Below are 64704 nucleotides of genomic sequence, written 5' to 3'. Positions count from 1 at the left end.
ACCTTAGGTTTTTTTTTTTTTTTTTTGAAAAAAACCCTATGGTTTTATTTTCCCTTAAGGTCATTCACTGCTTTAGGATCTGATGAAACGTGTAAGAATGCTTTTTGGTAAGGGCAGGATGTTCTTTTACTTTCTGAATACACTTCCATCCTGCTCCTACTTTATGTTTTACTCATATAACTAAATTATGTGCTCCAGAATAAGATGTCCTCTAACCTGATTGCTTTGTCTTTTGTAGTCCTGGATTTTATTTCCCTGATTCTAAACGTATGACTGAGGCAGAAGAAGCACTGCTAGGAGGACTTGGCTCTTGTAGGTTCAGCTCTGGTTCTCTAAGTCAAGAAGCAGGTTGCAGGAGTTACATAGCAGAGCTTACACATTTTCAGAAGCAGATGCAGTTTAATTAACAAGAGTTGGTTGTTTATATACTGAAATCAATATATTTTTGGTATGTTTTCTATATTATTTACTTACTGACAATCATTTTCAAATTCTTTTTAAGATGCATGTTGTCTTAACTTTTGAGACTGCAGAGTTTTCTGAATATCTTCATAAATATTTAATGAGCTTTTAGCAAATGTCCCATTAAAACTGTGTGGTAAGTAAACATGAATTTGAATTGTAAATTAATAATTGTTATTGACAGACTAAAGAGATGGATATGAAATGTCAAAAAGAAGACTTTTTAAAAAAGTACTGTGATTAAATTTCAAGCAACACTGAATAGTTTTGAGTTATTTTGTTTTCTCCTCTCTTTTTTTTAAAGGAAGTATAAAAAAATTACTCCTTTCTGAATTGAAAACAGTTATGATTGATTCCAACTACTACATGAAGATAATAGGTCATGCCAAAGATTATTCTGTGAATATTAAGAAAAGAAGGAAAAATGAAGGAGAATCTGTAAGATAAATGGGGCTTAAAACTTATGAAATTATTTCAGCAGTTGATAGAGAGTTATAGCAATAATTCCTTTAAAATGTATTGTTTAGAGATTCTTTATCTCATTTCTGGATGCCTAATACTGGAATTTGTCTCCCCTCCCCTTTACTAAAGATTTTTCTTCAAAAAACAATAATTAAGCATAAAAGCATTCATGTCTCTCTTTCTCTCTTTTTAAGGAATCACCCTCATTGGAAGCTGAACATCTCAAGGGCTATCATTCAGAGTCACCTAGAATAAAGTGGCTGTGATCCCAAGGTAATTTTCAGGTATGAGTTTCTAACAGTAAGAATAGCCACTGTAATGCTTCTATTCAGCTTTTATTTTCCAATGAATAAAAAGTTTAATAAATCTTACCAGATAGTTGAAAGTGAGTTACTGATTACAGATGGTTTATTTGGTTAATTTTCTGATTAATAACACTTATTTTTCCTCTATGAATATATATATATATATATATATATATATATATTAAAAATATATATTTTTTAGATTTTTTTAGCTTTTTTTGGTCAGCTTTAGTGAAAGCTTTAGTGTTTCAAGTGCAGGGATTTTTGTGTGAGCATGTGTGTGTGTGTGTGTGTGTGTGTGTGTACAGTTTTTGGACTGTACAGCTTTGTTGGGGAATACATCACATACCATGCAATTCACCCACTTGAAGTGCACAATTCATCAATTAACTGTTGTTGTTGTGGTAAAATCCACATAACATAAAAGCAATCATTTGCTCATTTTAAGTGTGCAGTTTAAGTGGCATTGATTATACTTACACTATTGTGCATCTGTCACCAATATCCATCTCCAGGATGCTTTCATCTTAAGAAACTGAAGCTCCACACCCACTAGCACTCTCTCCCATTCTTCCTTCCTCCATGCTCCCAGCAACCAACCATCCTACTTGGGCTTCATGAACTTCACTACTCAAGGTGCCTGGTATAATTGCCTGAATGCAGCCTTTGGCCTTTTGCAATTGTCTTATGTTACTTAACTCAGTGACTTCAATATTCATCCATTTTAGTCTGTGGCCAGCACAGACGGTATGAAAGGTTTAGTCATGCAGCAAAATCCTCAGGGAGTTTAAATTAAAGACACAGACACCATTTTACTTTTTAAACCAGCTTCTGGATGGCTCCTCAAACCCTCAGCCTCAAGCTCCCCAAGGGGGGCAGCCAGGTTTTACTGAAGATGCAAGAGAGAGAGAGAGAGAGAGAGAGAGAGAGAGAGAGAGAGAGAACCTGCTAGGGAGAGGGCTTTTATTGGAGAACAAAGGATTTCGGGGGAAATCCCATCCAATGAAGGTCAAGGGGGGCAGTGTGGCAAGGTCAGGTGCGATGATTGAATCTTTGGGACAGTGGTGAGACACACCTCCACATGGACAAGCTTTCAAACCCAAGAAGGGTGGGGAAGGCTCTGCCACATTAAAAGTGACTGAGCAAGTCACACCCAGCTGGGGAGGAATCTCAGTCATGTGCAAGGATGGTCTCCCATAGTCGATGTTGTAGAGTGGGACTTGGTTTTTTGTAAGGCCAAGTAGTATTTCAATGTATGTGTCCACAGATCATGTGGTGCATGTGCAGATCAGTTTATTGATCCATCCATCCATCTATCCATCCAAGGGCTTGGGTTGCTTTCATCTTTGGGCTATTGTGAACATACTGGGGCCATGAACCTATGCATCTCTTTCAATTCATTTTTTGAAGGCTTTCAGCTATACACCCAGAAGTAGAATTGCTAGTAGTTAAAGTTGTAAAGAATTGCTGTACTATTTTCTAAAGTGGCTGTACCAATTAACAGTACCCTTAATAGGTCTATAATTTTAAACACACAGAATCCTAAGGACCTTAGCCAATATTAAAGTTCCAGTGACTTCTAAATGAAATGTCTTCTGAAAGCATCATATTCCAAGTCCAAGTAGCCCCTGGTCTACCAACTCTGTGACAGTGGGAATTTTACCCCAGCATGTACTTCACACCATACCCCAGTGAAGCTTTGCATGTGGAAGAGGTCAAGGTGTATCTGTTGGATAATTGTTTCTATGGGCAATGAGCTTAGAGCTTAATCATGTAGCATTTGTCAGAATAGCTGGCGACCAGTACCTGAGGTAGCATTGTGGAAACCGGGGTATCATGGGACCCTGTTGTCTGTCTTTATAGCCTGTGTTTGAGGCAAATGACAGCTCTCCTTGTTGGTTTGCATCGGTTCACTTTAGCCCTCAATGAATAGTAAAGTATTGACATCCCCTGTGCTTCTAGAATGCAGAGTGGTTTTTAATTTAGAGAGCCTAATAATGTTGATCTTACCCTTCATTCCTAAACCCAGCCCTTTTCCTGCCCTGCATCCTGTGCAGTCTGGCTTCTCTTAACCTGCACAAGGAGCGGTGAAGCCTGGGAACCACAGAGATCAAAGTTCAGCCGCTTAAAGAAGGGAGCATCATTCTTCCAACCTGAAAAACAGTCCTACAATTTAAAAACAGAATTCCATTTTCCCCAAGGACACTTCCAGTAAACCAATCCCCCCTCAAAAATAAATAAATAATATATATATATATATATATATATATATATATATATATATATAACAGTTTATTGATATATCTATCTATATCCCTCTATATATTTATATACTTATATATTGCAAATTAAATGCCCCAATGAGCTTGAGCTTTAAAAGACTTCAAAGGAATTCAAACATCTTCTCCCATCCAGGAATTTCAAATTCCAATCTTCATACTGGGAAGTTGGGCTCAAGTAGGTTTAAAAAAAAGAGGGGAAAAAATAGGAGCATTTTATTCTCCCCAAGAAAAATAAAAATTGTTCACTTCTGTTCATGCATCACAAATAAAACACAGAACTGCAATATGCATGAACTACCTAGATTTGTAGGGACTTTAAAAGTGGATTTTTTTTTTGCTAGGGAATGTTTCTAATGACAGCAGCTTGAGAGGCTGAGGCAAGAGGTTCAGGAGTTCAAAGCCAGCCTCAGCAACAGCAAGGCATGAAGCAACTCAGGGAGACCCTGTCTCTAACTAAAATGCAATATAGGGCTGGGGATGGGGCTCAGTGCACAAACCCCTCTAGGTTCAATCTGTGGTTCAAAAAAAGGACTTTGTTGTATTATATGCATGTGTCAGGATAGCCTCAGGAATTTCGTGTACCAACAAGAAAAGAGAAAGCAAAGATAAATTTGGCAGAATTGTAGGAGACACATTGCAATGTGATAGGTGCAACCTGAAAGCCAGAGAGCAACACCTCCCCCCTTTTTTCAATCTTTTCCATTTACTTTTCCAAGTGTCTGGAACTGAAACTCATTTTCCCATACTTTCCACCCCCCTCTCCGAGATAAAACCCATCCCTTTTCAGGCAGAGTATGGTGGCTAAATATTTTTACCAGGGTACCCAAGGGGAGACCTTTGCTTCACCTGAAATAGGAAAAAAAACCCAGGGATTTGATGGACAGGTGATGTGCTGCTTGGCAGGAATCTGTCTTCCACTCAGACCTGATTGGAATTTTCCAGATTGTTTCAGAACCCTCTCTGGAGACACCTATAGTCAGTCCTTGGAAAGGAAGAGGGGGAAAGAAAGGGGAAGGAGTTTCATCTGAAAGCCTGTGTCCCCCAGCCTCTCCCCATGCCACCTTGGTTTTTATTTTTATTTATTTATTTTTGGTACTGGGGATTGAACCCAGGGATATTTAACCACTGAATCATATCCCCAGCCATTTTTATATTTCAGTTTTAGAAATAGGTTTTATTAAGTTTCCTAGGGCCTCGCTAGTTGCAGAGGCTGGCCTCCAACTTGTGATCCTCCTGCCTTAGCCTCCCAAACTGCTGGAATTGTAGGCATGGACCACCATGTCCAGTTCTTGGGGAAAATTAAGTATCAGTCATTGATAGTCTTTTAAGGAAGCTATGGCCTTTGGTTTGTGGAAGATAGCAGAGGACAGGGCAGGCCCAAGACTCTGCACCCCTGGGAACCCCCAGCCTTCTATCCTTCCTTTTCAGCTTTAACTGGTCTTTGGGGTTCCAGACAAAACCCACTATTTACAGCAAAGCATCAGCAAACACGTCTCTATACGAAGCCCCAGTCCCTGAGCCCAAAGAAGCCGCCGCTGAGTGCATACCCGAGAGGAAAAATGTGCTCCTGATTGAGCACTGGCCCTACTCTTCTTCTTTGGGCTCTGGGGCTCTGTCTCGGCGGTGATCCTGGAGTTCTTGTACAGAAAGACCTGCTGGTCCACATGCACTGAGGCTTGCCCGTTCCTCTTGGTACTGACCATGCAGGCTGAGGAGCCGAAGAGGCGCTCAGGGAAGATGCAGGTGGCAGCCACGCACCAGTACTTTGGAGCACCTTGGGTAGCACTGGGAAGAGCACCTGGGTGTCGGACCACCACTTGAGTGGGTTCCCTTGGAGGCTGAGGATCTTCTGCGACTTGAAGTTGCTCAGCTCCTCCAGCAGCTGCTAGTGCAACTCCTCCTGTTCTTCGGCGCCGCCTATCTGGCAGAAGGTCTTGGCCAGCATGCTATTGATGACACTTCTGGGATTCTTGGCCACAGGCCCCTTGGACACTGAGTAGAGCTTGTCCTCTGCTGGTGGCAGCAGTGGGAAGCTGCTGTCCTTGACCTCCAGGAGGCCTTGGGCTTCCTCCACCACTCGGTTTTTCCAATGCTGCCTTTCAAAGGCGGACAGGAGGGGGAATCTCTTGTAGTACGGGTCCAGGAAGGTGGCCACCTTGAGGAACAAACATGTCTATCTCAGTCGTCTCCTGGGAGGTCTTGGAGAGCTCTTTGGCAATTATCTCCTTGGCCATGCTCATCTCCTTGCATTTGATCTCTTTGATGTTGAGCTTCATGTTCAGAAGCAGCGGCTTCACCATGCTGATGGTTGGGTGCTTGGATGCTGAGAGCATCTTGGCCACCTGCTTGAAAGTCTGCAGCAGGTCCACCACACTGCCAATGGTGGCTCACTTGGTGGCCTCCAGCATGAGATGGTGGTTGTTGCTGTCCTCCACCAGGATTCCTGCCATGGCTAACTGCTGCTCCTTGAGCAGCTGCAGATGGCCAGGGTGCTGCCCCACCAGGCCACCTGGTTGCTGACCAGCATGCTGTGCTCTGAACCATGCTGCTTCTTGTGGAGCATGTACATGGCCACCAAGGACTGCTGGAAGTTCGCCACCAGCCTGAGACAGCACGCCAGCAGGAAGCCCAGCTTGGGCAGCTGGAAGGCCTACTGGATGCCCACTTTGAATATCCGCCACCCAGACACTGCATCTGCACGGGGATATCCAGCAATGAGCAAGCCTTGGCAATGTCCTTCCCGCAGTCCTTGGTGGTCCTGAAGACCTTGGTGCTGTTGCCCCACTCAATGAACATCTCCTAGAGCACGTGTGTGATGGTCTCTGCCGCATTCTCCTTGACACCTGGAAGGTCTTTAGGCACCTGGAGGCCACTGACAGGCAGTTAGAGAATGCAAGACCCAGGATGTGCATGGCCAGCATCATATAGGCGTGTTTCTGGTTGTTGCTGCGCCATAGATCGGTGGAGATGCCACACCATGTGGTGTCCATCAGCTCCTGAGCACAGCCTCCCGCATGGCACTGTAGCGCTCTGGCAGAGCCTTGCTGCAGAAGAACTTCCTACTGGGCAGCTCGTAACTGGGCTCTGTGGTCCTGAGCAGCATGCAGAATATGGGCTCGTCCACAACGGAAACGATGCACAGCCTCTCACAGATGAGCGACAGAACTGTGCCCATCAGCTCCTGCTGCCTTGTGCCCTAGAAGCCATGGCCAGGTTTCAGGCCAGTGCTTTCTGTGCAGGTGACAGCAGCTGCTGCTGCTGTGACGATGAGGATGACTCAGGATTGAGTTTGGACAAGGCTGTGACAAAAGCCTCCAGCATCTGCTCCGTGTAGCTCTTGATGAACTCACAGAACTCCTCGGGGTGATTCTTCTCCAGGTGGTAAGACAGGTTGGATGTGTTCTCAGAATAGGCGATCTGGGACAAGCAAATGTGACAGTAGATCTTCTTCCACTACAAGATGCATCCTTTGACATTGGTGTTGAAGCTGAAATACTTTCACATCTTGCTCTTCGCACAAGGGTGCGCTACCAGCTTCATATCCGCCTGCGAGCTGTCCACCACCTTTTCTCCATGGCTTCAGTGGCTGGGCCTGCTCATTCTCCGGGATTTGTTGGCTCTGTGAAGACCCTGGGCAGTGGTGCAGCAGCTTTGCCACCAGCACCACCCGCTCTGTACCAAGAGACTAGTTATTAAAAGGCAGTTGGTGCTTGATTCCTGTCAGTATGAATGCCCTGATTGCACTGATGGAATTTACATATGCCTCCCTCAGTTTTAACAAACACATTTACATCAGCTAGCAAACACATCAGCAGGCATGTCTTTAAAAGTCCTACAAAAATGAAGGAATAAAATTTCCCCAAATTCAAAGAGATTTTGCTCCCTCTGTATTTCAGAGAATATTTTATCCTCAAGGTCCAAAACCTGAACCTCCTTTTTCATGGTTCACCTTTGCTTCCAGATTAATCACAGTTGAGATATGCCTCACTGAAAAGTAGAACAATTTACGAAAGGCAATTATCACTTTTACTTTTTAATCCAGAACAGCTCCATCCAGAAGAGATTTTTTGCATTGGCAGGAATATTCTATAATTCATTGCTATCATCACTGAACAGACACACTCAGTGTGTATACTGAGCACTTGAAATATTTATAGTGCAACAACAACTAAAATTTTAATTTTTAATCTATTTGAATTTTTATAATTTAAGTTAATTAGCCACATGTAGCTAGGGACTACTAATAGCTCCACTTGGCTACACAAACCTAGCGTGTCATTAGGACTATGAGAGTTGGTATAGAGTCCTATGCAATATATTAGCAAATGACCTGAACTGGAAGAGATTACCCAGAGCCCCTCATTCTGCTTGTTTGTTTGTTTGCTTCAGTTTTTTTACACAAATAAAAAATGTTATTATAAATCAGAACGATCATTATTATTGCTATTATAGATAGTTATGAGGAACAATGATTCACTTCTGAGGAAAAACATTTTTCTCTGAGTCTTGCGTATTGTTGAGATGGAAAAGTGTGTGATAGAAAGACAAGAGTAGAATTTCAGAGCCTCTGTCAGTTCCTTTATATTGCTGATGGGTAATATCTAGATTAGAAATCCCTTCCATTATGTAGAATTATTAATACTGTGTGGATATACAAAAGCAGATCCAGAGTTTAGAAGTGGGTGAAGAATCTTTTGTGTTTGAATTTCTGGGTAATAAAAAATAGTCCAAAAATTTATGAAACAAAAATGGGGCGGGGAAAAGAGCAATGTGAAGCGTGGATTGAAAGGGGTGGGAAAAAAGGAGGAAGCTGGGAAAGTCAAGGCCACTTCCCAACAGAAGTGTTTGATTTCCAGTTTGAGTTGATTGCATTTCTGCAAGATAAAACCATCTTTCCTTGTTGTTATTGTTGTTGTTGTTGTCGTTGCCCTTTAATCTTTAGCAGCCTCTACTGCTCAATGCAGAGGGCTTTGTGTGGATTCTGTGTTAGGCACATTAGAGTAAATGGGCTTTTTTTGATAATTTGCTAAGGGCTAAGAGAATAAAGCCTGGATGGAGGGAGGTGGAGCAACAGTGAAAACAGTCAAAATGATTATGAGAACACAACCTCCAGATAAATCCTGAGTGGGGAAATGCTCAACATCTGGAAGAGCCAAGTAGTCCTCTGACATCTAAATTGCAAGAGGACATATAAAATGCTGAACATTCTGCATTAGCTTGATAGAATTCTGAGCACTGAGGTCTGCAATGAGTGCCTGGTTAAGAGGTTCATGTCAAGCAACACATGAATCATTTCAACTAGGATTTTTAAAGCTTTCAGTTATTGTTTTCGTCATTAGCAATTCAGATCACATTTATACTGGTCTCCCAAGGGCCTTTCAGTAGCCTATCTTATACTTTGGGCAGAAAGAAAAATAACTCTTACTGCAGCAATATAGTGCAACTTGATAGAACTAGATACACAAACGAGGATAAAAGCTCAGAGCCTGAGGTATCTAGTGGGGGTTGAGAGGAAATGTCACACACTCATGCACACACACGCAGAGAATTGTTGAAAATTTCCAAGAGTAAATTTTGCAAGACCAATGCTCTAATTCTTGAGCTATGGAGCCAACTCCAATAGTAAATTTTCATAGTAGTCTTTCCTGGGAAAGAGAGAACACAATTTTAGTCTTCAGGGTTCTTAGGTCCTGAAATACTCTCATTCCCACACCTTAAGTACCTCCTGTATTTTAATCTAAATATATGAGTACCTCTCTGCTGTCCTGCACTTTCCACCCTGATCCTCTCTGGGAGATTCAGTTTTCAATACTTTATTTATTTATTTATTTATTTATTTATTTATTTTTAAGCAAGTGAATTTCAACATACAGGTTTCAACATATAAAGTCATCAGTGCCCAGAAAATGTGGTATTTTCCAGCACTCCTCACAGCATGTACTTCAAACATGTCTTTCAGGGCTTTTGGCTGAGGCCATGTGTTAGTTTTGAAGACCGAATTTCAATATGTTGGTGACTGTATTCATGCACATCACTCCTGCCTTTTCACAGCTCCTTTTACAGCAAAGAATATTCATCTTGGAATTTAGAAAGAAGCAAAAGTCTTTTGTTTTATTTTTACACCAGTTCTGCTTAGGCTGGGCTCCTTTTTTTTCTGTCATCTGCCATCTCCTGGGCTGAGTTGGGCAGGCAAGTGGACTAAGCTGCTCACTGGTCTTGTTGACAAATACAGAAGTATCTGTGAATCCATTCCAAGGGGCTTATTAGATTTTCTGATGGAGAAGCAGATAAACCAACAAAATTATATATTATCATGTACACAATGAACTCAAACTTCTAAGAATATGTAGTTTAAAATATAATTTTGTTTTCCAGCAATTTCATGAAAAAACATGCTTTCCTAGAACTTTTTTTGGGGGGGTGGAAATGTTCACTGGGGATTGAACTCAGATGCACTCCACCACTGAGCCACATCCCCAGCCCTGTTTTATTTAGAGACAGGGTCTTACTGAGTTGCTTAGAGCCTCACTTTTGCTGAAGCTGGCTTTGAACTCATAATCCTCCTGCTTTAGCCTCCCAAGCTGGTGAGATTAAAGACATGCACCACCATGTCAAGCCTAGAACTTTTAATATTTTGCTTGGATGATCTTGATCAGCTTCTAAATTAAAAGGGAAATTTTGTGATATACAATGATCTCTTATAAAGATATATTAATTAATTTCAACATTAACCACTCAAATTAAACATATTATAAAGTAATATATATATACATACATATATATATGAATAAGATGGAGTATTACAAAAAAAAACTCTAATTGAATCATAAATACTTCAAAGTGAAAGCAGGGCTGGGCTGAATTTGGACACAGACCAACTCTGGCTGATGATCTGTGTTTTTAGAGCCTATAAGATAAAATTATTTTTTACATTTTTATTGAATTGATGGAGGAGGTAGAGAAGGGGGAATTCTGTTTCCCTTAAAGCCTAAAATATTTAATAGATAGTTTCTACAGAAAAAGTTTGCTGACTACTGATATAAAGGATAATGTGAATGAAGCAGCAAATATCTACTAAAGCAAATATTGATGTGATATTTAAAATTTTTCTTTATGTCATCTCCTCACATACGAAAAGTTATCAAATTTATCAACATAACTTCTAATAACTCTGTTCTCAGTTCACATATTTCTAACTTTGATAACATCATATTATCCAAACCCATCACCTCTCACCTGAACTTCTGTATCATCTTCTCTATTTCACATTATTCTTCTTTCTTCAATGAATTCCTAACTTCTTGTTGGAAGCTGTTTTAAAATACAAGATTTCATGTAATTCCCTTGGTTAAATTACTTTAGTAGCTTTTAACTCACCTTAAGATAAATATTTTTGAAAGTTCTTCATGATATCATAACTTCAAATCTCTAGAGTCCAAAATTATAACCACCATTGCTTATCTTTTCTGTATTTTCTGACCCCACCAGCCAAAGCCATATTCTAATCCAGAATTGGAGTCTTTTGAGTCTGAGTTTTCATTTGTCTGTAATATTCTCCCATCCTCATCTTTTCTCTTACCTAGTTCTTACTTATCTTTCAGATGCTCCATTAAATACCAGTTTCATAAGGAATCCTACTTCAACCCCATAAAATAAATCACATATTTATAACATATACTCCCATAACATTGTGTCTATTTCCATCTTAGGATTTACTATGATTGTATTCTATTAATTATGGAAAACATATTTTTGGTTTCTTTACATTTTACAGAGGTAGGGCCCATGACTGCTGTCTATCAATCACACAGTGTGGAGCACTTCTTAGGTACTTAACTCTCAGTTGAATAAACAAATAAATAAGGAATAAAGAAGCAAGTCAATGAATAAGACAATAAATATAGAAAACACATCCAATTATGTAAACCAACTCAACTTACAGTGTTGTGTTTTAGAAATATAATTATATGGGCATCTCAAAACTCTTGAAAACTTAAATTTTATTACTCATATATAGACATCCACCTTTGTAAAGAATTAAACTTTCTGAGTCAGCTGGAACTTTGTTCCCGTTTTGACTCTTCACCTTTCATTTTAACATCTCTTGCTGACAAGTATTTACTCACAGTGTGTTCACATATGTGTGCACACATATGCACCATGCCTCCTGTCATCAAGATTGCAGGGGTTCCTGAGAACTCTGCATTATCTTTCTTCACATTGTCATTGACCATCTACGTTTCTTCCTGTCACTGAAATCTTGGGTCAGAGTTTTCTCTGCTACTTTCTATTTTTGTTGCTATTGTCAATCTCTTGTCTATATTCTCTTCACAGTAGTAAGGTTTATGTACAGAATAAAGGCATCTAACTGTCTGCACTGTAGGAATTCCTAGTCTCCTGGTTAAAATTCCTACAACAATATAAAAAAGCTGTGGGTAGGCCTAACAATCTTGGTAGCAGGGATTAGTTACAAAAAGAAGCAAGGGATGGTTGGAAGAAAAGTTTGAATGCATTGATAATGGAAATTTTACACTGTATTTGGATGTTCATATTAGCACAGGTTCACTTCTTTAAAAGACCTTATAACTGGAGAAACCAATCAAACTGTTCCCTGTGTAAAAAATTTGATGAATATTCTACTGTGCTGTATATTTGAAAATTGCAGAGAGAGTAGAATTTAAGTGTTCTTATCATATTTTATGATTTAGATATTAAGTATCTCATTATCTCACTAAAGTTCATGTGTGAGAGAATGCAAGAACATTCAGAGAGAAATGATTGGGTTATGAGAGCCTTAAATCAACTGGTAAATTAATCCCTTGATGGGATCACCAGAGTGGTAACTGAAGGCAGGTAAAGTGTGGCTAGAGGAAGTGGTACTGGGGGTCATGCCTTTAGGGAATATATTTTGCACCTAATGAGTACAGTCTCTCTCTGCTTCCTGATCATGTGAGATACTTCCCTCTGCCACCATTCTCTAAGATACCATTTCACTCCAGTAAGAGTGGCAGCCATTATGAAGAAAACAAGAAGTGCTGGAGAGATGCAGGGAAAAAGGTACACAAATACATTGCTGGTGGGACTGCAAATTGGTGTAGCCAATTTGGAAAGCAGTATGGAGATTACTTGTAAAACTGGGAATGGAACCAATATTTGACCCAACTATTCCTCTTCTCAGACTAAAACCTAAAAATAGCATATTACAGGGACACAGCCACATCAATGTTTATAGCAGCACAATTCACAATTGATTAACTCTGGTGCAACCTAGATGTCTTTCAGTGAATGAATGGATAAAAAAAATATGGCATTTATTCACAATGGAATATTACTCAGCAATAAAAAAGAATAAGTTAATGGAATTTGCAGGGAAATGGATGGCATTAGAGAAGATTATGCTAAGTGAAGTTAGCCAATCCACAAAAATTAAATGCCAAATGCCTTCTCTGATATAAGGGGGGTGACTCAAAATGGGTTGGAAGGGAGAGCAAGGGAGAAAGATTACCTTTAGATATGGAATAGGGGTGTGAGGGAAAAGGAGGGAGAAGGGGGATAGCATGGATGATGAAAGGAGATCCCCATCATTATACAAAATACATGTATGAAGATGTGAATTTGGTGTCAACATGCCTTATATATAATATATAATCAAATGATAAATTATTATATAATGGTGTTTTAAGAATTGTAATGCAGGGCTGAGGATATGGCTCAAGCAGTAATGTGCTTGCCTGGCATGTGTGGGGCACTGGGTTCGATGCTCAGCACCACATAAAATAAAATAAAGATGTTGTGTCCACCAAAAACTGAAAAATAAATATTAAAAACATTCTCTCTCTCTCTCTAAAAAAAAAAAAGAATCATTATGCAAATAAATAAATAAATTTTAAAAAATAAAAATTAAAATATATGTATATTTTAATAAAAAGAGATTTCAGCACCTAGCCAACCCACAAAACTTCTCCCCCAGCTTAAATGAATTACAAAAGAAATCCCTATCTGGAGCTCTCAAGCTGGTTTAATTTGCTCCTGTTAATTCTTTAGATTTTATTTCTCTTTCAACATACAATCTCTGTTTCATTTTGTGAAGTCCAGTGTGTTCCCTGTCTAAATTTTTCCATTCACTTGACAGTCAAAAGAACTGATTTCTTCAAGGATTAAGTCAGGAAGCAGTTTTTAACTACAACAAATTGAAACATTTGCACAAGGAAGTGTTGCTTTTATAAGTGATGGGAAATGGATGACATTTGATTACAAGCAACTTTTGGCTTCCTAATCTGTTCAACAATAGGCCATATCATTAAGGGCAATTTCTATGCGCAGCATTTGGGTCCCATGTTTTCATCCTTAGACATAGTTGTTTACTGTTCAGCACAGTTTATGCATTTTAATCAGGCTTTCTCAGTTTCCCTTAATAAATCACTACAAAGGGAATGTATCAAAACAAGAAATATTATGCAGTACTGGTTACCCTTACACATTATTTGCTGCCCTAGAGTTTCACTAAGTACTGGAATTCAAAAATAATAATAATAATAATAATAAAACAAAATAAAGTTATTATATCCATCTACAGCTAAAATATGTTTTAAAAATTTTTGTAGTTATAGATGGACATAATGCATTCATTTTATTTATTTATCTTTATGTTGTGCTGAGTATTGATCTCAGACCCTCATGTGGGCTAGGCAAGTGTTCTACCACTGAGCTACGACCCCAGCCCCAAGTTATAAGTTCATTTTTAATTCTCATGTCACTTATGATCTTAATCATCCTCATTGTGCCCAGTTGGGTGTCCACCTTTCTTTTCCTTCCAGATATCTTATTGGCAGGTCATAGTCACACAAAAGGAATATGAAACCCAGACTTTGGGTATTATTCATGCTGGTTATACTCCTGTCTAAAACTCTAAAGAGTTCCCTTCATATCCCAGTGTGGATCTGTGGTTCTACAACCTCCGATTGAACTCAGAGGCTATTATAAAACTATTTACTAGAAAGTAATTCTCTTTCCCTATAAGAAATATTAAATTATGATTAACTATAGAAGGGGCTACATTGCCAAGTGGTAATTAAATGTTAGGCTCAGTACACCATAATATCAATAAATCTAAAAGTAATTTCTTCAGGTTTACTTCCCCAAAGTTTGTCATTGCTGTTATTGTTGTTTGTTTGTTTGTTTATTTTACTTTCATTTCTGTAGCTCTTAATCACAGAATGATTCACAAAACTATTCTGAGATGTGGTCTTTGACTAGACAGCTCTGAAATGAAACACAAGGGGTAACCAAGGTGAAAGTCAAGTCCAATAAGACTAAAAGTGAAAACAATGACTTTCATGTATATGGTCCCTAGGCATTGCTCTGTTTCTTAGATGTTAACCTCATTTAGTCCTCACAAGTCTTGAAGTTAGCTATAATTATTCTAGAAATCTTGTAGTCCCAAATTGTTTACCTAACTCATCCAGGGTCAGTAGGCTAGAATGTAATACCTTGATTCCAGCAAGGGTGAGTGGTCTCAAAGATGTTTACCTAATCAGAAAAGAGCATATTTATACAGATTATTTCTTATTTTGTATCTATTATTTTCTTGAGAGAATTTAGGCCATGCTATCATATCAAAGAAGGGCAAGGAACTCAACAATTTAAAATAAAATTTTATTTTTCACTTTTATTCCTATTGAGGGTTGATTGAGAGTTCTGCTTGACAATGTGCCAATTCTAGGTACCAGGCAAAATATCAAAATTGCAGGTCATTGGGGATGTGTATATCTCAAAGTCCTTTAAGTGTTAATAATGATTTTGAGCACTTTTTCATTAGTTATTTGGATATTCACTGTGTGGGATGCCCCTATCCACCTTTAATTCAGAGACCTTACTAAAGTCATATTTTAATATTTTTAGATATTATACTAAATGTATTTCTTATGACTTCTATGTGTAATAATTTATTTTCTCAGTGTAAAATATTTATTTTTATTTATTTGTTTTTTTTAAATATTTATTTCTTAGTTTTAGGTGAACACAATATTTTATTTTATATTTTTGTGGTGCTGAGGATTTAACCCAGTGCCTCGTGCATGCTAGGTGGTCATTACCACTGAACCACAATCCCAGCCCTTTATTTACTTGTTTTTACAAGGGATTGAACTCAGGGTTGCTTAACCATTGAGATACATCTCCAGCCCTTTTTATTTTTCACTTTGAGACAGGGTTTTGCAAAGTTGCTTATTGCCTTGCTAAATTGCTGAGGCTGGCCTCAAACTTGCAATTCTCCTGCCTCAACCTCCTGAGCAACCTGGATTACAGGTGTGCACCACCATACCCAGCTCATTGTAAAAGTTTTTGTGTAAATTAAGCCTCTCTTCATTTCATAAACACATACCTCATTGAAATTCCTCTCATCTATCATAACAGCCTAAATCTTATGAAATGCCAGCAGGTACATAGGGAAACAGAGTAGGAATAAAAATTGTCATAAATTCAAGAAACTTATTTTCTAAATTTGAGTTACTTTTCATTTATAATACATATTCACAATTACCAAAATATATCTAGATAGTACCATGTTTTCTTGATTCTTAATACAGTGGTATTGTTCAGATATTTCTTTGAATAATCTACAAATTACATAAAAATAAAAATTAATAAATATTGCATTGGAAATCTAGGGAGCTGAAAGAACAAAGTGCTAAGACAAAAGTGATCATGGCATCACTGGGTATCTCTTTCTTATGGAGAAGGAAACTACAGTTTGCTGAATATTTGACAGAACAGCTTATATTGCTTGGATTAACCTGCTAACAAAAATTATAAGAGCTGAAGAAAATCCAAGCCAAAGAAATGATAAAGGCAACACTGGAGAACCATTAGAACTGGCAAAAATTCGAAGGAATGCATTCTTTAAAGAGTAAGATTAAGATCCACATTTTTACAACTTTGCACTGAGGACACTTGATAGTTATACCATGCTAGGAGTAAATGCAATCCAAACAAAATAGGTTCTCTGCACAGAGGAGATATAAATAGGAGTTCAACAGAGAGCAGCTGCAAAGAATCAAAAGCCACATAGGAAAGAACAAAGAATCTGTATACGAATTTGTTGCTAGTCAGGGATGTCATCTGATATATTCAAATCTAAGATGCAAGAAGATTGGTAGAAGGCATAGCCTAGAAGACTAAATATGTAAGCATAGATTTTTGCATCTGTCTAGTGCTGGGAAGCAGATGGCTGTTCAAGATCCACAAATTTGGGGTGACTTAAAAAACTCAGACTTTTAGTTATGACATCAGAAGGACAAAGAATAAAATGATCTAATAGTATCTCTGCCTGTCAGAATAAAAACAACCACAACCTTTTCTTTTTGTTTTTTCAGAAATATAGCAGCACTTAGTTTCCTCAATTAAATTTTTTTAAAAATTTATCCTGATTTGTTCACAGTGATGACAGAATGCAATTCATTTCATATTTCACATATAGAACACAATTTTTCAAGACAGTCGTTGTACACAATGTATTTTACACCATTCATATCTTAATAGTTTCACACCATTCATGTCTTAATAGTTTCACACATACATATCTTAAGAGTTTCTCCAAAATTGTCTACACAACGTGGAAATTGATAAAAAAAAAATGCAAAGCCTGTTATATAACAGAAACAATTGAATGAGAACCAAGAAAAATAACAGACTATAAAAAGAGACCTTTGTGTGACTCACTTATTGGAGCTTTCAGATAGGAACTTTAAAATAACTATGATTAATATGTTCAATAAAACAGAAGATAAAAATTTTGATCAGAGGCCTGGAATTCAGAAAAAAGAGTAAAACTGTTCTATAAATGAAACATAAAATAATTGAAATTAAATTTTCAGTTGATGGGGTTAATAGCAGTATTGAAACCATGGGAAAGGATTTGTGTCTTGTTGTTCTTTTTTTTCCCCTGAATTACAATTTTAGCTTTCATTTAAGGAAGAATATAACATTTTCACCCTAAACACAAATACAACAGTAGTAAAATTTGTACATAATAGGTGGTCAATAAATATCAAGTGAGGGAATATGTTAATATACTCCATAAAAATCCCCCAATTTTATCAACATAAGTACTTCAACAACTCATATCTTACACATGGTATCTGTGTAACAAATTACTATACAAAATCCAGTATTTAAAAATATAACAACAATCTTTTTGTGCAAAATACATGATAGACTGAAATTTGAGTAAAGAAAAATGTTCTTTCATGCTGTGCTCCAAACCTCTTACTTGGGATACTTCTTTGAAAAAGGAATAGAATCTAATAACACAATTTGTAAGAAACTGAATTCTTCAGAGTTAGACATAGTAACAGTATCATAACGGGGCTGTCAGAAAAACCCATACTAAGGCAAGGTGATCGATTTTCTCTCAATAAATAAATGCAATTATTCCCTGCAAAAGCCTTCCATGGACAAGGTGTAGCTACAGCTCATAATATTCAATAAGTACTTAATGAGCACAGACTGTGTAATAGACCAAGAACCAGCAAACTTTTTCTGTAAAGAGCCAAATAGTAAATATTTAGGCTTTTCAGACCATATGGTCTCAATGGTAACTACTCAAGTCAGCTGTTGTACCCCAAAACCGCCACAGTCAATATATAAACAAATGAGCATGGCTAGGTTCCAATAAAACTGTCTTTATGCACACAGAAACCTGAATTTCCTGTAATTTTCACATGACACAAAGCATTCTATATTTTTATTTTTTTAAGGTGGACAAAATACTTTTATTTTATTTATTTATTTATTTATTTATTTATTTATTTATTTATTTTTATGTGGTACTGAGAATCAAACCCAGTGCCTCGTACATACCAGGCAGGCACTCCGACACTGAGCCACATCCGCAGCTTCAGTGTTCTTTTGATTTTGTTTTTCATTGAAAAATGTAAAAACCAGTCTTAACTTGCAGGCCATATCAAAATATATAATGGGCTGAATGTGGCCCATGGTTTGCCAACCCCTGAACTGAGAATGTAGTTCAGTGGCAGAGCACTTGCCTAGCATACATGAGGCCTTGGGTTAAATCCCCAGCACAGAAATTTTTCACTTACTGCATCCACAACCTGCTTTAGCCTTCTAAAACTCAAGACACAAATTTCTTATTCTTCATTTAACATAATCTTGAATATTAAATATTTAAAGTCAAATATCTTCTACAGCTCTGAGGGGCTCGCTGCACCTCTGGGTCAAGCCCCAGGCCCTGAGGTCTCTAGTGAGAACGGAGCAGCGAGTCTGTGCCACTTGCGATTCTGGGAGCCCCTCGCTGCCCTCCAAAGCCCTGCTGAGGGTCTGCGCCCAGGAATGGCGCGGAGCTGCACGGCCCGGCGGCTGGCGAGCGCAGCCCGCGGCGGTCCTGCAGTCAGCCACAGAGCAGGGCAGGCTCTAGCCCCTTCAGAGCCACGGGCGCCTTGCTCAGCCTCGAGGAGCACAGCCAGAAGTTGAGCGCCAGGGGGTTGGGAACTGGGGTGGGGCCGCCCGCCAGGGAGGCACGGGGTGGGGGGCGGAGGCAGCGGGAGGGATGCGCCTGAGGCCCCAGGCCCTGTGCTCCCTGCGCTTTCAGTTTGCTCTGCCTGGCAAGCGGCTTGCACATGGCGACTGAGCCAGCGGCGGCTGAAGCAGTGTGCTTAGCAACCCGCGTGGGGACAGATTCTCTAGCGCCTCAGCAGGGCTGGGGGCAGCGCACCCTTGCAGGCTGCCCGCAGCCCCGCCAGCTACTGGCCGGGTGGGGGAGGATTTGTGATTTGGAAGACAAATCTGAAGAAAATTTCCATACTGACACACAGAAAGAAGAAAGGATGCAACATGCAGACACACACACACACACACACACAAAAAAAAAAAAAAAAAAAAAAATTAAAATGAATGTGGGAGGTTGAAAAAAAAATTCTAATCAGAGTTTCAGATTAAAAGGAGAAAAAAATCGATGAACCAGAAGAATTATTAAAAAGAACTTGTGGAGAATTTTCTAAATATGTTGATACATCAACATGGGTTCATGATAGCGGAAGCAAAATAATCAAATACAAACTCACTTTTAGTCACATTCTATTTAAACTGCAGAAAATTTTAAAAAATATATATGAAAAAAATATAAAATCCGTCCCAGTAAATAAAAAAAAATCACCATTAGGGGAACAGCAATAAGAATATTGCTGACTTGACTAAGAGACTATGGAAGATAAGACAATAGTAGTGATATATTTAAAGTAATGAAAAAGAAAAACTCAACCTAGAATTTTATATCTTGCCAAAATATCCTTAAAAAATGAATGTAAACATTTTAGACCAACAAAATAAAAGCAAAACAAAAAGCCAAACCTTAGAGAATGCTGCAGAAAAGAAAAAAGAGCAGTCCAAAAGACCAATCTAAATAAATATTAATTATAGTACAGTGCATAAGTTAAAATGTATGTAAAGATAAACTGTGTTAAGATTATTGCAAAGAACGACTAAAATAGATTTGAACTATTATACATTTCTTGCATTATAAGGGAAGTATCTAATCACTTAAAATCAAAATTAAATATCTAAAACATTTAAAAATGTGTTTTAACAGGATCCGTGATTATAACATTGATCAGCTATAAAGAAGTTTAAACTTTTGCAAACACACAGAGACAGAATTATGTTTCATGAAGTGGCAAAATTTTTTTTTTTCATTTTATACATTTTGTTAAAAAAATTATGAGGCAAACACCCAAGGAGATATTTCACAAAACAAATTAGTATCTCAAATTAAGCCACCAAAGGATTGCTGGGAATGTACAAGATGCCCTTAACAATGGCAAAGATCAATTGATTCACAATTGAACAATTTCGAGTTTTTGAAGTTTCAGATAAATGTGCATGATATAAAACATTGTACAATTAACATTTTGTAAGAAAAAAACCACCTTAATACTTTAAAAAATGAATTGACATAATGTGACTTAAAATGATCTTTTAAAATAAATAAAATCAAATAAAATATTCTTTTATGGTATGCCACACAAGTTTTATCTTTTTAAGAAATCATTTTTACCAGTGGTTTATAAATTATATTAATCTCTATTTTTAAAAAATACCTTTGGTTTTGTTGACTGTATCTGTTATTGATGTATTTTTAATTTCCATTGATTATTCTCTTATCTCTATCAATCTTTCTTTGGCTTTGATCTATGCTGTTCTTTTGACTTCCTGAGAAAGAATAAATTACTGATTTTCAACCTTTTGATTTACCCAGTATATGTGTTATGGAACAAATCTCCCTTTAAAGACTACTTTGGCTATGTCTCACAAGTTTTGATGTAATGTTTTTTATTTGGTTAAAACTGTGTTATAATTTATTTTGTGCTTCACTCTTTGACCCATTGGTCTTTGATGTGTATAACAGTTAACAGTCAAAGATATGGGATTCCCCATTTATCTTCCAGTGTTGATTTCTAGCTTAATTCCAGTGTGGTCAGTGTGAAAGAAATCTTTATATGATTGAGTATGTGGATATACATTGAGAGTGAATTTTTGACCCAGAATATATTTTTATTTTGGAGGAAATAGTATATTATTCAATGGCTGGGTGAAGATATCTCTGAAAATCAGTTAGTTTCAGTCATTTAATATTGTCACAAAATATATCAACACTGTGCAACAGAATTATAATATAAGCTACATGTGAAATTTTAAAGTATCAGTGGCAATATTTAAAAAGATAAGACTGAAAAATGAATTGATTTAATAATATATTTTATTTGAAACAATTTACATAAAATGTTATCATTACTGCACTTATTCAACATTATATATAAACTATTCTGAATTATTTTCATAGTCTTCAAAGTCCAGAATGAATTTTATACTTTTAGTATACTTCAATATAATACTAAATTTTCATCTAAGTTATTTTATCTAAATTGATTTCATAAAATGTCACTTGAAAAAAGTATATTTGCATACCTAAGATGCTCAAAATATACCCATTCTATCATCAATGGACTGGAGGTTAGTTTCCATATCAAGATTATAAATATCGTTGTTAATGTCTAGGTGGATGTAATGACCTTTTTCCATGGGCAGACATTTGGTTTTGGGTTAGTCATATGTTGAGCTTTAGTATATGACCAGCTTTTTCAAAGATGATTGAAAATTTAGGCTCCCCAAAACAGCATGCAACAGTTACATTTTCTCTACATTCTTACCAACACTAGCATTTTCTCTTTTGTTTGAGTGGTACTTTGTATTTTTAATTTGGATTTTCCTGATAAGTAATCACATTTGTCACTTTTTCATATGCTTTTTTTCCCATTTGCATATATTTTGTGAGGTGTCTTTTCAAGTTCTCTCATTTTTTTTTAATTATGTTTTCTTTCTTTTTAATGGATATATTAGAGGACTTAATGTTTTGGATGTGCAAGTTTTGTTGTTTGTATTGCAAATACTTCTTTCCAGTCTGTGACTTGCCTTTTCAATTTCAAAGGGTATATTTTGATTATGAAAAGTTTTTAAATTTTAATAAAGTATCATCTTTCAATCATTAATTCTGTTGAATTAGGTTAAATGATTTAAAGCAATCTGAACTGGTACTATTCTTTGTGTAAAAGCTTATTTTTAAATTTAATTGTTTATCAAATGTGTTTAACACATTAAAAAGTGTACATATTTATCGAGTACCATGTGGTGAATAGTTAAATGTATATGTTGTGTAAATACAGATTAAATTTATTTAACATTTATAAAGTGCTTCAGATTTTTCTTTCTTATTTTGTAAGTTTTGTTGTGCTTTTCAAGGGGTGTTTCCATGTTTCCAAAGTTCTAGGCTGGTTCATAATCTTCATCTGTTTCCTATACTCAGAGAACTAGTGGCTTAAAGACTCAGAGCATGAGTGAAAACATTTGTGTCAGAACAACTTCCTAGCTGGACTTTTGTGGCTTCATCATTCAATCTCCTTAAAACTCAGTTTCTTAAAGTATAAAATTGCCTTTCATTTCATAGATTTATTGAGAAGTAGCACAACTTATACTCTGCACAGTGCCCGAAATGTGCCCAATGCCCAGTGAATATTAACTATTGCCACCTAACATGACAGTATGTACTTGGAGGAAAGGGGGATGAAGGTGAGGATATTCAGTAAGTGAAGCCAAGATTTCAGTTCAGGGGCCTCACATGTTGGCTTAGGGGTACCTTTCATGGATTTCACACATGGCACAGACCATGACCCTCTGTTAAAAATAAGGTCACAATCAGAGCTTAACTCTAATAAAGACTAGAATTTCTCAGTTGAAAATGCTCATTAGCAAAGCCTTCTTGGGGCTAACTTTGTAATTTCTTTTAAAACCACTTTATTGGGGAAGGGGGATACTATTAGGGATCAAACCCTAAAACTTCTGCATGCTAGGCAAGCAGTGTACCACTGAGCTACATCTCCAGCCTTTTTAATTTCATTTTGAGACAAGGTCCCACTAGTTTTATGTTATACTATGTAACATGTGTCCCAGAGCAGTACTTACTAGCTGTGTACCAGAAAAAATGTAATTACTGGCTGTGTACCATAGAAGACAAGTAACTTAGTTTATTTTTGCCTTAATTTCCCCATTTGTATAACATGGATTATAAGAGAACTGACTTCATAAGGTTGAGGGGAAATCCTTAGCATAGATTAAGGCTCACTAAATCTACCTGTCCCCAACATCATGGTTGTTCGTGTTGTCATTTGCATCTTGTGGTAGTAATGTCTCACCTTGCAATTGCTCTCCTCTGTGCCCCAATAGTCTGATCCTCAAGGTTGTGTTACCTGAGCTCCCCTGTCCTGTATTCATTTGGGTTTGGGCAAAGAAACTGAGGAACAGAGGGCAAAAGGAGAAAAATCAGGGCATTTTTTCCTCTTTGTCCTCTCTGGCGCTTCACTTTGGGTATGATTCATTCAGTTCATGTGATGTCAGCCTCTTCCTACTGCTCTGGCTCTTTCTGGTCCTCTTCAACAGAATAGTGGTAATGTTTCCACTGTGCTGGTGTCTGGGGAATCTTACCACTTGTTACTTTCTTGAATGTTGCCCATGTTACAATAAGTGATTTCTTAAATCAATTCTCATTGATTAAACTCTTCTAAATGGAACTGACCTCTTACAGAGAGTTTTATGAAAATAAAGGTACCTCTGCAGCAGCTGAATCCGTGGAAAATGGGCACAATTCATCAGTTTCCATCTTCATACTGTATTCAATTACATGCCTTCTAACCTGAGTCTGTCGGCTTTGATCCAGTTTGTGTGTGTATCACTTCCTTGAAGATGGGTCTCCCAGTGCTCCTAGTCCAATGGGTAGAGAGGCAGGATGGCCAACCATCCAGTGCTCTGTGCAAAATAGGAAAAGCATACACTCTGGACTGTCCAATTAGGAAAATGCATCATCTTTGGAGGATAAACGAGAAAAAGGCACCTGCTGGAGTGAACAAATTAGAGAAACATACTCTTCATAGTCTAGCCTAGCCAGAGCCCTGGCTTGGAAAATGGGAAGTGGGCATTTCAGTCCTCAATAGGGCCCCTTGGGTCAGCTGCTGCCTTTGAAATTTCATGTTCAGGAATCAAAAGGCAATATTTTGCTGCAAATAGTGGTCCTATTTCCCATATTGAAGAAAATAAAATGGAAACCTTATGGATTTTTAAATTACAATTTTACTTTTTTCTCCCCAATTCTACTTGATATTTTGGTTCATGCTACTGCTAATTTGATAAATATTATATAAAGTCTGTCACAAAAGTATGTTAAGTAACTTTAAATCCAACATAATATCTTGCTCTGCATTGCGCACCATGACTTCCTGTCATCCACAACCTGGATGTATTTTAAAATACTGGCATAATTGAATAATGTCAGACTCAATTTACTAATGGAGTTTTAAAAGATACATCCAAACACTTGAGAATACCTATATACATCATTGCTTATTTTAAATGGTAAAAAACAGCACAAATATGCTAATTTGTTTCACAGTTTTACAAATATTATGTATTGATTAAAGAAAATGGTTATATTAAGGTTAAAATATATTTTTTAGTGAATTTTTCTTCCAGATTTTTACACACAATACATTTGTTAAATATAATAAAAATATTATTATGGGTATGCCCAAATAGTTATTTAAGCATTTCTATTTTCACATTTATTTAGAATGTTAAAACTAAGCTAATACTCAGTAGCTGTTATGCTGAGACATACATATGTGTACATTCTTTTACTTATTTAATCCAGACAAGAAATAAAGTAAAAGCATATTATTTTCTGGATACCAATAATGTATTAACCCAAATCAATGTTTTAATTACAACATTTTAAATATTTTTCCATCTTCATAGACAGCAATTTAATTATGTACACTTAAATCTAAAGTATTATATATGTTCATGAGGATGTCTATTGACATGAAACAGGAATTCTTTTCTCATAATGGTTAAAGTTTAAATTTAGCTGGAAATTAAAGAGTCAGGACATGAGTAATCACATATGTTTATATTAAGGTGTTATATTGAGCAAATTAAATCACCATAATTTTTGAACTCTGGAAACATATAATACAAAAACGTGTGCTATTTATTCTTTGGTATAAACTCTTTTTGAGTTGGCTTTTTTTGCATTTTTTGTAACCTGTTAGAATATATGACACAGTTTTTAGACTGAAACTTTCACATTAATTTTGATAAATTTCTTTATAAATGCCATTTTAGGACATAAAATTTCAATTTACAAGTCAAGAAATTATATAAGAGTTGAATTTAGTTTTACAAACCTCTCTTTTGAGGAAATATAATAAGTAAAACTAAATCATTTTTAGTCAATTAAAAATGCATTGTGCCACAGATTCATCTTAATTTTCTCCAAAAAGTAGCTTTCTGGAAGCCCAGGCTGGAGTGCTATAGGAATGGTTAAATGTGAGGTAAAATGTGTCTACTGGATGGATGTTCTCATTAGCATTCCAGATTTTTAGGTATCAAGGAAACTATCACCAACTCAAAGCAAATTCTTTATCAGCAATGTGTCAGGCACCTGTAATTGCTTAATTGCAGCAGAGGAAACACTGCATGTATATCTGGAATTAGTTGGGAAAAATGAATCCACTTTATGTTTTCTGGTGTGAGTGTTTTAACATTGGAATTAGGTATTTATACCTGCTAGAAAAGTTTGGAAGTCAAAGTCATGGGAACTATCATCTGTTATCTCAGAATGAAGCCCTAAAAAAGTGATGCTGTCACAAAGTTGGTTGGGGAGCAGCTAGGATTCTTAGGAATTTCAGGCTACAACAACAAAATGAAGGCTATCAAGGAATACAGTGTAAATCCCATGAATGACCTGAAGCCTCAGAGAATGGTAGCCTCTTCTCTTCTGCCATCCAAGTCCTATTTGAGGGCATTTTAGAGCTAATCTTCAACCACACAGATAAATATTGTGGGGATTTTTTTTTTTTTTTGCTGTTTCAGGTGAGTATAGAACAGAGTGTTGGTGGTGTTGAGCTGAGAAAGTTCATCATACAGAGGAATGTTCCTCTTCTATTTAAGTGCACATTCAATAATGTTGTGCTTACAACACAGATATACAAATTTTACAAAACAGTATCCAGAGAAAATAATACTTTGTATTCTGGAATATATGAATCTTTCCTTAAATTGAAGAATTCAGTGGATAAATTTCTCCAATAACATAAAATGATAGATCCAAAGTTGTCCTATTTCAATAGTCACAGAAATGAAGGAACCAGACTCTATGCACAGAAAACAGTCTCATCTTAGAACATTTCAAATCACAGACAATAATGACTTCCAATTGGGGGCACATTTCTCTAGGATAAACTATAACAAAAATTTGGAATACTGGAGAAAAAGAGTGTAGTTTGAGGTAGTCTGTGCCAAGATGTTTGTTTCACATTGAAATTTCAATCACTTTAAAGAAGTTGTTACACATTTATTAATAAGAGACACAGGATATAAAGGTGGAGAGACAGTGATACAATGAGTTATGCTGCTTAACACCTCAAATTGCTTAGGATCAGACCTACTTGTGAATGGTTAACTCCCATCTGCCCTAGAAGGCTCCCCTGGATTCTTGCTGGTCAGGCAGGGAATTGGGGGCTTTACTGTCAGTTGCTGCAGTATGGGATAAGATAACATTCATTTCAGTGAGAAATGAAGCCTTGTGGGTGTGGTGCCAATAGAAGCTCATATTTTGGAGGACTCAAGGGACTTCATCTGCTTTTGCCTGTATCTCTTGGCAGGTTCACTTTTCTAGCCTCATACTCTCTAAACATAGTATGGACAAAGAATGGGATTTTTCTTACATTATTTTTTACTATTAAGGGGGTCAAAATAGGTGCTAAATAATGTTTAGGTATCACGCAAACCATCACCACCTCAGAGCAAATTCTTATCAGCAATGTTTTAGGTACCTATAATAGCTTAGAGCTGCAGCAGAGAAAACACTGCATGTATATCTGGAATTAGTTGGAAAACCTGAATCCTTCAACAATAGAGAAGGAATAATTGTGCAAACAAAGCTTTCTTCTTTTAAAGAGGTTTGCAGCATGAATAGGTCTAAGGTCTTTGTGTATATATTGGTCTTTTTATTTGTTGGGTCCTTTCAGGACCAACTCTCTCAATCACTTTTCTGTGTTGTCTCCTTCTGGTAATCAAAGCTTTATCCCCAAGGTCATAAAGTCTACACAGTCATGGGTTACATCTGATGGGCAGGGAACAGGTCAGAGAAGGAGACAGGGGAAGGAAGATCTGGTATCAGATGTTTGCCTGGTAGTGAGCATACGCATGTGCTTGCTAAAGGCAGCAAGAAATATAAATAGATGTCCCAGTCGATGGAAAGGAGAATGGTAGACAGGATAAAGCCATGGGTAATAGGTTATGGACTTGTGCTCTTTCTCATTTAAACATAAATAACTCCAGTATGTGTGATTTTATTAATTAAAGTCTGGTCTATAAATGAGCAAAGGAGATAAACTGCTGTGACAAAGTCACACAAAAACACAAGGATCTGCTCTAGTCTGAATCCTTGTGTCCTCCAAAATTCTTATATTGAAACAGAATGCTCAATTTGATAGTAGTGAGAGGCAGCCCCTTTAGGAGGATGGTTGAATCATAAGGGTAGAACCCTCATGGATGGGATTAGTATCTTTATACAGAGGCCCAAGGGAGCTCCTTGTTTTTTTTTTTTTTTTATCATGTTAAGGCTCAGCAAGAAGGCAATGCTAGGGCTGGGGATGTGGCTCAAGCGGTAGCATGCTCGCCTGGCATGCGTGCGGCCCGGGTTCGATCCTCAGCACCACATACCAACAAAAAGATGTGTCCGCCGAGAACTAAAAAAAAAATAAAAAATAAATATTAAAAATTCTCTCTCTCTCTCTCTCTCTCTCTCTCTCTCTCTCTCTCTCTCTCTCATTCTCTCTCCCCCTCTCTCACTCTCTCTTTAAAAAAAAAAAAAGATGGCAATGCTATGAGAAAACAGGCCCTCACCAGACACCAGGCCTTATGACACATGGACCTTGGACTACTTGACCTCTAAAACTGTGAGACATAAATTTCTGTAGTTTTTGAGTTACCCTGTTCACAGTATTTTGTTACAATAGTGCAGAGGAACCCAGATAGAATCATACAAGATTAAAGTTTATTACTTTTCATCTAACAGTGTAGAGGCAGGTAGGTAGTTCAGGATGGTGGGGGTGGCTCTGTCCAGGGTTCCAGGTTTCTTCTATCTTGCACTTCACTGTTCTTGGTGTGTGATCCTGTCTTTGCTGTCAAAGCTGCTCACACTATTATTTTGATGTTTACAGGAAGAAGAGAAGAAAGAAATGGAAGGCTAACAACTTACTTTGAAGAATGTGATAAGGAAGTTGAACATATCACTTCTTCTCACATATCACTGGTCAGAATCTAGTCATATAACCAGACTTAATTATAATGGGGACTGGAAACTGTGTTCTCCATCTAGATACACACATGTCCTTTCAAAACTGTGGTGGGCTAAGGTTTTTTTATTAAAATAAGAGAAACAGTGAAATGGAAGGGTAAAAATTGGAAACAAATTTTAAAAACATGGTAAAATAGTTTTATAGGTTTTTGTTGAACTGATATTATGAATGTTCCATATTCTATATTAAAATATAATGTATGTGACATGATGGGGGCAATGGCATGCCTGGTAATGCTAGATATTTGTGAAGCTGAAGCGGGAGGATTTCAAGTTCAAAGCCAATCTCTACAACTTAGTGAGATCCTGTCTCAAAATAAAAATGGCTGGGAGTGTGGCTCAGTGGTAAAGTGCACCTGAGTGCAATCCCTTGTATAAAAAAAATTACCATATCATGAACTTCTGTGCATTTTACTTACTTTTAGGTTTGTATACTAAATCCATGATAAAGTTTTAAATGAAGCTAAAGTTTAAATGAATTTGATTATTAGCATTGGGTTTATTTTACTTTAGCCTTATAAAAACAGTCAATGTTTTTAACCAATGCTCTACAGATTATACTGTAAATTCTTACAAGCTTTCCTTATTTTTATTAACATGTGTTTTAAAACTTGCCTTTGTCTTTTAATAGTTTTTATTTTGTCATCTAGTATTGATTTCAATGTAGCACAGCTAAGGGCAAGCAAACCTTTTCTTGCCAAATGAAACTTAAATAATCATCTGGAACTCCTTTAAAATAATATTTTTGGATCATAGTCTCCCACCAATAAGTAGTGAAAGAATTCATGGCTTTCTGGAAGTCATTTTTTATTTTTATAGGGAACAAATTCACTCTCATACTATAGAGAAGAGTGGGGGATTTGGAGTTCAACAAGAGATGGCTAGAGAAGTACTCTTTATATAGACTTGGCATATAAAATATTAAATAATCACGGAACATCTCCCCAAATATTACCGTGCTTTTAAAATATTCTGGAGAACTCAGCAAGTTTATAGAGTCTAGTGAGTTTGGAAAAAATTGATAGAGAGTATTGTTTATGAAAATGATGCTGAAGAGTATTTTTTTATTCAACAGTTTTTTATGCATTTATCCAGTGACGATATATTTGGAAATTCTGGAAACCCCTAAAGAACACCAGAGTGTTACAGAAGCAATACATGGTATCTGTCCATGATTTACATAAATAAAATCATTTCCTATTATTTGGCAATGCTATATCACTTATTTTCTTTCAAAAAAGAAATCTACTCTTCATGTTAATTTCAAGTATGCTTCTTCCTATTAAAACATTTGATATTAAATTAATTTAATTTTAATTAAATTCCCTCCTTTTATTCCAAAGCTTTTTAGACTGCAATTAATATTAGTAATTTATTCAATAAATTTAATATGATTTTTTTGACATCTAGAGGCCATCACTATTTAGCTTTCTCACTTTTAACTTTAATAAAACTTGTTTTAAATTCTTCTATTTTAACCAAAAATTAACTGGTTTTCATCCAAAGTTCAGGGTATTTCGTGCAAATTATAATGTCTGGAAATATCTTTTATTTATTGGAAAACTCAGAGAGTTGGGAAATTGTTTATTACATTTTTATTTTCTGGCGACTTGTAATTGAAAAGTTTATTTTAAAAGCCAGCCTCTTCCATCATTGCATAAGTTGATTATGTTTATATAATCTACATAAATTTAAATATTCTTTTCTTGTTTATAAGATAGTTTGATTATACCATGCAGTTAAGACAGTAGATTTAATTTTTTAAACATTAACCTGGAGCTTTTAATGTATGTTTTAAAATTAGAGTTTAAATTATTTTGTCAATTTTTCTATTAAAATAGAATTAAGCTAGTGCAACTTTAACTCATTCACCTAGATGAGTGAGAGTGATCAATTTTACTTCTCCAAAATCCTCTGCTGATTTTTACTAATTTTAAGTAGTAGAAACACTGAAGTTTGTTATTGTATATTGCTCTTTTCCCCCTAAATAAAATAAACCAACAGCTCTGTTCCAAATACTTTGGTTTTCTGAGTAAGTGGAAGCTGGGTAATATAGTGATGAAAGTAGCAAATGTGTCCATTTAGTTGGACAGGACTGTGGTGTGGGTGATATGTGCAGATGAGGAGCAAACAAAGGTGATCTTAATGTTCAATCAAATGGTGCAGAAATAAACAGCTTAATAGGACGTGATTGAATCAGGTTTTTTTTTGTTTTTTTTTTGTTTTGTTTTTTTACAAAATACATTTCAAGATATTGGGTTGTCTTTAGAAAAGGCGTAAACTTTCTCATGTGCATATACATGACCCTCCCTACAAAAAAGTAGTTTGTATCTAGATTTTAGTGACTGTACATTTGATTGGCTGTTTCTAGAAATGCATATTTGTCATATTTTTCAAACAGCACCTTAAGTAGGATTCACATAACAAGAGTACAAGGAACTTGGGTTTTCCTTAATGTTTGAGATGTTTTACACACTCTTTTTTTTATTGGTTGTTCAAAACATTACAAAGCTCTTGACATATCATATTTCATACAATAGATTCAACTGGGGATAGTAGAGGATTTGAAAGGTAGCAGAATACAACAGTTACTAATATGGCATTATGTAAAAATGTGGATGTGTAACTGATGTGATTCTGCAATCTGTTTTGGGGGTAAAAATGGGAGTTCATTACACACTCTTTTTGAAAATGAAAAAGTGGAGGTAATTTGGCAGTGTGGAAAATTATAAAACTGTCTTCCCCACACCATGCATTTTCTAAGGTTTACTCATTATAATTGTTGACCTTCTTTTTCTGAATCCACCTTTAACAGAAAGCTGTTAGACTGGCTTCAATAACAAGCAGCAGGCCCACTGGAGGCTGGAAGAATAGGGAGAGGGTCATGCATGGGCTGAGGCTGGGGCTGGGACCAAGGCTGGCTGGTGGGAAGCCTTCAGGAGAGCCCAGGCTGAGACTGCAATGACAGTGCCCTCCTGGGACTGGTTGAAGTGCCTAACTGTTGATGGGTCTGAGAGCATGTGGCTACATAGTGGAAAGCCTGTCTTCAACTCCTTCTCCTCCATCTCATGCCTTCCAAGGCTGGAGGAGGAATACACAGGGGAGATTTTCCTCAAGCTCATGGTGGATGGAAACTGGAAGAGTGAGTGGAAAAAGGAAGAGTATTTATGGAGCTCTCTACCTACTAAGAGACTGACCGGGGGAGAGGGCACCTATATTTGCATCTTTTCTCTCTAGTGATTGAGAACTGAAGGTTCAATCCGATCCCACTGAGCACTGTTGATTGATTGTATACACACACATACACACACACACACACACACACACACGTCATGGGAGAAGGGAGACTCTGTCTTTAGCTGTCAGACTCAGTACTGGAGGTGATATTGATGTGTTAGTGTGTGTGGTGGTTACTTTTTTTCTTTTTCCTTTCCCTTTCTTCCTTTTCTTCACTCCCCCACCCCACCTCTCCTAGAGGCTACACAATGGCAATCTTCTCTCAGTAAGATGAATCCTTTGCTTTCTGTAGATCCACCCATACTCATAATGTTCAAGTTAAAGGCTATGGTTTTCCCTTTGGGGACCTTTTGTGTATTACTGCTCTCTCTGATTAGTGTTGTTCTTAGTTGGGATTTCTTTGCCTTTTTGTTTGGCTTCATACTGAAAAAGGATTCTCCCCACCCCAACATTTTGTTAATAATCCAGTGGTGATTAACTGGGGATAAATAATTCACCCTGGCATAGAAAAAACAATCACTTAGAAGTCTCAAAGAAATATACCACATGAGGGAAAAACAAAACTGGGAGAAGATCTGGAATATTATCATTTTTCCTAAGGTATAAACCAGTGTGCCTCTTCAGGAGAAATGATTTCAAATTATTATTATTAAACCACAAGGATCTGTTTTCTCAGGGTGTATAAGCTGCTGGACTGCTTTTCTCCCAAATCAATGTGGATTCTTTGGAAAATTTTCAGCAGAGGAATGCATATGCTGCAGTGTCTTAGTAGAAAGAGTCTTAATAAAAACAAGAACCCAACTTGTAAACAAAATATGCATTATGTTATGTTTTTTCTCATAATAACCTGTCTGTTGCTAATTGAGCTATATCTGCAGTTCTGCACTGCAGGAAGGCAGGGATACATACAAGGAATCAGGACAGTGATGCATATAGAGGTACTGCAAGTATAAACAAGTAGCAGCTGGAACCACATCTGTGAACCAAAGACCATTATCAGCTGTGACACAATCCATCACAAGGAGGGCAGAGGAAACTTCTTTTTTCTCAAATGTATTTGGTCGCCTATGCTTGGTCAAATATTGAAGGGCTATGGTTTAAGGTTGTGTCCAAGGTTGGCAGGAGCTAAAGCGGCAAGCTCTCCTGTATTTATGCTGCAGGTTCAGGGACATTGCGCTACATTTTCTGATTAGCTCGCACAATAGTCGCCACCGGGATCACCTTTACCAATGTAAGAGAGGCCCCCTCCCTTGCAGGCCCATCAGTCCCATCCTTCCTCCCCTGTGTAGCTCTTGGTGCCCATGTATTATAACTCAGTCCCTCTCTCTGCTTCTGACACATCCTACCACTGGGAATACTTGAGCAGGGCTTATGCCTGAAGGGAACCCCAGGCAGAGAAGATAAGCCCAGGCCCTCTATAATATATCATTTAAATCTCCTTTAGAAATCATTGTCAAATCCTGCGTCTGGGTCCCACAGGGGATAAGCGGAGTAGAGTCCCACTTTAAATCTCCTGGTGATCATGCGCTGGGATTCTAAAGGGCTCCAACAGGGAAACTTGCAGTACATTTTGTAAGAAATGCAAATGCAGGTGACTTGGGGAGTAGGCTCCCAGGTGTTCACTTCCCTGCCTCTCTGTCTGAAGCCTCTGGAGGAGCACAGGTTGTGGGGCAGCAACCAAGGGTGGCCAGGCAGGCAGGCTGCATGGTGGGAGCCATTAGGGCAAGGAGACTGGGTGCGCCTTTCCCGGAAGAGCGCCTTTCTGCAGCCAGGATTGTGGAGAGTCCCCTACTGGGTTCAGGATGGGGAAAGACCTAGGCCCTATGTTTGTGTCTGGAACTGTGTGGGGAGGAGGAGGCAGGACCTGCCATCCTGTAGTGGCAGCACAGGCCCTGGATGCTCTGGAAGTAGATCATGGAACTCTTCCACTACCCTGACACCCCAAGCTCAGCCAGGGGCCGCGCTGGTACCCTGGACCCACTTGGCTGGGCAGAAAGTTGCTGCCCGCTCCCAGCCTCTGAACTTTGCAAATGCATCTTACCTGGGATGGCACACTCTGAGGAGGCTGCCACTCGGGAGCCCAGGAGGAAACCAAGGTGTGGGTGGGCGGGGAGGGAGGCAGTGGGTGTGGAGGCTGAGTACCCTTTAAGGCTACCACTTCTGCAGCAAGAGGGAAACAGAACTTTTAGAAGGTCCAAGAGGGACAAAGCTCATGTGCTCAGGCTTAAGAGGTTGCCCAAAGCTAAGGTGCTGTGGTGTTAGTGGAGATTTTGAGACCTGCCTTTGCCTGCCAGGCATGCTCTGTGGTGCAGCATATTTATGTCTCTGTCCTGGAACTTTGGTCCTTGTGCTACAGCTCTATCCCCTGTCTAACAACCCTCCCACCTCCACCCTTATGCCCTTCTTTAGCCTAACTTCTCAGCCTTTAGAAGTTCTGTAATAGTATTGCCACCCTGAGAATTTCCCAGAGGAAAAGCACTGTTCACCTCTCCATGTGCATTGCTATTTCAGCTAGGAGGTGTCCCCCAACCTCCAGCACTCTAGGGACACTTGTTAATGCTTGGTTCCAGCAAAACCAATCCACATCTGCAAAACTGTTTCACAGGACTTCTCAAAGTGGGGCAGGCCCAGGGCTGCAGTTGGGAGGGGAGGGGCTCCTGCTTCACACCTTAAGGATCCTAGTTTCTGAAGCTTTCTCATGTTCTTCTGTAAAAGATTTAGCTGTCTTCCCAGAAAGTACTTCCTTTGTAAAAGCATTATTGTTTAGATTTGGTCACTTGTCTAAGGACCTTGAAGTTAGTCCTTCCATAGTACCTGAGAGTGGGAAATAATTCCCTAAGAGCAGTGTTTCTTTGTAGGCCTTTCTGTTTCTTTTGTACATGATTTTATGAAAACACTAATTTCCCCCTACACACTTTTTTATTACACTCCCCCCACCCAACCCACTTCCATCTCTCTGCAATAAACCCCACTCCCCTTCCTTCTCAGGCATTTTGGGAAGTGTAAAAAATGATAGCTTATTTTTAGAGCAATTTAATTTGCAGCTTATGAATACTAATGCACTTTTATATGACGTGATGGGTTAACTCAGCTGTGCCTTACAACATCACCAATCTGGTAGTTTCATATTAGATTGCCAGTAATTTGAGGTCCAACATGGGGGTAGGATTTTGTGCATGAGTCAGTGGCAAGGAGGTTAGGCATGAAAATGATGTCCTATAACTAGTTCTGCTAAGTACTTAAAAACATACCACAAACTTGTGGCTCTGAGTTTTTCTTTTTCTGAGCTCAGTCTTTTTTTCTGCCATGTAACTGCAATGGAACAGGCGGGGCTTGGTAGTACCAATCTGCACTTTCTATTTCATGTTTGTTTTTGTACACTTCAGCTCTGCTTTTGTCTTTCACTAAGCTGTTTCAGGCACCAAAGTTACTCAAGGCATCTGGTATACCACTGTTAGTCACTTAGACATGCATTGTTTTTTTAATGCTACTTACTTTATACTATTGCTGTCATGGAATTTTAAAGTAAAAAAAAAATATGGAGATAGGAAAATAGAATGAGTAATCGCTTTTTACTCAGCTTGCTTTCTCATTCTGGGTTCTGTAGAATAGGGTGAACCACAAATGGACTACAGCTTCTGCATTTCTATACACTAAATATGTGGCAAATGAAGACAAAAAATTCAGACTGGATGCTATAAGACCAAACAGGTTTGGCTTTGGGAGTGGGGATCACTTAAAAAGCAATTGGGAAGGAAAGGGAGAGCTCCTTTGTGAGTGGTTTGCACTATTTGGTTTAGGAGCAGGATTAACTGAAACAAAAACTGTTTTTATCTACAAAACATACAGCTGATCAGAACTGAATATAGGACAAATTTTCTACATTTTTAGGTGATCTTTCAAAATCAGTTCTCTTTTCTAATTTATCCTTTAATTACTTGGGATTCAAGCTAACCCCTTTATCATTAAAATATTTATTCATAAAACTTTTTACAGTTGTGCTGTTCTAGTTACAAATAGCTTCTACTTTTCTAGGACATGATTTCACCTTGGTTAAGCAAGAATTCATTAAAGAAGCTATAAATAACCTTTAAATATTTAGCCATGAATAGAAGGTGAACTGGCATTGATGGCTTGTTTATTACTAATGCAGAATGCTTCTTAAAAGCTACATTTTAGCATACATCAAGCTAATTATTAACACTTGCAGTATAATTTTCAATGTTAGACTAAATTTCTCTTTAAGAAATTTTACTACAATGTAACAAAGTAACTATGTTATATGGTTATTTAGTAGTCATAAAGAAGGCCTAAAGAATGAAAATGTTGGAAAGATTAAAACCTAAGAAAAATTTTATTTGAAAAATTAATTCATTCATTTTTTTAAAACATCTAAACAAACTTTTCTTTTCTCCCAAAGGTAATCTCAGTGAAAATTATATAGAAGAGGGAGAAGTAGTTCCTATGGAATTGCAAGAATTCAAGAATCTGTTGTGTGGTATATACACATATGAATCAAAGACATTTCCATATTCAGTTCTAAATTATAAAGTTTGCAACATTTTACAAAGTTTCATAAAATTTTTAATTGAAAAGAAATGCTTTACAAAATATCATTCTTCCAGTCAAAGAAACTTTCCCAAGGGGTACGTGTAGCTTTCTGTCTGAAAGATTACAGTATGACATTCAAAGGAAAGAGGTTTTGATGTATTTGTTTGTTTGTTTTTCTTTCTTTCTTTTAAAATGCCACCTAGCTTACAAAACCTATGAGGAAAGTAGATTTTTTTAAAGTGCCTTTAAAATGCAAAAGCAAGTAATATAATTGTTGAAGCATTTGATATCTTAAAATATTCTTTTAAATGGTCCATATGGTACACACAATATCATAGCTGGTGCAAAACTGCTTGTATTTAGTTTAAAACACAAAAGCAATGGGTACAAACTGTGTTCTTTGAAAAAAAAATCAAAATTGTAAGGCCAACTTAGTAGTAAGAGAATTAACAATACAAGCTGAATATTACTGTATTCCAACATTTACTTTGATTTTTGTAATATCACTGATAAGAATAAGACAGCTTGCTACCAAACTAATTCAAAACACCTTATTTCAAATTACATGTAACATATTTTGCTTATACATTCTAAAAATTCACAACTAGGTTTTAGGATGTAAACTCCCATTTCCTAGTTTTTCTATTGAAATATGGCAGCTTTGAACTTTGAAACCCTTTTGGCAGTTTCTTCTGATACTTCTGACAGAAATTCTTTTTGTTCCAGAATGGTTAGTAGTACAGGATGAGCAATGACTGGGTGTAGTGTTAAAGAGGATAAAAATTCTTTTTCTATTACAGTTCCAGAAAAAGCCTCAGGTGCTCCTGATAATGGCAAAAGTTTGTTGCCGCAGTCTGGCTTGGCACAAATGAGCCACTCAAGCAGGAACAAACTTTATTTCCAAACTCTCCAAAACACCACCCATGCGGCCTTCCCCAGGGACACACTACTCACCAATTGGAAATCCCTCCTCCAGCACTACCCAACCAATGAGAACTCCCCAGGAATCCCGGGAGAACTCCAAAGCAGCCCCAGACCCTGAGGCTGACAGCAGGGGTCTAATATACAATTGAATACACAGCTTAACATAAACCATCTTCATCTCAATGGCTTGCTGGCATCACCTCTCAACCCCTCCATTCTGGCAAAAATGCCATGCGTCATTCTGACTAGGCTATGCCTCTCAGCAGTTTATCTTGATGATTTTCTTGTTGTGGTTCTTCTTCTAAAACGCTTTCACTGGTGTCACTGCAATTGACTCCTTCACAGCTAATACTCCTCAAAACTCCCTCCTATCAACAAATGCAGCATCACTACTTTCACTGATATCACTATAAACACTACTTTCTCTGCTTTGAGACTTCATAATAGATTTACAAGGAACATATTCTCCATTCACAACATCAAGAAAGACTCTGTAAATGTCAGCAGGAGTCCTGATTGTAGGCAGCTCTTGAGCATAATGACCACTCTTCCAGAGTTGTTCTTTAAGTTTGACTTCTTCTTTCTTTTCACTGAATTTAAAGTGGTATTTTTTCCAGTATTTATTCAAACCCTCTTAGGTTCAACAATATAAGGAAAATATATTTTTTGGTACAGAATTATCTCCAATCCTTGAAGCATTATGGTCATTTTCATTATCACCATCATGACTGTTGTCTTCATCATCTTCTTCATTACTCTGACAAAAACTTGAACCATTTACTGAAAAGTTCAACTGACTCTTGTCCATTGGATTGTTCTGAATGTGTAACATCCTAATGATAACTACTGGGGGTAAGGGAGTTTGTTTCTTCATGTATCACATTCACATTTTTGTTTTGATCTTCCTTCTCCACTTCAGAAGAGGCTGTGTCTTCTCTATTTGCAGTCACAGTATCCGGCTTACTATCAAATTCACCCAGCAATTCCTCTTGCCTCTCTAGTTCTTCAAGTTGAGCCCACAGTTTCTTATCAGCAAGCAAATCCTCAGATTTTACTTCATTTGCAAAATTTGCTTCAAAAATATTTGAAGTTTTTGTTTGGAATGAGGTTTTTGAGCAATTTGTTGTTTGGCTTTAAACTCAAAGTCACATTTAATTTCAACAATATCCCCTGCAGCATCACTCACTTTCTGCAAATCTTCTGTGAATTTAACTCTGGATTCAAAATTTTCCATCACTTTTTTTTAAACCATCTATTGTTTTTCTTATATCTTTTCCTGTTCCTCACAGAGCCACCCCACCTCCGGGGCACACAACAGCACCAAGGCCAAGGCGGAAATGTGTGTCACAAACTTCGACTCATTTCAGAGTCAGACGGGGCCTCCGTGAATGGGGCACCGGTTTATGGTGGCGGCCTGGCCAGCTGCTGCCCAGAGTCCTCCTGCTTGCCTCCATGCACTGCGCACCCGCTGCTGAGGAGGCCATGCTTGTCTTCACCGCTGTCGCGGGGGCCGCTGCTTGCGTCTGTGCTGCAAGCTCTAGGCTTCTCGCTCTCGCCGCCGCCGCAGGCTCAGAGCAGCAGGCCCACAGCCAGGCTGACTCTTAGGTGGCAGAGCCCAGTCAAATGTCCCGTGGTGGCTGAGCCTCCTCCGCGCTTCTCCTCTGCTTTTCTTTTCTGCAAAAGTTGAATGCATAGTTCTTTTCTGTTTTGCAATCCTGGCTCTTAAGATGGTCACTGGGATCCTCCTTGTGGTTCATTTTGTTCTTGAGGGAACAGCACCTAGAGGACATATTTTCATTTCTCTCTCTCTCTCTCTCTCTCTCTCTCTCTCTCTCTCTCTTATAATATCACTCTCTTTATGGAAATTATAATTAATTCTATATTCATTTAGTGAGAAATAGTATATTAATTATATGGCATTTTCCCAACAGTCAACTTAGTATATTCCTCCATTTATCCTTGAGTCACCCCCCCATCATTTCATTCTTTCCAAGTTTTAAAAACACTCATCTGAAAACTTAAGCGTGCTCTGCTCTTCCAAACACTACACCATGTGTTTCTCTTCCTCCTTTTGAAGCCACTTTAGAAGGTGGTGGTGCTGGGCCACCATAGGTTCAGATACCTGGAGTTTGTGTCAAGGACAGAAAAGTTTGGCAGAAGCCATGGCTTTGGGCAGAGAACTATATCATCATTTATTTTCTGCAAAGCCTTAAGCTAGCCATTTGCCAGTAATGCAACCACCACTCTTTGAAACATAGTAAATCCTCTCCTGACTTTATACTGAGGAACTGAGGAAACTTAATGGCAAGTCAGAAACTTTGAAACATTTCTAGGTTAAAAATCAAGTCATCAGTTTTAGGAGCATTGCCATGGATAAACAATTCATTTGTCTTGACTTCAAATCTGAAAATTCTTAGGAATGGAGAAAATGATTTACAATAAAGATAACTCACAACTATTTTTAGTGATTCTTTACAATTCTTTTCTCAATAGCATGTGGTTTTGTACAAAATAATTTCTTCTGTTTGAGGAGTCAAGCAGTGCATTACAAGCTAAGTTCTCAGATTAACTATGTAGAACTGGCAAGAAGAAAAGGAAGTGTGAACTTCATTGAATTTACATATGTGAGTTTATGCATCGCTTTTTTAGGTATCAATGAATGCAGTTGTAATTAAAATGCCCTCTCCCCCCCTGCCCCAACATCCCTCTGCACAGAGTGGCTCACTGAAGTATGTGTAACCTTTTTGGTAATACTCTCTTAGCATAGCTTGAGAGGGATTTTTGTCTCTATTCTTTCCACTTCCTGTGTGCAGCAAATGGTGTACTGTTTTTGTACTCTAATACATAAGAAAGGTGAAAAAAGAGGGCTTAAATACTAAAATAAAAACAATACCCCTTAATTATAATATTTTTTGAAACAGTCACTTAAAATCTGCAACTCATTTTCTTAAGTTATATTACTATTGTGCAACAGGTGTTGTAATTGTTAAGCAAAGAAATTAAACCCTCAGTAGTCACTATTCTTCTTCAACTTTCTTTGAGGCAGATTAAAATCATGAACCCAGTATGCTTGAATATTCTCCATGCTCTTAAATTATTTGTTTTCTGGGAATTTATATTTTTATTAACTTAATTATTTTTTTCCATTACATTAAAAATATTATCCCACTAATGGCAATTAAGGAAATAAAATTTCTTATATCTCAGACATATAATAACAGATATGAAATAGAGCTAATACTTTAAAATATTTCTTTATTTATCTGATACATAAGAGCATATAAATTATACAATTTATGAGATTCCATGTGAAGCTTTTATGCACGTATACATGTATAACGATATAGGAAATATTTTTGTGGAATGATATTAAATGAGAAATATATTAAAGATGCAGTAACAGATTTTATGTAAGGTATCATAGTCTGTTTTCTGTTGCTATAACAATACCTGAGACCAGGTAATTTCTAATGACTAAAGGTTGATTTAGTTCCTTGTTCTGAAGGCTGGTAAGTCCAAGAACCTGGTGCTGGCATTTGCTTGGTATCTGGGGAGGGGCTACTTGCTACATTGTAACATGGTGGAGGCATCATATAAAGAGGCAGAGTACATGTGCCAGATAGATAACTGGTCCATGAGTACACATTTAACTTTCTAGATTTTTAAAAGAATATTGCTCTTTTGCATTAACAAAAGTGTTCTAATTGTTTTGAAGCCTATATAATTATACCTATGCTCTAAGTAAGTAATAAACATAATTAATTTTTAGAGAATGTTTTCTGTGTGCTAGGCACTCTACTGACTTACCTGATTTAGCCCTCAAAACCATAGGTAGGAATTTCTATTATATTTCTGTTAAAGCTTATGAAGCCCAAATGTGAAAAGGTTAAGGAAATTTCCTGAGACCCTCCAGCCAGTAATTGAAGGATCTGGGTATATGACCAAGGGATCTTACTCCAGAATGTATTCCACAGCATTATGTGAAAGTGATCCATAATTTGTTTCTGTGAATCATTTTGATCTGAAACTAAAAGGAGATGCAGCATGTTCAGTGTTTAGATGTTTAGAATTTTAATGCTTTCTAATGAAGATATGATTTACATATATTGAAATAGATAGTTATGGACTTTTCAGCTTGATGTATTTTGACAATTTTGAGCATCATTGTAACCAGGACACTAGTGAACATTAAAAATTTTTTCCCATATCCCAGGAAACTCTGCATTTCCTTTCATTTCTTACCCACATCCTCTCTAAAAGGCAACGACTGCTCTGATTTCTCTTGTGTTAGATTGGCTTGGCTTCATTAGATCATGAAGTCCTTGAACTTTTGAGTTATTATTTTTGAAGTTAATGTCATTGTGTGATAGATGTATAGAATTGATGTGGGGGCTTCTGATTTATTTTGTAAACTAGAATCTCCTAATTAAAAAGACTAACTTTTACTGAACATCCAGAAGTTGACAGGAACTACGAAGTGTCACAGTTTAGAGAGGTTGCCACAGTTAACATAGATGCTGGTGAAAGACAGGAATCTCCTGGATCAGAGAAAAAATACTTAGGACTCAGGGCATAATAGTATGAGCTTCAAGTTGTCATCAGTTCCCCTGTTATGACATCCATGATTTGGGCAGTGCTGAGTGACTCTGTAGATATTTGTACACAGTGGACTTGTGTCACAACTGAGAAACTTGGAGTTTAGAAAACTCTCTACTCTTAAGGGGCTACTAGCAAAGCAGCCTAATTTTTACCCTTCAGAGAGAGAGTATGTTTATTATCCTGGTCAGGAAACAAATGTGTCCTCTACTCTGGAGATAGACCCTATACCTAAATTCCAAATGTAAGTTGTCATTTAAATCTTATTCTGCAAGTCAACTCTTTCTTTCCTTTCTGTATGTCTCAGTAGTGCCAGCTATTCTTATTGTTACAATAATGCTCTTTGTCTAGAGAAATACTTTTGATGGAAATTAACATAGAAATGATCGTGAGGTTTTGAGAAGATGGACAATATGAAATCTTATGTGATAAACCTATCTGAACTTACATTAAATACTAAAATACATTAAATACTAAATTATGTATACTAAAATATGTATTCCTCTATGATAAACCTATAAACACTCAAATTTTACATTTAGTTACTGAGAAAGATTTAAAATGTGAGTATTTAGTCTTTGACCCATAAGTTCTTCAGCTAAACATACAGAGAGTAGTAGGTATGAGATGGAGTTCTGACAGAATACTTATATAGGATGAAATGCGAAGAAAGGGAATTTTTTTTTATAAAAATGTGACCTGATGTGCCTTCTGAAGGTATGTTTCAATTGGCAGGAGAGATAAGCATGTTCTTGGCAAGGGGAAAATGTAATTTGTGTGAAAGTCAGAGGCTAGACTTATTTATGAATAGAGTGATTGGGGATTCATGGGAAGGTTAGTGGAATGATGTTTTTGAGGATTAATGAAATTAAAGTTGGAAGTCTCAAAGGCCTGGTGGAGGAATTAGACTGGAGGTATTAAAATTAGTGAATTAGAGATTATGTCGAAAAGGGGAGTAAGATGATTGAGAATTGCAAGATCATAGAAAGTGTAATGGATGCAAATGAGTGTGGGGAGGGGTATAACTGGGAGGAAGGAGTGATTTGTGTGATTAGAAAGCAATCAAAGAAAATGTCCTTCTGTCACTTAAAGATGAGAACCTGGACTTGATTGGGAGGATGGTTCCAGGTGTGTACTATGAGTAGAAGGAAAATCACTCACTAATCGGGAATGGATTAACTGAAGACCCATCCCAAGAAGTTGTGGTCCATGAAGGACCATGCTTCTTTTGACTTAAGGATGGGTGAAGTAAAAAGTGTGCCTGAGGGACACTGGAGTTACCTTTGTGAAGCCTCATGAGAATGTGACCTCAATCTACTCTTTGAAGTCACAGTTGATTTATTGAGAATGTGAAACAGGAAAAGAAATGAGTGACTGCATCTATGTCCTTGATAGTTAGGTACAGTGGATAGGTAGGTGAACTTAGGTTATCTATTCTCTTATATAATTTGAGGCCACTTTTCTAGCTCTGGATTTTGATAGTCTCTTCAAGGGGTAGTACTACATCACTGGGTAGTACTTATAGGCAAAAATTTTATGGCTGGGGTCTCTCAGCACTCGGCTCTCTGTGTGTCCACAGTTTAGGATATCTGTTGAGTATCATAGTAATATGTCCATCTTGGGAATGACCATTAAAACTATCATTCCACTAGGGAGAACAGGGAGTTTCACTTCTGTAGATCTGGAATCCCATCTGACCTCACTTGCCAAACTCTGCTGGGTGATTGTGGATATAACAGTAAGACAGTTTCCTATTAGAATCTCTACTACCTTGGCTTTTCCATCCAATGGTAGAGTCTGGGAAATAAATGGATAATTACAATACACCACAATAAGGCTTAGGTTTAGGAAAATAATTCAGGGACTAAAATCTGCATTAGTGAAGACTTTCAAAGAGTGGCATTTAAGTTGACAACTTTAAGAACAGGTAGTAATAGCCAAACCAGAGTCCAGTTATGCCGGCAAGAGACAATTCTGCATGTGTCTTCCAAATTCCATGTCCAGTGACACCACAATAGCCATTTGAAAATGGTGAAGGTAGAAGTATTTACACTATGGAAATTGGCAAGGCTACAATTCCAGGCTGCTTGAGGCATTGACCAGCATGCCATTAGTTAAGAGTGTAGACTATTAGAATGTAGACCAGAGATAACCACGGACAATGGGAGACAGGTACAGGAGTCATGCTGTCTGTATGCTCATTCAGAAAGTTTGGTTAAGACTATATTAGAGAGAAGTAAGACTACATTGCATCTGTCATACCTATTTTGTTCTCAAGAAATGGAAATTTCAGGATACTGGAAATACAGAAGGCACAAAGTCAGAACAATAATCTGATATACTATATGGCAAACAGGAACATCCTCCAAGCACAGGGAATTCTATTTTAATTTCCAGAAACAGGAGGGAAGCCTGTGGACCCATGGAAGGTGAGAAACACTGCATGGAGATTCTTTCACAGTCAGGATCTGCAAAGAGCTCTGCCTCATGGGGAAGGGACAAGAAAAGTCCTACCCACTGGAGTGGCAGGTGGTAAGAAAGCTTGCTTCCACTCTAGCTCCAGGTGAGGAAGAAACTCATTTCATAAGAAATCAAAACTGTAGTTCTAGGCCTAGTGGGCTTAGAGATCAACTTTTTTTTTTTCATATCTCACAAAAATCTGAGGCCAGTGCAAACACAATGTCATTTCAGGGAATTCTTCAGAAGAAAGGACAAAAGTGTTTCTTCTAGTAGAATTCTTCCATGCCCCACTATCAAAGGACTCCCAGCAAAAACAATAAAAAGTCCCCCCAAAAAATCTCCTACTGAAGATAAACTCGCAATAAAAACAGCTAAATACACACAGACATCACTATCAATGAAGAGTTTTTTAAAATTCCACAATGCAGAACATGTAGAATTATGTTGGAGGGAGCAGAGGAAATTGCTGGAGATAAGCTCTCTTACTGTAAATTTTGATTAAATTTACAAAATAAGAGAAAAAAAGAAAATCCACCTAGAGAGTCCCATAGCATGTTATTCGGGAACAATCTGAAAGAGATTCCTGAAGATCTCTGGGCTGCATCATGGAAGTAGGTGGAGGAGAGAGGCTGGAGGAAAGAAACTAGTTAGTAGGTTGATTGTGGTGAGCCACTCTGAAGGACCCATGCCTTCCATCTTGAAGCAAGAGGCTCTGATGGACCACTATATTTCATGGTGACTTGAATGTTATCCAAGAAAGTAGAAGGCATGTCTTCAGGACCTATACTCACCTATTCCTTTGTAATACTACCTCATTGTCCTGCTTGGTATACAATGTTCCATGGAAGTGCCCTTTGTGTTTCCCCTTCTCTTGGTCTGCCTTTGAGTGTGGCCTTCCTAGATATCAGTCAACCTGCTGACAGCAGACATTATGAAGCTAGTCTCAACCCCCTGACACCTTACCTCTTGCCTCATTTGAATGGCTTCTCCCCAGTAAAAGGGAGAAGCATGTGCTCTCTCTCTTTCTGTGGACCCATAAGGTCAGAGGAGCTGTCACAGTACCCAAAGAAAAGGTATCTCTGTCTCTTGTATGATTATTTCAAGCAGCCCAGTTCACCTGGAGTGACCCTGAGTGTTTTAGTCAAGAGAAATGCTATAGTTGTTGTTCTAGTCTAGATGAGACATGGAGGTAACAACAGAAGAGAGGAAATGGGAGTAGTTAATATGATTATTTTAGAAGTATTCTATAAGAAGAGAATCTAAGGCCCCTAAGGTAATGTGTTTTTTACAAGGATCAGGTAGAAATGGAATTCAGAAAATTCTGAGTTAATGTGTATTCTCTAAATACCACAAAGCAGTCTGTACTTGAACAAAAGACCCACAGTTAGAAAAAAAATGGCTTTCATGTCTCACAGTTTCCATAATTTGTAACAGCTGCAGAAGTAGAAAACCATTAAATGGCTGGTGGTTTCTTTCTCCTCTTCTCCTCCCTCCCCAACACATGAATCACTCATCTACCCACTCCCTAATACCTGTGTTTCCCAGCCTATCCACTCCCCTCTTAATTTCAGCTCCAGTTCTTTCCTGGATGTCAGATCTAAATCTGGCCTCTCTTCACTGCTGGAGATGCTTTCTGAGAAACTTTTTCTCCATCTGAACACAGTTGAAGCTCATCTGTCACTCATCTGCTATTTAACAGAATCAGAGAGGCCAGGATAGAAGGCCAGGTGAGGATGAGTCCAGGCTAGCCTCTCTTTTTCTTTCTTGTCTTTTTGGATGCAATATCATAGTATTCATGGAGCCCTGTAACCTCAATCTTGGACATCAAGTTAGGAATCTGTTTAGTATGCAAGTTTATAAATTACTTACTCTAGAAAGCCTGTTCTGACCACCTCCAACTGTCTAAAGTGCTTGATGACGCATTATTCTAAGACCCGTTGCCTTACACTGTTCAGTTGCCTTTTTAAGTGGACTCATATTTCTTTTTCCAAAGAAATTCCATAAACCTTAAGGGTGGAGAAGCTGTGAGTCCTTAACATACATACATGGATGGATGGATAGATATGTGAATAGATAGATTGATAAATGGATTGACAAATAGATAAATAAATACGTAAATTATTAATAATAGAGAGATAAATGAATAATAGGTCAGATGAACAGGTATGTGGATGGACAAATGGATGGTAGGATCATGGTCTTTAGAAGAAGGAAACCTACTAAAGATTTCTATATCTCTAAGTTAAAGGAGGATGATATGATTTTAAGAAATTAAAACTTATTCAATTTCCCACCAAGCTACATAATATCATTGTGGAAAAGAAGTTCTGTCATCTATCAGGAAAAATTATGAGGATAGCATGCAGCATGGCAGCAGAAAGCATTTCTACACCCCTGCTCCCATGGGCTCCCTCTACAAGGTGCTCAGAGGGCATGGCTGGGTGGCAAAGTGGGCCTGTGAGGATACTGTTTTCCATCCTTCAAGAATCATTTTATCCTATGACTCCCCTACCCATTGGTGTCCCTGTCAATCAGGGTGTATGATTCAGTCTTTCATTATCATGTCGATTTTTCCCTCAATTTATCTGATCTCCCATTTATTTTTCAAATTTCTCAAAATTAATTCCCAACCAAAATCCTCCTGTAACCCCCACCTTGTCCAGTTCAGTTCTGGGTGAATATCTTCAATGATTCTCTTTAAATATTTAGGCATGCATAAAGAAAGAGTTTATTTTTTTTTATAGTTAATACTCCAGCTTGATCCACAGAGGAGGGTGTGGGGCCACTGTGGCAGTATTAATAAAGTGTTGTATTGCTTCTTTCAACTTTCCTCTATTTAGAAAGTTTATATAATGACTATGTATTACTTTCATAATGTAAAACAAACACTTTGTGGGTTGCCTTCCTGAAATGAGTATTCAAAGCTGAGAGCCTAGTTAGTATAGTTAGTACTGGGATTGCTTTGCTCTTGAGCTCAGCATGTCAAGTCTTTCCAGAGGAAACCAACCTGGGAAATGTCATTTTGACATGCATCTAGGTCAGATGCAGCTGGTGCTGAGAGTCTCTTGGGGAACTTGACTTGGTGGGTCTCCCAAATTAGAGACACTTAAACTTCTCTGTGCTAATCTTCCTGGGAAATGTCTGCCCCAGGAATGTCCAGGATGTGTGCAGGAAATGAGTGCAGAAGAAATCCATCACACCTTGCATCCTCTCTGTGACCTCCTGAATTCTGTTCCTCTGAATGTACCTGACATTTGAAGAGCATAAGTTCTCTGGGGACACTAAAGACACTATGTTGGCATTTTATAGATGCTGACACAGTGGCTATCCTCCTCACCTGACTCCATTAGGCTGTGAGAATTAGGAGGCAGAGTGGCAAGCTGACAATAATGTCACCATGCCATCCAACCATGAGATGTCCTCAGGTGAATGAATAAAAAGGGCATGCCCAGAAAATCCTGGCACTACTGAACGCATCTATCACTGGAGAAGGGAGAAGTCCCCTCACCTCATGGCAGGACCTCATACAGCTTTTTTATTATAAAAAGGAGACAGGAGTGCTTCTTTCCCATTGGTTGATATGAAGAAAGGAAGTGACCCCATGATTTCTCATAACAATGTTGATACAGCAGCAAACATTGTCAGTGTCTGCACCAAACAACTGGGGCCACAATTTCTATCATCATAACTTCTGCCATTTGAAGAAGGGGAAACTGAGGCATCACAGTTTTTTTTTTTTATAATGAGAATGGGAAGCGTAAGCTTTTATCAAAAAATTTGGAATTTTGACAAAGACTTTGGCAAAGGAGAATGGAGAAAGTGAGAGGTTTATAAGTTTTACATAGTGACACAGGTGCTCAAAGACAGGAATGAGTTGGTGCTAGACATTACATGTGCAACCACCAAGAAAGTAACAACCCTGTGACTGGGGACTTATTTTTCTGCAATGAGACTTCTTTTTGGTTAGAGCCCATTCCCTTTGTTTTAACAACTTCACATGGATTGGATAAAAAACAATAAAACAAAACAAAAAGTCTTTTTTGAACCAAAACTTTTGATTCTAATATTAAGAGAAATAAATGTAGAAGGTGTCCGATATCTCTGTTTCATTTCTTCTTTCATGTACCAATCCATCTAGCTGTTTTGTACAATGTGCCACGGACACAAAGTGAAGGTTCAGCTCTTTGAGGAGGCACCTGAAAGGAGCATTTCTGGGCTCCTTGCAGGAGGTCTTATAAATCAATGAGTTCCAAATCTGAGTAATAAAATCTACAAAATACAAAGGAAAATTAAGGACAGAAGACAGTAAAGAACACTATTGGAAACTAAGCAAATTATTGGATGAAGATTGATCTCAGTGAAAGTTATTTACAAAGTCTTTAACAAAAACAAAACATGACACTGACCAGTCATTTGTATCTAACTTTAATTGCCTTCAGTATTCAGAGAAGGAAAAGCACTGTTATAATCTCTAGACTTATCATCACAAAGACGGTAGGGAGTGGTGAAGAAGACTCTTCAATGGTCCCTCTCAACTTGGAACTGGCTCTGCTTGTACACTTCCTTGACTTCTCTTAAGCTCCAGTCATCCAAGTAATATAGAGCACTTGTGTTAGGAGTTCTGTCTCCTCTGGTAAGGAGTACCTTGGGAGTCAATAAAGCCCCTTTACTCTCCACTATTCTAGAAAGAGAGGTAGAAGGATGGTCAGGGGACATTACTGCTATCTGCACAGATACTCTTGGTTTTTTCCAAGTCAAATTTTTTACTATTCTTCAGTCACTCATAAGTGGGCTTGTGCTGCTTTTAGGAGGAAAGCTATTTTTTTTCTGAGAATCAAATATTCCCTTTCTCTTCTAAAGTTACAGTCATCTACCCTTTGCAAGAATTTTAAATTTTCAAATAGTAATGATACTGAAATTTAACCCTCTTAGAAATTTAATACAACTGGCTCTACATCTTTATTTTCTATGTACACTAAACAACTTTGGGGTGGCTATCATTTATGGATCATTGACTGAACTATGAGGATTGTCTGATGATTGTGGTATAAAATGATCAACCTTAGAACAAGTTTAATTATTTGGGATGGGGTTGTGGTTCAGCAGTATTGCACTAGCCTAGCACGTGTGAGACCCTGAGCGTGATCCTCAGCACCACATAAAAAATAAATAAATAAAGATATTGAGTTCAACTACAACTAAAAAATAAAAAAAATATTTTTAAAAATGTTTAATTAATTTATTAAATATTTTCTTAACTTAAATCTACTACATGCTAATTAGAGGATTAAAAAATCAAGCGACTAAATAAGGAAATAAGCTTTCAGAATTCCAAGGTGAGCTTCCTGTACAAACATGTTTCATAAAATATTTAAATTCAGAGTACATACTAGTTATATTGTTTTCAACTTTTATTAATGTCAGTGGAAAATATATTAAATCAAGAGGAAAAAAGTACCTTTCACTGTCATAGAAATTCAAGGGACAAAAAATTATAATCATTATATAGTAACTTATACTATATAATTCTTGATAAAATTTAAGTTTCTTTTGCCAAAATATAAAGAAATAGTTTTGTTTAAATCAATGCAAAATCTATTAACAGTAAAAGAAAAGTTTTAGATATAACCAATTTCAGTGTAATATAATTAATCACATTCTTTTCACCAAAATTATTTTGAAGTTATTCTGATTAACCCTCTGGAGTCTATAAATATTCTTGGAAAACTAAAAAACAAAAATATGTGTGAACAGCTCACTCATCTGATGAAATAATAAAGGATCCCCTGTTCCCATTCCTAATAGAATGTTTAAGGAAGTTTCACTGTGTTTGGGGTTTGCTTTCTAAATTTTAAAAGTAACTTAGCTTATCATGGCAAACTCAGAGTTGCATGGTAAATCATGAGTAAATCTCCCTAGGTACCAATAGTGAATTTTATCAAGCCACATAAAGTTGTAAGCTGCCTGACTCTACTAAATTTATTATGAGATTAAAGTGGATAAAATTTAATTGGTACTTATGTTGGGTTTGGAAGAATAACATCTTACCAACAAAACCAAGGATTTCTCTAAGAACATGTGGTAAAGAAACAAACTGGCACTTCCCTCTCTTTTGGTCATGCCATCAACACTAGACTGAATTACATGCACAAAATCCTAAACCCAGGCTCTTAAGTAGAGCCTGATAAATAGCAATTTCAATGGTATCAGATAGAGAAAAATACTTGAAGAGTATTCTTTGTGAGATCATACCCCAGGAAAAATAAAGTGTAACCAAGAAATTTCATTGCGATTGAAATGATTGCTAGTCTGTTCATCCAATGGGGAACTTCAAAATTCAGACAGGGATAGGTACTTCTGTTTCATTTTTGAGTCTTCTTGCTACTGAAGTAGTTACACTGTTCTTTTGTTTTTGTTTATCTTATTTTATTCTATCATTTAAATGGAGAAATAGTAATAACCAATGTGTAGTATCTAATTTAAAAGCTGCTCCACTGTGAGAGGAAAAAATATATAATTGGTTCCAAAAGTCATATCTAATTCCTGCAAGGTGCTCTATGTTCTTGGATTGCTCTAGCAATACAGCAGTAACAGACAGTGCTTCTTGTGTGACCACCTCATTAAGAATCAAAGCACATCTGTTCTCTGTCCTACAGGTACCAGAACATATTTTGGTCAGGTATAAAATGGAATAATTTCAAATCTGATATATCTACAAGTTGAAAAACCTTACAGGGAGGTTTCACCCTGTCATGTTGACTTAGAGGTCTGGATTTTCAAAAGCCACTTCTCCAGACTAGTTTCTGTAGTGGTTCATGTAAACAAAACATAAGTAAGTCTATTCCTTCTGTAGCTGCTTTCATGGAACAGCAGGATTACTTGAAAGTGTGATGTTAACTAAATATAACACAGGCAGAGAGTGAGCTTCTCTGTTAACCACCCAGAGATCTAAAGGTAAAAGGTCATCACTGGAAAAGAGCAGATACAAATATTTTAATGTTTCATAAAGAAAGAAGTTCTGCTATATATCATCTTTTGTAGGAGTAGAGGAATATATATTTTTGACTCCAGAAAACTCCACCACTGATCTGGCAGTACTTTTCAATAGCCAGTGCTGCTTCCCAGCTCCACTGACTCTATCTTGAATCATGAGTAAATATCCCTAGGTACCAACAGGTTTAAATTACTTCTGGCTGGAGGATATAATACTTTTCAGCCTGCTGGACAGCCACAGCCTCACTGCACCATCAAACTTGAATGCAAACATTCCCCCATCAAAGCAAGCCAAATGTCCCATCTTCTTTTCCAAGTGTCCATTCTTGCATAATTCAATAAAGATAAGACCACCCTGGGACTTCTTAATAAGGTGTTTCTCTATAGCCTCAATAGCATCATCATACATCTTTCTTGCCTCATGATCCGTTTTATCTGATATCAACCATCTATATTCATAGATACTGTCCTCCGTACCACCAACTAATGTATAATACTTACCCCAGTGCCCTGTTTTTGGGTTCAAATAATTTGGATAAATGCCATTTGGATGATCCATTTGCTGAAGTACTTTCTGAATATGCATGACCTTTTTTATAGTAAATCAGGTCCCCTGTCAAGTAGCTGAGGTGGACAAATCCCATATGTAATGTACCAAACTCAGCCAGAATGCTGCTACCTGCAAATGCCCACCCCCAGTTTCTCCCTACTCCAGTTTTCAGATTCACCCTTCCCCAGGGAATCCCAGTAGGTGTGTTAAAAGAAGTTGGGAATTTCTCAGCCAACTCTACCGCTTTAATCTTGAATATCTCTTCTCCTGAAAGGTAATATGCTGCAAGCAGGTGTCCAATGAATCAAGTGTTAACTTCAAACAGACACCTCTGAATTCACACTGAAATCAAGGTTGTCTTTGATCCATCTTTGTCCAACAAGAAATTCATCATGAAGTCCCATGATATAAAGGGTATCCAAAGCATCTACTATGGTAGCACTCAACTGTGAACTTCCAAATATGTTAGTATAGTGTCCTTTCCTTGCAGTAGGTCTGAGTTCATTATGACCCCATTCATATGTCTTATAATTATCCCAGGCATGTTTCACCATCTCTTTAATTTTTGCCCTTTTTCTTATGTCACTGTCTACTAGTCCTCCACCACTTATTCCTACAAGATTTAGAATAGGGACTAGTGGCAGAGGTTTGCTCTCTCTTTTAATATTTATTTTTTAGTTGTAGTTGAACACAATAACTTTATTTCACTTATTTATTTTTATGTGGTGCTGAGGATTGAACCCAGTGCCTACATGACAGGCGAGAGCACAACCATTTGAGTCACATCCCCAACCCCTGTATTTCCTCTTTTGACTTCTTTAATTTTTCTTTTGCTTCTTGCAGGGCCTTCTCATAATCTGGTTGCATCTTATTTCTCAGATGGTGGTCTTCTTTTCCTCTGTGTCTATGTTCATCAGGTCCATGGATCAGGAAGACTCCAGGAGTTTTAGCCCCTTTGCAGGCATCTATATGAAGAATTAATACATCTTCTAAACCCAGATCAAAGTGTTTGTATTTTGAAGAGTCTGGAAGGAAGAAATTGCCCAGAACATATGGTGTTGAAGGCACTAAGAATAAGGAGAAGGATAAACTTCTTAGAAAGTCTCAAGGTAGCTTGTGATGTGGGAAGGAGGGTGGCCTCAGGTTCAGAGGTGGAATCCAGCATCCCAACAGGGGCAGCAGGGCTGGGGGTAGTCATCCTTTAGGCTCTTGGACAAAACATTTTATAAAGTTCTCATCTTATAACAAATGTACTAGACATTGAACTGTTTTCAAAATCTTGACAAATAGGATAAACTCATTTTTTTCTCTCACAGGAGTGTTGTGTTTTTTAAAAAGTATCTCTTTCATGCTCGCCCAATTACATCTGGAAACCTGGGTGGCCTTCCAAATGATTGCTAGTTTTATGTCCTGTGATATCTTCCTGCAATTAGGCTTTATATACTTCATCAAGTTGTTAAAAGTCTTCTCTTCATTCCTGGGAGTAGATCCCACAAACCACACTGCAGAAAAACTGCAAGGTGGGTTCTTCCATTTCCGCACCCCAGTGAGATGATCAAATGTGGTCTCCCTCCCCCACCAGGAGGATGGCGAGGTCCAAGAAGTTGTAGAAGGTCCACTTAATCTCCTCGATGTCTCTATTCAACTGTCTCTTAACATTCGTGGTGGTGGGGGAAAGGGGGCAAGTGTCTCCTCAGAAGTTTCCCAAAAGGGTGGAAGGTCTCCCACCTCTCAGGAAGGCTGAGGCAGCTGCAGTGGGTGAAGCAAGGAGGTTGGAGCCGACAAGCACCCGCACCTCACCACCCACCTGGCAGACGCCTGGTGCCTATGCTGCACCCTCCACTGTCCACCCACAGGGCAATCACGCCTCAAATACCTGACTCCTGGGATCTGCAGCTGCACTGTTGGTTAGGGAGCAGAACTTCCTCTTCTGGAGGCCACTCAGCGCCCCGACGTGTGCGGGGGAGGGGAGGCCTGGCAACCGCCCCCACAAGGGTCCTCCTCCTCCTCCTCCTCCTCCTCATCCTTCTCCCAGCGGCCAGTTCAGTAGACCAGGCACCTGCACCCGAGCCTGGTCACCGCTGAAGGTGCCTTGCCCCACCACAGAGACCGACCCCCGCGCCTCCGCTGCTTGGGAGGAAGCCTGGCCCTGGCCCTTGTCCCAGAGCCTGGGACAGGCGCCTGCTCATTCTTCGCTGCGCCTTGGGGAGGCGGAGGTCTCAGGCCGAGGGAGCTGCCGCGCCTCAGCTTGCAGAGGTCGGCTCTGGCTTCTTCCAGCCCTGCCACTGGCCACCACTGGGGACCTCCTCTGCGCTGCCTCCTGTACCTCCCAGCGGTTTGCCCTGCCTGCGGCAGGGGAGGCGGTGCTCCCACGCATGCGGGGCTGCAGCCTGGGCCCAGTCCCCAGTCTCCACAGGCCCAGAGAGCAGAACCACCGCGGGACTGACACCCCTGGGGCGCAAGCTTTAGAGCAGTCGGGCAGAGGAGCGGGTGAGGGGACATGGACCAACTTGCTATCCACAGGTTTTTTTGTTTGTTTGTTTGTTTAACCAGAAGTCACAGGTACACTAAGATGGAATCAAGCTTGAAATTAAAAAGATGTAACTGCAGAGGTTTCACCTTTTTAAAAATTCATATTTAAAATAGTCCTAGGAATAGAAGAGTGTCTTGTTCACAGAGCCACCATCTTTCATCTTTCATATTTGTTGCATTATACAGTGACTGTCACATAATAACTCTCAATAAAAATAGCTACTTTAATGAAAGCTCTTCTTAACCACCAAGACAGAAGATCATCCCCCAAGGATGATGGGGAGAATCTGTGGGTTAAATAAACCTATTTCCTCAGTAAAGAATCCTGCTTCAACTATTTTATTATATCAACAGAAAATGGTCCATAACAAAGGTAGAAGATAATATGTTTTTGCATTATACAGTGCTTATCACTGTTGTTGAATGTGATTGTGAAGCCTGTGCCTGTTTTCTCTAAGTCCCAGCCCCTGATATAGTACCCAAAATACAAAAATAAAAAAAGTCAAGGCTGGAAATTATATTGGTAGTATATTAAGGGTATGGATTAAGAGAGAAAAGAGCAGAACTTGAATCAGAAGTTCATATGCAAAAGGATGCACTCCTACCCAGTACCCAGGTAACTCAGGGTAAGAAGCTATATGTGTTTTAAGTTTAAAAATATACATTTTTAACAAATTCCCAGTAATACTAACTTGAATTTTGCTTTTATTTTTTGTTATTGTTTTCCAATGAACTGACCAATTTTAAATACCCAATGGATCAGGGCTTCTGTGGTATTATTGTTCTAAATGCAGGCTTAAAGTTTCAAGTTTATGCCACCAAAGTGCATACTGATTGACAGTTTATTGCCAAGAAGATAAGCAGTGGCCCTGTAGATGAGGGGGAGATTGAGAAGCCCTCAGAAGGCAGCTGCCAATATCCTGGGGCAGCTCATTGACCTAGAAAGCAGATGTTAGTACTCTCACCACAAAAAGAAAAGAAACAACTATATGAGATGATGAGTCAGTTAATTTGTGTAACATTTTAAATCATTTTGCTGTGTACATCAAATATATATATACTAACACATTACATAATGCCCTTTAAATATTCACAAAAAGTAAAGGCAAAAGACAGAGAAAGAAAAAATAAATAAGAGAGGCAGGGTACTGGGTTGAAGTCCAGATGCAATGAAAAACATGTTGTGTGACCTTGGACAGTCTCCCCTCTCAGGCCTTGGTCACCTGAAGAGCAAAATGCATTGAGTTAGATAAGGTCTTAATTCCCCCGGTTTGCTGAAGCTATGCCCTAGGTATTGTTGTAAAATGTCCCAGATCCTCCATCCCATCAGCCCCTGTATCATGAATGGTACTCAAGGCTGACTGGGTTGTTTTACAGACAGAAGCCATATGATCCCATAATCACGGAACAGCTCTGCTTTTCTGAGCTTGTCGGTGTTGATACCATCATCGGTCAGTCTGGCTCGAAGTCAGTCAGCAGACCCACAAAGAAGGAAGATGCACATCTGCATGTTCTTTCTGAAAAAAAAAATCCCCAAGGTCAATTATCCAAGGCTGCCAAATAAAATGTTCCAAGTGATCCTGCATTTGTTTGTGTTTGCACAGAACAAAATACTCCCAGACTCTCCGTGGGGATTTCATATTTTTCCTACAGGAATGGGCTCACAGGGAACTCCAACTTATTTGTAATGTTTTCATATTGTCAAAATTTTTAACCACTTTTGTAGTCAGCAAACAAAATGTGCTAATTTTCAAAAAGAGTCAGGAAAAAGAGCAACAAAATTGGGGGCTGTTTTATTCACCCTATGTCCTCCATTCCCTCCTCATCTCATCATTTCCCATCTTATTCAGCACCTCAGCTACTGCTCAGCTCAACATGAAGATTTCAATAGAAACATAGAAGAGGGGAAGCTTGGGGAAAGAATTGCGAACTCATATATCATGTAGATGAGGTTTGAACCCAGATCTCTCAGATCCAAGTAAGGGCCACCAGTTAGCTAATAATAGAGGGATTCTCCCAGGGTGCTTCCTGTTGCCTGTTAAATGAAGCACCCTTAGACCTTTCTTTAACTGTCTTTAAAATGCAATAGGGAACTAGGTGTGGGATGTACACCTGTAATCTGACTTGGGAGGCTTGGGATCCTCAGGCAGAAGGATCAAAACCCAGTCTCAGCAACTTTCAAAACCAAGACCCTGAACAACTCAGCAAGATTCTGTTTCTAAAAAAAAAAAAAAATTAAAGGCTGAGTATGTGGCTCTGTGGTAAAGCACTCCTGGCTTAAATCCCTAGTACCCCAGAAATAAATGAATAAAATGCACTAGGGAGGTACTTAGGTTGCCATTACCTAAGGTGTTTGTGAAATGCAAATTTCAGGACCCTCAGATTCCTCAAAATCTGTCTCTGAGGCAGAGTCCAGTAACCCACATTTCACCCTGCTCCAGGGTGATCTTCTGAACAACTAGTTTAGAAATTATCACCATCCAACTTGAGGAGGCTTCTCCTAATTTTGGCCTCACACTGGGCTTCAAATTATTAGATTAGGCTAATGGATGTGAAAAAGTACTTGGTCTGGGGGAAGCCTGCTTAGCCATGGCCACACAATTCAGCCCAGTGCAACCCAGGAATACCCAGGATCACACCCCTAACTAACCTCCACCACCTTGTCCCTAAAGTCAGTATTGATCTCCAACACAGGGATTGGTGGATTCTTTCCACCTTAGCCAATTACTGTGAAATTTAATTTGTGCTACATGGCCTGTGCAAGGGGAACACATGATAAATTTAATACATTAATTTTGAGTTTCACAGAACCCAAAGCCTGGAGCCTACAGGACTATTAGTCTTGTTGAGTAAAGAAATGACAGAACATCTTTCAGAGAGACAGGTGGTCCCTGATGTGCTGAGGTCCCCACTAATCCCTCTTCCTCCCCAAATGCTGTGGGGTCAGGGGCTTTGTCCATGGAGGTGAGGGTTGGGCATCATTCCCAGGATTGTTAGGTGAATGCAGAATGAAAACAAATTAATGAAGGGGAGAGGCTGGTTCACCAATCCAAAAGTGTCTTTGCACATTCCTCAAATATCAATTCACTAGACATCATTGTGAAAACCTCCCTCGATCCAGAGTTTGGCCAAAGCAGTAGAAATGCTTTTTCTGCTTAGGGACAATGACTCCAAGAACCCCTGAGAGAAAGAGGGACAGGGAGGAATGAATTTGCTGTACATTTTGTACAAAGTTCAAGGCATCCTGCATGTGGGTCTCTTCTACCGCCTGGAATGGCTGTGGTGACTGGGATTTGATGGAAGTTAAATGCTGACACAAATGTTTTCCTGAAGCTGTCACTGTTGCTGGTCATTCATGAATATGAAAGACATCCTGTGACCTTCTATGGTGCACCAGGGATCTCACAGTTGAGTTGGGAAGAAAGACAAGTAAGCCACAGGGGTGCCACACCTTGACTTGCTTCTGTCCTACACCCTTATATTTATATTCAAGAATTCTTGAATCCATACTGCAGCCTGGGGAGGGGGTGGAGGACATGGGGACAGAGAGAAGAGGATTAACATGTACCAGAGTACAGATGGACAGGAGGAATAATTTCTAATATTGTATCAGACAATAAGGTAACTATGATTGACAATAGTTAACTATATACTTTAGAATAGTTCATGGAGAGGAGTTTGAACATGCCTTACACAAAGCAATGACAAATGTTGGAGGTGATGGATGTGTTAATGGCTTGTATCTGATCATTACACTGCATACATGTATTTACAAGTCACACTGTTCCCATCAATATGAACAATTATTAGGAATCAAATAAAAATTTATTTTTTTTAATTTAAAAAAGAACTCTCAAACCTACACACCATCTTCCTTGCAGACAGCAATAAACAGTGACCTTTTATTCTTGGCTTGTACTTTTCTGCACAGAAATCTGATTTTGTTGACCCTGCACACAACAAAGAGCTTATGTTCAGCACTTTACAAATTCTGTTTCCTTTTCAGACCATCCTGTACCTTCCAAGAAGGGTTCTTTGATCATCATCTTTGTACAGAATAGAAACAGAGGCAACAAAAGGTGAGATGATATGGTAAGTATCAGAGTAGAGGGTGTCCAGCCCAGGCTGTCTGACTTCTAGTGCTTCCTCATAACCACCCTTCTGTCCTCTGAGCTTCATCCACCATCTGACTCCATCTCCCTCTCCCAGAGATCTGGTGAATGCAGGCCAGGATCGGTGACTCTCCTGGAACTTATTATCCTTTGATATTTTTGGCTTTGAAAGTTTATCTCATTTGTTTAAATCCCCATACATATTTTTTGCAACCCTGTGACACAAATGAAGGTGCCAAGAACCTGGGCAGAGCATTCTGGAGGCACCAACACTCAATTGTTCCATTCAGGTCCTAGACCCTGAACTTCCTTTGTTCCTTCTTCAAGTTTCCCCAAATCTGTTCCTCTGAATGCTAAGAAGGTTTTTCTCCTCCCTCCCAATCTCCCCGGCAGCCAATGCACTGCAAATCCCCATGTCTGACCTGATAGCTTGTGATAGATTACCACATCAAATGTCAGCTTGGAGGAGAAAATTTCTATAAGGAAGTCACCAAGATTCATAGCCACCCTTCCTACTCTGATTTCCCATGTCCCCACTCTACACATTGCCACTACCACCAGCAAGGTCAGCTCTCTACAGACACCCCTGATTATGATGAATATGTGTGACATCTCTCCTCCTCATGGCAGTGTTCTCCATGAGAGTGACAGGCTCAGGATGCAACATCTCAGCCTAACTTCTCTTAACCCTCTGCATGGATGTGGCCATTTTTTCCAGGAGCCACTGCATGGCTGGACATGGTTGATGTGGCTATGGGGGGTTGCAAGGGAAGTCAAGAACTCTGTACAGGGAACATGGTTACAATCCCCCAGGGAGGATAAAGAGGTGCCAGAGATAGCTCCTTCCAGAACTTGACATCACATATCTTGATCCAATGTTTGCTGTTCACAAGAGAATTCTGTTGGCTGTACCATAAATCCAGTTCCAGGTTCAATTTTCCCTCATCCAAACCAAGCAATCATATCAATAATAATAAGTCAGGGACTCACAGGTAGAGAAGCCTATAGTTTCCACTGAGGTAACAAATACTATCCCAGGATACCTCAGGATTTTGACTCACTATTTCTATTCTATCTTTCAGATATGAACATAAATGGCTACATCAAATCATGCAGATCTATAATGGAACATCCCCTTCAATGGAAGCCTTCCTAGACGAAGCTGCTCATTTGCCCTCCCATTATGGTCAGCTCCCTTGCTTTATCTTCATAGCAATTCACAATCTAATGCTAGTTGACATTTGTTCTGTCTCTGTCTGTTTGCCTCTAGAGTTTGTTAGGACAGAGATTTAACCTTGTTCCTAGCTTCATCCATGTTGTCTCACCCAATATCTAACACATAGGAGAAACTCACGTATATTTGTTGAGTGGATGGATAAGTGGGTTCCATTTGTAATTCATCTGAACTCTAAAAGATGTTGTTGGCTTTATGAAGAAACAGAAATGGACCTTGGATGAGCTAAGTATACTCTTCATTGTACAAAATTTTCTGAAGTTCTAAGACACTCAGAAAATGTGAATATTTTTAATGCAATATTTATTTTAAATGAGTGCAAAAACTTCCACAATCATGAAAACTTCAAAACTTTATTAAATAAAGTCACACAGGGCACCACATCCTCCTGATCCTAATCCTGAGCCACAAATTCTACATTTATTTAAAATGTCAATAATTTGCTCATCATGGATTTTTGCATTCATTTGCAATTTAAAGATATTGCACTAAAATACCAATTACCTTGCTTATATTTTTGGTAACCCTTTAAACTGTGTCCCTCAGACAAGTGTTTCCCTCACCTCACTCTAGTTATGGACAGAAAATTCTAGTTGAAACTTCAGCTTTGCTTCAAACAGCTCGTTTTTATTCATTTTTATGTAGTGCTGAGGATCAAACACAGGGCCTTGAATGTGCAAGGTGAGTGCTCTAGCACTGATCCACAACCCCAGCCCAAACAGCTCTTCTTTGTTCTACCCAGAGCTTACTAGGGGCACACCATGTAATTGGAGTCTGCCTTTGAGTTTTAGAGCATTTCTTGGGGGCCAGAACTTTGTAGTTCTTTCATACATCTGCAGTTCGTGAACATAACACTCAAACAAAAAGGGGAAATAGAAGCATTGCAATCACGCACACAAACACATGACCTCCAATCACATGGCCCTTTTGGTACCCACGAAACCACTGCACTGGATTTAGTTTTATTTTTCCCATCAATCTTTTTACACCATCAGCTATATAGCCATATAACAAATATATAGTAATTTTTATGGTTTGAATGTGTTTCCTCCCATGTTATTGTGTTGGAGACTTGATCCTTAGTGTAGCAGTGCTGAGAAGTATGACCTTACAGAGGGAATGACAGTGCAGGCCTCATAGATGGATTAATGTGGTTACAACCAGTTTTTCATGAAAGTGAAGACGGTCCCTCTTCCTCTTTCTTACCAGCCCTCTCATTGTGTGTTGCATTTCAGCAGGGGATGATGACAGAAAGAGGCCATTGTCAGATATGACCACTTGATCTTGGACCACCTAGCCTTCAGAACCATGAACCAAGTAAACTTCAATTGTCTACAAATTACCTAGTCTATGGCATTTTGGTATAGCAGCACAAAATGGATTAAAACAGTAATATACAAATTTAAATATCCAGGCTATAATATTTTAAATATTCCTCTATAGTTTAATCTTTCCTTTCATATCATATTTGCAAGGGCAATTAATGTTGATGACTCTCTAATGATCAGGAAATTTTTCTGTAAATTTCCAACTAGTAGAGCTGGGTGCCATGGCACATGCCTATAAACCTAGCAGCTTAGGAGGCTGAGGCACAAGGATTGAGAGTTCAATGCCAGCCTCAATACTTTATCCAAGCGCTAAGCAACTCAGTGAGACCCTGTATCAAAATAAATATGAAAAAGTGTTGGGGGTGTGGCTCAGTGATTAAGCACCCATGATTTCAATCCCTGGTACCAAAAAGAAGGAAAGGAAAGGAAAGGAAAGGAAAGGAAAGGAAAGGAAAGGAAAGGAAAGGAAAGGAAAGGAAAGGAAATTAAAGGAAAGGAAATTAAAGGAAAGGAAAGGAAAGAGAAAAGAAAGGAAAGAGAAAAGAAAGGAAAGAGAAAAGAAAGGAAAGAGAAAAGAAAAGAAAAGAAAAGAAAAGAAAAGAAAAGAAAAGAAAGAGAGGACTAGTAAATCTTTAGTTTTTTGCAGGCCATATGGTTTCCAGTTGCAGCCACTCAGCCCAATCAGGCTAGCAGGAAGGTGCCCTTATTCTAGAAGTTAATAAATGGGCTCTAATAAATTTTATCTGCAAAAAAAAGCAGGACATGAACTGGATTTAATGTGGGGGCCATAGCTTGGAGTGTCTTCACACACTCTCCCTCTGGGGAACTCATTTTTAAAGTAAATAACTGTGTCCCACCCATCCTCCTATTAACAAACTCCCACCTGGGCATTACATCCCTTTGATCTGCACATGCTTCTGCTATGAACACTCTGGCTTTTCGTAGACACATGGGTGGTATTCTCTAGCACATATCCATAGAATTGAGATTGCTGGCCATCAGCTATGAACATCTTCATCTTCCATAGACAATGCCAAGTCATGGAATTTGCAGGGAAATGGATGGCACTAGAGCAGACTATGCTTAGTGAAGCTAGCCAATCCCTAAAAAACAAATACCAAATGTCTTCTTTGATATAATGAGAGCAACTATGAACAGAGCAGGGAGGAAGAGCAGGAAGAAAAGATTAACATTAAACAGAGACATGAGATGGGAGGGAAAGAGAGAGAAAAGGGAAATTGCATGGAAATGAAGGGAGACCCTCATTGCTACACAAAATTACATATAAGAGGTTGTGAGGGGAATGGGAAAATAAACAAGGAGAGAAATGAATTACAGTAGATGGGGTAGAGAGAGAAGATGTGAGGGAAGGGGAGGGGGAATAGTAGGGGATAGGAAAGGTAGCAGAATACAACAATTACTAATAGGGCATTATGTAAAATTGTGGATGTGTATCCGACGTGATTCTGCAATCTGCATTTGGGGTAAAATTGGGAGTTCATAACCCACTTCAATCTAATGTATGAAATATGATATGTCAAGAGCTTTGTAACGTTGTGAACAACCAATAAAAAAAGAAAAAAAAAAGAGCAGTGAGACTGAGTGTGACTCCCCTTGGTAGTGCAGAGAGTTCATGCTGCTGTGCATCTTGGGCAACATTTGGCTACATCGAACTTTTTGGTTTTGCCAGTCTGAAATGTGACCTGGTACCTAGTTTTGTGATCATTTGCCTTTCCTGCTTGCTAGTTAAATTAACATCTTTTCATGACTTTATCGGCCATATGAGTTGGTGACCACATGAACTTTTGAAATAAGAGCCTCCTACACAACTCCAAGGTTATTCTTATTTATATTTTTGAACCATTTTTTTCCTACTGGAATGTTTGTTTTCAAATTGATATGAGGAAGTTATTTACATTTTGTGGTTTCTCTTTGACAGTTTTATGAGCTGCCCATTTTTACTCCAAATACATATTGTGTCTTTATGTCTTGATCAATGGAATTTCTTAACTTTAGGGTAGTCAGATTGTCATTTTCCCTTGTGCTTCTGTGACTCATTTAAGAAATTCTTCCTTTAGAGCAGATGAGGTTGGCATGAATCTCACTTTTAAATTAGTTTTACACAATTTCCCAGAGCCTCAGTTTTCTCCTCTGTGAAATGGACATAACAGTGGCACATGCCTCACATATCTTTCCCAGGGTGTGTGAAGCAAGAAGCAGAGCATGAGGCAGGTAGTCACTCTTCCCTTCAGCTGATTCCACACCTATGGAGCCCCGAAAAGGGACTTGTGAGATGGCATGTAGATAGACACCTGGCTCTCTGACCTGCTTGTGTTCTGCTGGAGTTCAGTCCTCAACTTTTCTGATTTTTCTAGCTTCTGTTTCAGCATTGTTAGCTCCCCCTGCAAAAACAGACACTGTACCAGAAACCATTCCAGGCCAGAAACTCACATCCCACTCTTGTTCAGAGGATTAAAATGGCACTCAGAAAAGAGAAATATGGCCTAGTGATCTCTTGCAAATAAACCACAATGCTTTTATATGTTTCAAAATTGCTAAAAGATTTTAAATGTTTTCACCATACCCTCAAAAGTTGAGTATATGAGGTGATGGATTAGTCTCATTTCATCATTCTTAATATTTACATGAAAACACTACCTCATGCTCCATAAGTAGGTGGAGTTATTATTTATCAATTAAAAATAAAATTTAGCATGTGCAAAGTCCTGGGTTTAAACCACAGCACTTCAAAATAAATGATTAATTAATTGATTAATTAATTAATATATCTAAAACAGAATGGTTGGGGAATGGTGTGGTGACCAGCCAGCATGTCGTAATGATGCCTAAATGCTCAGTTCCAAAGGACTTATTTTTCACCATTTCGAAAAGTCCACATCTGGCCTGGGGTTTTGGCTCAGTGGTACAGCACCCACCTAGCACATGCAAAGCCCTGGGTTCAATCCTCAGCACCACATAAAAATAAACAAATTTTAAAAAGTCCACATATCTTCTCATATCAGTCTGGCCAAAGCATCCCAGTCTAGGAGATGTGTGTCAATCCCCAGAAGGGGTCCATTGTTCACCCTGAGATGGGACAGGCTGCTGTGGACATGTGCTCAGTGCTTCATTCTCCAAGGTAGAGCACTCTTCTGCCAGTTCCCCTGCCCTAACCTATGATGCCACCATTGGGAGAAGCTCACATGCTCACTGAAGGCTAGGGGAAATAAACTACATCCACACAGAGAGGATCATGTCACTGTACAGAGGAAAATGAACAAGACTGATTTAAAACTAATATATATATATAAAACTAATATATATATATATATATATATATATATATATATATATATACATACACACACACACACACACACATAAATATTTAATATATGTAAACACACACACACATATACACACACATTTAGGTATATTGGTACCAGGGATTGAACTCAGGGGCACCCAACCACTGAGTCACATCCCCACCCTTATTTTGTATTTTATTCACAGATAGGATCTCATTGAGTTGCTTTGTGCCTCACTTTTGCTGAGGCTGGTTTGAACTTGAGATCCTCCTGCTTCATCCTCCTAGCCACTGGGATTACAGGCATGCACCACTGCTTGCAGTTTCAGAATATATTTTTAAGTGCAAAATGTAAGGTGGTAAGGAGAATATATAGGTTTAGCATCC

At 38.3% G+C, this 64704-nt stretch overlaps 3 pseudogenes; all 3 read right to left on the bottom strand.

Moving 5' to 3' along the window:
- Positions 1–5006: 5006 nt before the first annotated feature.
- On the bottom strand, positions 5007–11745 carry LOC144251172 (E3 SUMO-protein ligase ZBED1-like; annotated as a pseudogene).
- Positions 11746–36923: 25178 nt separating this feature from the next.
- On the bottom strand, positions 36924–38689 carry LOC144251171 (unconventional prefoldin RPB5 interactor 1 pseudogene; annotated as a pseudogene).
- A 12431-nt stretch (positions 38690–51120) lies between these two features.
- On the bottom strand, positions 51121–53338 carry LOC144251170 (mannosyl-oligosaccharide 1,2-alpha-mannosidase IB pseudogene; annotated as a pseudogene).
- Between the last annotated feature and the right edge of the window lie 11366 nt (positions 53339–64704).

Source organism: Urocitellus parryii, chromosome Y (genome assembly GCF_045843805.1).
Source record: "Urocitellus parryii isolate mUroPar1 chromosome Y, mUroPar1.hap1, whole genome shotgun sequence".
NCBI classification, from domain to species: domain Eukaryota; kingdom Metazoa; phylum Chordata; class Mammalia; order Rodentia; family Sciuridae; genus Urocitellus; species Urocitellus parryii.
This window is presented reverse-complemented; position numbering and strand designations above follow the sequence as displayed.